This window comes from Melopsittacus undulatus, chromosome 4, assembly GCF_012275295.1.
Source record: "Melopsittacus undulatus isolate bMelUnd1 chromosome 4, bMelUnd1.mat.Z, whole genome shotgun sequence".
Classification (NCBI taxonomy): Eukaryota; Metazoa; Chordata; class Aves; order Psittaciformes; family Psittaculidae; genus Melopsittacus; species Melopsittacus undulatus.
The window spans coordinates 64548150-64616458 of NC_047530.1; the positions used below are offsets into that span (position 1 = coordinate 64548150).

Genomic DNA, 68309 nt, shown 5'->3' on the forward strand with positions numbered 1-68309 from the left:
TACTTTCTTATAGCTGGGCCAAGTACTAATGTTACAAGTCACTCAAAATCACTATCAAATCACATAGAAATTTTGCCTGCCTATTAATGACAGAGGTTCTGAGCTAGATTGTGTTGAAAAATAGTGAACTGAAAGAAGTAGCATCTCTGGAAATAACTCAGGACTGTCCACCCTGCTGCTGATACACTGAAGCAGTCATCCTCTTGTATCTTATTTTAATTGGATATTGCCTGAGAAATTGCAGGATTATCTTTTTGCTTTAAAAGCAAGTTTCTCTGACAACCTGGAATTTATGTGTTTCTTTTTCTAGTGCATAATCATGCCCTGATTTTTTTTTCTGAAGATATATGATATGTAAACCAGCAGAACATTGCCTAGAGGGAATACTGTTCCCTGGATAGGGTGTCTGTGATGAATGTTAAAAAGGAGCCAGGAGAGGATGATTAATTACTGTGTTAATGCACCTACATATAATAATGTATGTCTTCTTATTAAGAGCCATGTAGCACTAATGTACTGTTGCTTTCACAAATTGCCTATTTGTTACTAAGAGGGTCAAACCCAAATACCAGATCTCCACACATGCCCATGTTTTCTTCATCCTTGTCCCACCAGTCTAGAAATATAAGCAATTTGTTGTCTGGAGGACTAGCTGCCAGGGGAGCTTTATGTCCATCTGATGTTGGTTTAACACACAAGGCTCCACTAGGAATATCCATCTGCTTTTCATCCTGAATTTGCCTATGTATAATTACTGTGCTTGGTGATGCTTAACTAAAGGTGAATGGAAACACGTTTCCAACTGAATGTTTTCATAGGATCCACATCAGTAGGAGGATGTGTGAATAGCCTTGGAGTTTAGAAAACCTGCTTTTAAAAAGGTGGCTTCTGAAAATTATTTTCTTGAATTCATTAACTTCATCTACTGCTGAAATGCAAAAACTTCTGCAAACAAGTAACAAAATCAGACTAAGTTGCCTTCATTACTAAAACTTTGGAGGACTCAGTGGAATATTTTGGAGCCCTCTTGCAGCTGCTGGTTTTGTTCCAGTTGCAGGTGGCCTGCACCATCAAAGCCCAGTAATGCTTCAAGTGCAGCTCTGAACCATTTTTTTCTCTTCTGACATGGACTTGCGTTATGCAGGTGAGCCTGCTTCTTCCTCAGAAGATGTGATATTGTAAGTAAGAGGAAAGTATTTCTGGGAAGACACCAGTGAAGGTCACTGTGTAGGAAGCAGCTTGGAATTGCTTATATTCTTGATGCTTCACTGCATCATTAGCAAAATGAAAATCTGAAGACTTGATGAAAATTGAGAGCAACCAGCTCTGTGCCGAGAAAACTGAACTCTGGTAGCTTCTCAGGTAAGAAGAGCAGCACTTACTGTGTAACACGGTGTAACACCAGATTTTCAGATATGGTCTGTTCAAATTACACACACCAGAACAGACACTTTCAGGGAACCTTTGCAGCTAACATAGCTACCCAGGCGAGAAGGAGCTCTGCTGCTGTTCTTCTTTGGAGTGTCTGTAACTATTAGCAATCATAGAAAATCTATTGTGGTTACCTGTAGTAGGAAAGGACTAGATCAGAGCATCCAGATCACTACTTTTGTGTTGCACTTGCAAGTCCTGCATTTGAAGGAAATTAAAAAGCCACCTTAAATACTCATTTGTGCATACAAATGTAGGTTTTAAACATGAAGGAGCTACATGAAATTAGAAGGAATGGTTTAGTGCCACTGTTGAATCTTTGTTGTTTGTGTCTCTTTTTATATCTAACCTTTGTGACATTAATAAATTTAAATTGAAAAGTAGGAAGTTTAGGAGCTCACTACTGGAAAAGTGGAGTGAGCTTCAGCCAGTGCTCAGCTTCAGTCAACCTGCTCAGTGCGGGTTTTGTGTAATATATTCCTTTAATATTAGAGCAAGAGAACTGAAATTAGCTCCTTCTAAGGGCTTTGAGCCTCCATGAGTTTTACATTAAAAATGTTCATGGAAGTCATTGGACATTTTCAGTACCAGAGGAATGCAGGGTTAAGTCCAAAATCTACCTATTAACTGACTAGATAACATCAGAGTGAATGTACACAATGTTATATTGCACCAAATATCACATTTAATTCCCCAGTTCTTACACTTTACTGTGTGTGGTGCTTGCGGCTCTGAATAATGTTCTTATTTGGTTAGATTTATATACACAGTAAAAGGGGAAGTAACTGCAGCTGTACTGCTGTCAGCTACAGAGCACAGCACCAACTGTAGGAATTCACAGTGTGGGCTCTATTTCTTTAAAATACTATGAATAATTCTACAAAACACTGCAGGATCCAGCTCTCTGAACCTCATTGAAACAGATTTCTGACTCCTTTTGGAAGCACAACTAGTGTACATATGCCAGTGAGGGTCAGGGTGTCTGAGCAGGAAGAAGAGTTATGTACATGTTGAATCTCACACTATGTATCAGCATCTTCTTGGGTAATGGGCAGGTTCTGGTCCCTTGTGACCCAGCTAAGACACAGGCACTGTATTTAGTGGTTTGCACATTTTAAGAAACTGATGATGGCAACCTTCAGAAAGTGGGCAAACTGTACAGAAATAGTAGTAGACATTTAAACAGCTGAAGAAATCCCAGGGAGGTCCTTGCTTTATGTGGGGTACTGCAAGGAAATAGTTTTGTCATACCAGCTCCACCAGCACATCAATAATCTTCGTAAAGTACGTTAGTTTTTCTTTGTTCTCATTGCTGTTCACCACTAAATGCTTGCATTTTGAGCTTGCATATGCTATTACTCTGAATTGTTGCTGCTGCTGCAAGTCTGCATGCAACACAAAGCTGACAGTGTTTCAGCATATATTAGTCTACTAGTATTCCAAGTTAAAAAAGAAAAAAAAAGGACAAAGAGGAAAACCAATAAATACTGATGCATGTCATAATGAAAATGCAGTTCAGTCTCTAAGTCTTCTTCCACTTACTATAGAATGTAAATTGTTCCTAACTTGTACATGAAATATGAACATTTAAGTCCAGATCCTTAGCTGGAGTAACTCTGCTTCCCTCCATTGGTCCCAACAGACATGCTGATTTATGCCTGCTGACATCTGAGCTATGGTAATTGCTGTTGACATTCTTGGACTGTATTTAGGTTTAGGTTTTTAGTTTGAGTATTGTTTTAAAACAGCTGAAAATTTTGGGATCTGTCAGAGTAACTGCAGGAAGAACTGCACGATGCTATCCTTGTAATTGCTATTCAAACAATGCTTACAGTAATTACTGGCACTATTTGGATTAGGGAAAGCTAACCTAAATTAAACTGGGCATGGAAACATTGCTTCACAGCGTACAATGTTCCTAAGATCTCCTCTCCTCACACACACTGTAGCAGTGGGTCACTGAATCTGAAGGCAGACACAGGCACAAGCCCTGAAATGGCACAGCCCTCATGGTCCAGCAGTGCCTCAGACATCCTCTGCCACCTTCCCACCCAGACTGCTCTTCTCACAGACTGTATGGCACTGTTCTCAGTCCACCATGTCCTCACGCTCCTGCGCCCTCCCAACCACCACCCGTGAGTCTGCTTTGTCAACACTTCACTAATGCTAGTGACTGGCTGGACATGCTGCAAGTGGAGCAGTTAGCTGATGGACCCCTCCTCAAGCAGGTCCCTTCCTGGCTGCCTTGCCACCGGTACCGGTAAGCTACATCCAGGGTAGGGGCTGTGAAGGCAGCGCACCCGGTCCCGCCTGCCCCAAGCCCCATGAGCAATGCAGGGCTACTCTCCAGTCACTTGACACAGAGGTCCTCATAACCCCTGCTCCCAAACCACCGCTGCTGTGCCAGTGCTGCAGCCTGCGAAGGGGAAGGGCCGCCCGTAGCCCCCCGTGAAGGAACCCTGCGGCAATCACACCGCACACCAAACATGGCGCCAGGCCCCGGTGAGCGGTACCAGGGAGGAGCTCCGCCCCGCGCCTGCCGTCAGTCCACGCCCCCGTTCCCTGGGTGACGGAGATGCTGCCCACGGGCAGCATGGAGGAGCTGGGGCAGGTACTGCAGGGCTGCTGGCGTCGGGTCCCCCCCGGGACCGGGGGGCGGTGTAAGGGGCTGCGGTGCTGGCGCCGCCATGGCGGCTGCTGTGGGGCTGGCTGTGGGGCTGGCTGTGGGGCAGGGCTGGGGCAGCGGTGCCTGCGCCCTCTCCCCGCAGTGCCCCGACGCCCGCCGTCTTTGCACCCTCTTATTTTTATAGTGCATTTTAAATATCTTCACTGAGCTTCGGAGAAGGTAAAAAGAGTGGGGTGTTTAAAATGCAGCGTGGGTATACATACCTGCGGAACCTTAATCCCCAAAAGAGTTTAATGGGAGACACCTGCTCGCCACAGCGGGGCAATTCCCCTCCAGAAACGCCCCGAGGCTTCGGCTGGCACGGGTCCGGCCGGGTCCGTCCCATGCCTCGCCTCTCAAACGCGACTGGTGAGCTCCTCACCCATCTTCCGCTTCTCCCACAGTGCTCGCCGGTTTTCAGTCAGCTGTGGACTCTGAATTTCAAGTACATGACTATTTCTTGGTTTATTGGGTTTGTGTGGCAAGGTTTGGGTTGTAGGGAGGCTACAGGGATGGCTTCTGTGAGAAGCTGCTAGAAAGATCCCCCATGTCCAGTTGCGTCAGTGCCAGCCAGTTCCAATGCAGGCCTGCTGCTGGCCAAGGCCAGGCAAATCAGCAACAGTGGGATAACAGGTTTCAGAAGGGGAAAAACACCCACGGAAGTACAGGACCCACACTGGAGCAGTTTAGGCAAGACTGTCTCCCATGGGAGGGACCCCACGCTGGAGGAGGGGTCCTGCCCTGAGGAGGAAAGAGTGGCAGAATCAACGTGTGATCAACTGAGCAGCACCCCTATTCCTAATTCCCTTGTGCCATGGTGGGAGGAAGAGGTAGAGAATCTGGGAGGAAAGCTGAGCCTAGGAAGAAAGCGGGGGGGGGGGGGGGGGGGGGGGGAGAAGATGTTTCAAGATTTACTTTTTATTTCGCATTACTCTACTCTGATTTGATAATAAATTGCATTTATTTCCCCAAATTAAGTCTGTTTTGCCTGTGATAGTAATTGCTGAGTGATCTCTCCCTGCCCCTATCTCAACCCATAAGCCTTTCGTTGTATTTTCTTTCCCCTGTCCAGCTGAGAAGGCGGAGTGATAGAGCAGCTTTGGACATCTGGTGTCTAGCGTGGGTCAGCCACAACACTTTCCTTATTTGTAGTGGTAGGAATCTCGTAATTCTTGTTTGTGGAAGGGAAGGTGTATGGTGAGGGAGCAGAAGCAAGCTCACACATTGCTTCTAGTAACATCACAGTTGCACTTCTCACTCTACATTGCCTTAGGTAGTCACAGTGCTCTAGAGAGTTTCATAAACCCATGTCATTCTTCTTAATGTTTTCTTTCCTTTTTTTTGGGGGGGGGGGGGGGAGGGGTACAGATTTCTTTTTTTCTTTTCTTGAGGTGATTTTATTTGTGTTGCAGTTTTTAACTTGGATGTCAGAGGTGTTATTTGTGACAGGCAACTCTCCTGCTGCAAGGCAAGAGAAACATAAGAATAGAAGTTATTCCTCCCAGGAATGTATGAGGTGTTGCATCAGCTCAGAGTTTCTCCCTCATGTCTGTCTGTATAGTTGTAGCTACTAGAAGATAATTTGCTTCTAGTTAAATTGCTTTGTTTTAGATTACTGAGAAGCTACTGTGACTGTTGTGGAAGTAACTGCTTTCAGCCAGTGTAATAGTTACATCTGTTGGCACAAAGCTATCCTAATGGCTGCTGGAAGAAAAGCTTAATGTTTAGGCTTCCTTAAAGAAATAAATTCTCTTTCATGTAAGATGTATTATTACGTATTTTAAATGCTTAATGAAAAATATATACATCTTTCACCATATTCTCTGTTAGTGTTTTCAGTGTGTATTTTGGCAGTTGGAACAGTGTAACACTGGGATAATGCAGTCAATTAGATCATAGTAAAAGGATACAAGGTGTACTGTATGAGAAACAACAGGCTGTCAAAAGTACATTGTACATCCTTTAGAAATATACCACTGAAATTATTGTCAGTTTTACTTTGTAGCTTTATAAAAGAATCTTTAGAGGAATCCAGTGAATGTTTTCTGGGGGGTTTCTTTGGTGTGGGTCTTTTTGTTTTGTTTTGTTTTTTTTCTTCTCATGTATGTTGTGTTCCTTATGTATTTAAGTTGGTTTTGCACACTAGGTAACCTTTGTGATATTTCCTGCTATCCTTTACAATTTATTTTTGTGGTAAGATCTGTGGATTTGTGCAATTTTTATAAATTAAATTATATAGTCTCTAGTTTTGGCTGAGGCAAGCTTTGCAAGGTCTCTTTCTAAAGCTGTAGGTAACACCATATTATACCACTATTTTTGTTATATTGTTTCTTAGATCTTGAGATAATCCCTTTTGATTTAAATTGAGTATTTTTATAATTCTTCCAACTTGAAATTACTTTCAGTAGAAAGTATGTTGGAAAATCCAACTCCTAATCTTAGCAAGTCTTGCTGATGCCTTATTTTTAACAACATTTTTTCCAGTATGCAGTCTGCAGCTGTGAAAACATCAGTAAAGTTTAATGTCATAATGCATTTGTTCATCCATAAATCCTGATGTTTGGACTGTGTGAGATTTTGGAAGTATATTTTGTTATTAGTTGGACACTATTGTTGTCTCTTGTTTGTAATGGTCCTCTGCAAGCTTTCCTTCCATATATGTTTTATTTTTTGCATTTGACATCTCTGCATATTTCTTTTTTCATTGTAGTTGAAATTAGTGTTGCTGGTTTTATTTCCTCATTTGTTTGACAACAAAAGAAATATTAGGACTAAAAATAGCAGCTATTGATTTCAACTTCCCTTTGTGGGAGCGGACAGGTGGGGCCTTTTTAAAACAAACAGGAACAGTGAACACATTTAATGTATTTTTGTTTCTGCCATAACTATTTATGTAGACAGCTTCAAGATTTTCTGTTTCTGCTGAAGTATTTGACAGCTTGATAACAAAATGGGTATAATAATGCAAATAACAGTCTGTGTTGCTGGTGTGGGTTTTTTCGTTGTTTGGTTGTTTTTTTTGTGTGATTGTTTTTTTTTTTACCCGTTCCCATTTTGATTAAAGTTGTAACTGATATGCAACACTCTTTCAGTGTACATCTGTACTGCTGTCAGCAGTATTGCTCAGATGGAGGTAGCTGAACTAGCTTTAAATGAACTAGCTCAGATACTGGAAACTATCTAGGTATAGCAGACAGAGTTTAGTCCAGTCTAATTTCACTGATGGAGTGAAGACAGGAGGATCTTGGGTTCCTTACCATTTGGTTATTTGCTATAATTTAAGAGATCTAGTAAGCTATTCCTTTGTGAATATTTTTGATAGCCATGATTTTGCAAAGTGTGACGGTGTATTGTCAAACAAATGGAAATAATACCATCTTCAGTGACTGCAGGGGGCTCATCCCAAAGGACAAGCTTATTTTCCCTCATGACCCTAATGCTAGTTTCTATTGCTGTGTTTCAAGGTTTTACCATCCTGGAAAGGCCCTCACCCAAACTGCAGGGATGACTCACTTTGGGCTTGGTATTTTGAGAGAGAGGTCTTCCCCTCCCCACCCCAAACACAGGTTTTACAGTTTGCTATACAACTATCACACTCTTCTGCTGGTATTTACTGCTTCAGTGAATAGTGCTGAGAGATTCAAGGAAGATCTTATTCTTCTGTTTTAGAATATCTGATTTGGTATTTTGATATGATGCTGTTGTCAAGAGGTGCCCAAAGCATTTGGAATAATGCTTTGAATGTCCAGAAATACATTATACATTTGAAACCGCTTATAAGTCTTTGAAGGAAAATAAAACAGTAACAAATAATTCTCTAGTACTCTGTATTTAAATAGGTTAAGTCTACTGCTGGGAGTGTGTATTGGTAGGATTGGTTTGGCTAGGGGTTTTTCCTCAACACAGGAGGATTAGCATTACCAGAATTAACTCACCTTGGATTACCTCAGTCAGTCACTACAGTTAACAGCAAAATGAACAATAAATTCTTTGACATCAGTGAACATGCATATAAAATACCTTCTCTTTGAATTTTCAGTGGTAAAGACAGCAGTCAAAAGACAAAGCAGTATTCAATCAAAATAATTGTAAGCTTTTAGCCGTCTGTGTGTGTAGGCTCTTCCCAGACAGAAACTTTCCACAAATACAGGATTGTTTAAATGAATTATGGACTTTCACTACCTTTTTAAATTATAGAAACACTGGTATTTTAAAAATTAATTTTCTAAATTATGTACTCCTATAGTTCCTCATTAGTTATTTGGAAAAGAAAATCTGTTACCTGTGCTGGTGCCACAAATCCATCCTTATGAGCAGTAACAAAGATAGTAATGCATTACTGGGGGGTGTTGCTGCTGAGTGTATCATTGCAGATGCTAGGTGATGAAATAGGAAGCATTCACCTTGCCATGTGAACTCTTAGATTCTGATGTACATATTACAGAGCCTTATCTGCAATACTGAGTTACAAGAGCTTGAATATCTTAAGATTAAACTGCAAACTTTAGTTGGTCAAAGAATATGTTTCTAATGCCAGAGCAACCTTTAAGTGTGTGAGTGCAAGACACCTGGAGTTATTTTTAGATTAACTTTTGTAATCTTATACAGCTTATATATTGATGTAATGCAACACTACATACTAAGACTTCAGCAAATTTTCCCAGAGGTCCTTTCTGTTTGTAATTCAGAGAACAAGATGAGCCTTAGCATCAGCATGTTAAGTGTGCTGGGCCTGTCAGTACGATATAGGTTAGAAAGCTTCATACGGAAGTAAGCCAGGTACGTACTGGAGGCAAGAGAAAAATCATATTTGGACAAGCTGTTTTTAACATGATGGATGTTGCCTGATACTTATCAAAAGCAGTGAGAAATTAGTTTGGGTAAGATTCTTGGGATTTCAGATAAAAAGTTGGTTTCCAGAATGTTCAGCTTTTTGCCTACTAACCTGTTCTTTACAGCATGAGGTATAAGGAGGGGGAAGGAAAAAAAGACTTTTGATGTACCTCTATTTACAGGACTACTGCTATGATCTTGAACAGTGGGGGAGTGTCATGCAGGTAACTGATAGTCTTGTGGGAGGGTCTTTGTTCTTACAAACACCTGGCCTGTACCAGCAGAGGAAAAGCTGAAAAATAGCTTGATGAGAACAAAACCATGATACCTTGAACTTTCTTATGTTTTTCATAACAATACAGTGCTAAATTCCCAGTGCTATGCTGATAAATTCCATCTGTAGTGATACCTGTAAAATGTTAACATTATGTCTTAGAAGAAGCGTGGTCAGTAAAACATTGAATGAGTGACCAGTAATATACCATTTATGTAATGATACAAAAAATACATAGTAGAGTATCCTATGTATTGAACAGACTGAGAGAGATGAACAGGTATTAATTCAGTTTCCAAAACACCAGTTATTCCTTTAATTCAGTTTTTTTAACTTCACTACTTCTACTCTTGTTCAACAAGTTTCTAGCACTGGTCACTTCAGGAAAGTGTTCATGTTTTCCCTGATTATTGAAAAATATCTTTCATTAATCCTATAATATTAGCATGTTGAGCTATTCCTTTTTTTTTTTTTCTTTTCCTAGCTAGGGCATTCAGCTTCAATTACATCAGCATTACTGACTGTACAAGTACTTCCTCTTATATGGCAAGAATTATAGCTGGTAAAACAAAAGCATACTCTAACTGTGCTAACTATGTGAAGGAAGTCTTAGTTTACTTCATTGCTGTTGTTCTGGTGAGACAGTGTATCTGAGATTAACTTCTTTATAGCTGGGAACAATGATTTTTCATATTATAGTACATGTGAAAGTATTCTAGTACTTAGAGGAAAACAACCGAATCTGTCTACTAAATGTTCTTTGTTCTCAGTCTTGCTTCATCAGTCTTGCATGTTGCCGCACAGCTTAGTCCGAATTTTAAGTGTATCTTGCAGTTTGGCAGCAGCAGGGGGAGTAGTGTAGCTTTATTTGGGGGCTCTCCTTCCCCGATGCTAAACTTAGTTGATTATTTGCCCAGAACAACGCTGCTCAGGCTCAAAAATCAGCTCCTGGTAGGAAGTCTTTCACTTTTTCTAGGTGGACTAGAAACATTATTCTGCAAGTTTTGCCTTGCTGCACATCTGTAAAGCCCAAGTCCCACAGATGCAGAAGTGTACCTGCTATGAGTAAATTATGATCAGGTTTTTATGTCCTTGTGCAGAAGCAGATCAGGCCAATTAGACCCACGGTCATGTGGCTGGAGGGATCCTTTGGACATGAGCTGGTTCAGCTGGCTGCTCAGAGCTCGGCTGGCAGTGAATGCAGACCAGGGCTTTGTCCAGTTCAGTCTTGAAAACCTGAAAAAATAGAGATTCTTGCACCTTTCTGAGTAACCTATTCTAATGCTTAATTATCCTCATAATGAAACATTTTTCCTCGTGCTGTCACATGCTAATGCATTGTAGATCCCTTTCAACTGGAATATTTTATTCTATGACTAATGTCCCTTGTTCCACTGCCATGCATCTCGGTAAAGAGTCTGCCTCCTTGCATTTTATAATGTGCTTTGAAACCTTACTTTGTTGCATGCATAGTCTGTTGTAAAACAGGGGGGGTTTCCTACTGCTTTATTTATTTCATAGATTTCTTACCGAAGTCTCTGGTTTTTAGTCAGTGACACACCCTAAGAAACTAATTATCAAATTACTCTATTTTTCATAAGACATTATTCATAAGGCATTATTGATTCATGCTTACTTTGGTATCCTCATAACATGTACATCCTTATATTTCTTATAAGGAACCTCCTTCTGTATTACAAATATATTGACCTTTCCTGAAACAGTAGTGTCAGATCCTCGCATGTGTTTCATTGTGCTGCAGCAAACATCTCGAACTCTTCTTTTTTTTGGCCTGGGGAAGGAGTTGGTGTAGACAGTGGATTTGAAAATGCAATCAAGTTCAGGGTGTAGAGCAAACAGTATGGTAATGTGTATGTATACTCATAATATCCTAACCAGAAAATGATTTTAAAATTTAATTACTGTGCAGTCTAGTATCATGTTGGCCAAATCTATATTCATAGATTTTTTTTTTTTCACCTTTATATTTCTGTTGTTTTTGCTTGCAACTTAATTTAATCATGTGCAGCACATAATATGTCACTCTGTTCCCACATGAATTTAAGATAAAAATGCTATTTTCTATGTATCTGCCCAGCTTTTCCCTAGTGAAAAATATTTAGGGTATTGTGTTGCTGCTGTATAATTTTAGCTGTATTACTTTTTTGGCATTTGTTGAATTAATCCCTTACATACTTCCTCATAATAAAAGTATTATTTAGATAAGTTACTGACATTATAAAATAAAGCTTTTAAAATTATATTTCTGTATATATATATGCTTGTGTAGGAAGAAGACCAAGATCAGGATGCCACAGGTGGAAAGAAGGTTATCAGTTGGACATTTCTTTCTCATTCCCAAATTACTGCTTTGTCAGAACAAAATGAGGAAGAAGTTCAAAAGTAAGAGGCAATGATAACAATTCTAGAACCAATGTAATAATGAAACAGAAATTATAGCTATTTGTTAGATTTCTGTTGTGATAATTACATCATTCGTTTTAGGGGTTTTTTAACTGTATTTCCTATATCTTTTGATTTTACTTTGACTCCTTTCCTCCCACCCCTCCCTGTTTATTTCATGGTTATATGGTTTCTGAGTTTACAATAGTATTAAATATCCTGTAAAGGAAATACTAAGATGTAAATAAGAACAGGCAAATACTGAACTTTTTTATAAGTCTCACTTGGTAACTTTTTTGCTAAAGCATGTAAGATTTTGTACTCTAAGTTAGAGTTACTGAAAAATCAGAAAGGTCTGAAAGGTTCAGGAAGGAATGGAAAGCTGAAGAAGGTATTAGTGGGTAGCCTTTATGGTGCACTGGGGAAATAGAAGGCAGACAAAGACTTTTGATGTACACCCATCTTGTCCTTTCTGTAGCAACATTTCCCTTTGTTATTAGTGCTTAATAGCAGCTAAATTTAGGAGGCCAGGAGTTCAACCTGAGACTGCAGGCTTATATTTTAAGGATGGGACTTTTCAGAAGTGCCCAAATTATTTAGGAGGATTTGTGTCCTCTAGCAAATTCTTAGTGAATTGAAAGTCAATGGGCTGGTCCACTGGACTAGGTTAGAGAGGGGAATAAAAAATTGAACCTTGTCCCGCTGATAAAAGTAGATAAAACTATTTATTAGAGATTATAATGTTATTCATGATATATATTCTGTTTCTCTTATTTTTCACTGTTCTGAGAAAAAGTTCTTTCTGGGATACTTTTTAAAGTAAAACTGGAAAGAAAATTTGTTCCCAACAAACAATAATAATTGTTTAAAAATCTCTTGTTTACTGTTTTCTCTTGCATGATAGGCCTCTTATTTTAGAAGAGACTGAAATGTACAACTTGAGACTAAAATGTGCTTAATGATGCAATTTATTGTGAAACTTTCTCATTAAGACTAAAAAGAGAAGTATCAAAAGTTTGTACATTTCTTCTTAGTCTCAACTGATCACATGTGTATATATACACACTGGAATAAGTGGAACATAAAGTATATACTGCATCTGACTGAAAAGAGGATAGTTACAGGGCACTTTATGGACTCTAAGCAGTTTAGCAGCAGCACTGAAATTTTGTTATTTTACCACAGTGCATCATGTCTATACATAAAAGCAGTTTGAAGGCCACAGCTAAGGTTCGAATATCAGAATGGATCTGATTCAGTATAAGAATTTTGATATCCTGCATTCATATCTATCATGGAGTTTTATACTGCTGTCCATCTCTGTAGTACTTGAGCACCTTCTATGAAGTAAGAGATAGCGATCAGAGTAAGTAGGGAACCTAAATGACCCATCATTTCCCAATCATCTATAGATACTGTTGTCAGTAACATGCCTTACAGAATATTGAAAAAATGAGTACTGGCATTGTTAGCGGCATCAGAGAAAAATCTAAATCCCTGAGAAGCTCTGATTATGAAAACACAGAGTTGGCAGGAGCTTCAGAGAGGATATGGACTGTTTCAAACCTTGGAAAGTTCAGCTGGCCATGTTCCACTTCTATTTCAGTACACAGTTCAGTGTTTTTAACCGACTTGCATTTGTGCAGCCGTACAAATTTGTCATGCAAGAACAAAGGAATACATGTTTTGAAACTGATTGGATTATGTGGTTTATTTTGTTAGCTATTGAGGCTTTAATTAAAAAAAAAAAACAAACAACAACAAAACCCAACAGCTCATCTTATTTAACAGTGTATCTCTACTGGCTTGGTGTAAACCCTGAAAAATCTCTGCCTATCAGTAGGTCTGAGATTAATGCCTGTCTTAGGAAAGAATGGGGACACACACAGAGAATGACTTTGCTTTCTTACAGGGGAAAACTGTGATGACAGCTAGCATTTGCATTGTCTGTTATAGTTAAGAAGCCAAGGACTGCTTTAATATAAAACTTAATTACCTGAGACATGGCTGAATTTATACTGGCATAACTGCAAAGTGAAGTTCTAGCCCTGATCCCTTTTCTTCACCTGGAAAAATGCACACAGTTATTATGAAAGACATAACTAATTCTATGCTTAGATGGAGGAAACATAAATGTATCAGCAACAGCATGGTCTCCTACAAGAGAGTGTATTTTTTTTCATTAATTTTTTAATTTAAAGCAAGTGGAAAATTTTCCACAGTGTGCCAATAAAATAGGATGAGGCTCTTAAATGTCTTGACTATTATGAAAGTGGAATTTAAACTCCAAAACATTTTACATACTTTCAATAATTATATATTCTATTATTTACATTCATTTTCAAAAGTAATTTTTCTTTGGAGGTGACATAAAAAATAATCTTGAAAGGGAAGCAAGATCCTTTTAGTGTACTGTAAAAGTATCTCAGTCTGAGGGAAATAGTGGTAGCCAAAAGTGGAGACTTCCATTTCACCTTACAAACACCTTCCTGGACAAACTGATTTTTCTCTGGGATTTTCAGTATATTTCTTTTCGGGTTTTGTAATGTTCTTATCTTTGTTATTTCATTAATCATATCTTAACATGTAGTGTCTGTTGAAGCCTATAGATGTTTGTTTTTTCAGTTGATATGTCCTCTGATCATTAATGTTCATATCTAGAAATTGATGTGGCTAAATTCCAGGAAGATTACACATATATACAATAACTATATATATTATAGTTATAATTACAAGCAGGCCAAGTTAATCTTTGGAATCTGTAATTTATTTTAAAATTTTGTTATTTTAATCTGCAATTTCTTCTAGAAGCCTGAAAGAATTTCTGAATTTTAAACATTTAAATACATCTTTGAAAGAAGCTATTTTGCTAGATTATTATACTGCGGGTTTTTGGTGGGCTAAAGAGATGAACTTCAGCCTTATACAGCTCTCAGGATTCATGGATCTGTTACATTTCCTGTTGGAGAACCTCCGTGGTAAGTATAATTAAAACCTGTAAAATAAATATCTGAAATGGAAGGCAAGAATGTTTTCCAGTCATTTTAATGAGGCAATATTTATTACAAGTAATCATAAAATTATTTATTTTCCCCTTGAATGTTGGCATGTTATCCTGGTACCTGAAAATAACTCTTATTGGCTGTAATTAAACTTTTCTTAAAGATAAATATAGTCTTTTTAGCAGAATATCACTAATTATTTGCTTGTACAGCAAGTGGTACAAAACCACCACGTCCTAAAGAGACCTCATCTTTGCTATGGTAAAATGAATAATAATTACAGTAGAGTAAGAACAAGGAGCTCCTAAATTCCAATTCCAGCTGTCTCAGTGACTGACTCACTGTAGCCTTAGGCACATTTCTCTGCTGTTTGAGGTATTCAGTACATCCTGTAGCATTACAGCAGGTGAATTACATTTATTTTATCCTTGGAGGTCAACTCTCAGGCAGATTTCTATATGGCAAATGCTGCACTTCTGGACAAAATATATTGGTTAACTAAAAACTAGTGAGGGAAGTAAACTGGCATCACTGCTGAGGATGAAAAATGACAATGAGAGGACTGTAGCTGCTATGACTATGAAGAAATTTGCAACAAAGCATGTAGCTTGCATCCAGTGGGAACAAAATAGCCAGAAAAATTCATAGCAGCATCCTCTAAAACCCATTTTCCGGAGATCACAGTGCTTGCTTAACATTCATTTTGAAGGTGATAATGTTGAGAAAAGTCCATCCCAGAGGAAGAGTGAAAGGACTCAGCAGTTCCATTCAAAGAGATGAATATTTAAAATCAAACTCATAATAGTTATTATATTCTTTTATTGTAATTTAATTCAAGAGCCTTTCTGACTTGGAATTTTGACAGAATATGTACGTGCTTTATGATCATTGAAATTCCAGTTGTCCTTCCTGTCTCCAGTGAGAAAGTATCTTAACATATGCTAACTAGATTAATATAGCAATGGAGAAGAATGGAAATGTGTCAGAAATTAGTTTTACGAGACTATGTAATACATGTGTACCAGACAAGCTGGTAGCATAACCGATTATTAAAGCTGACTGACATTTTTCAGGAATGTGATCCCAGTTGCATAAAACTTTGCCAGACTTTAACTCTTTAAACAGAAATTTTCCATAGCAATGAGTGCCTCTGATTAATTTTTATATATAAAATTATGACTAAAACAGTTCAATGGGCTTGCAGACAGAGGCTGGGGAGGGGAAAGAAAAGTATTATTTTGTCCCTTTATTTTTTTCCTAAGAGCTCCAATACATTTATGCTTTGAAATAAAGACATAATGTTTAGCAAGCAGGTGTTGTGAATTTACTTTTTGCTGTCCTGTGAAAATCCATTCAGATTTGACTAAGATACATGGCTTTTAGGGGGAAAAAAATGAAGTTTGTAAATGTTTACAGAGGATTTGTTATATTTTCTTCACAGCTAAGTTCCTTGAATAATCCATCTTAGAAAGTACAGCCCAGGGCTGAGATGAATTTCCTTGTTATTGTGTTCTCAGCTGGTGCAACTTACAAGACAAAACATTTCAGCTGTGAGCAAAATGCTAATGTCTTCTATGTTAATGACTTTTTTTGCCTTCCCCTCCCTACGTCGGACCCAAGTGGTCTGAAATTGACTGATTTGACCATAATAGCAAGAATAGAATGGAGCAGGAAGAATGGATTTAGAGAAGGAGGGTTGAAAACTGAGGTTTGAGGTTTGGAAACTGGAGGCTTTGGTTGACTGGGAGCTGGAGTGAGTTACGTACATGATTTGATTAATCTTCTATACATTGAGGGTAAAGTGCTTAACTACCTCAGAAGGACTGTGAGAGCCTTCCTGAGACAGATAGTTGGGGGTGAAACTCAGGTGTACAAAGGAAAGAGAAAATCTGGACTAGCTGGTGACAGATCTGGGCCTGGGTGTTGTGACTTCTCAGAATCTTGTTATATGGCTTCACTTCACTACTAACTGGTATTTCCAGTTCTGTTACTCTTTCTCATTTCCCATGGCTTCTATTGGTGAAATTTTCAGGGGGTTGCTTGCTGTAGCATTAAAGGGCAAAACTAGACCAGAATCTTGTAAGTATTCTAGCTTGTTTTCTGTACAAAGAATCAAGAAGCCGATCAGAAGAGACTTAAAACAATAAGGGAAATAAATCTATTTCACCGCTGGTGGATATTTCACCATTTTCTACTCTAGATATTTTTAGACTTAAAAAAACACAGGTAAATTGTATTCAAAACTTTTTTTTTTTTAAACTCCACTATGTTCTAGTGATGGTACACAAATTAGAAAGATGAATCCTTTCCTTTTAAAGGTTCAGCAAACTGATATATTTCAGATTTTCCTCTTTATAAAGACAGTTAACGAACAGAATTTGAATTTTAATTCAAAGCTGTTTGGCATTTGGTTTTGACTTCCAGGGTAAAAATGTATAGTCATTATATTTTGGGGGGTGTGCAAAAATGTCTCCAAGTTTGGGGATACATGCAGAGTATTATGCATATTAATGTTTAATTAGGACTGTAAGCACTTAAAAAAATTGATTACCTATTTTAATATCTGTTCCTGTATTAATGATTTATGTAAGATAAGCCATTAATATGGACAGGGTCAGAAGAACAATATTTTACAATACATAAAGTATAGTAAATTTATTTTAAAGATAAACATACTAAGCATCTTAAATTTACATACTATTCTGCCTGTGGTTACCTCTGCCTAAGTAGAGAGGCCAGGCTGTAGTATCTTAAACACCCATTATGGTGATCCTTACATTATGAGGGTAGATTGGTGGTTTTGTGATGGAATTTTAATGCACATTTTATTGACAAGAATAACGGCAACAGACAAAAATGTATGACTGCTGTTGCTTTTTAAGTTTCTATGTGGCTCAGAACTACTTACACTTCAAGAAGTCTTGTAATTAAAATGGAAAAAAGAAAGCACAAAACAAAAAACCAAAACCCTGCTCTGTCTTATTTATATGTCAGTTTTGCTATTTGGGTCTACTTTGCAGACAAACATATGAGCTTAGGAGACAACTTAAAAGAACTTGGAAGAGCAATGGCTGGAATAGGAGAAACTGATACAGAAAGCAGTGGTGACTTGAATTTCTTCAGCATCGAGCAAGCCAAATCAGTCATTGATTATTTGAATATCAGGTATTTATTTCTACAGGATCTGTTCTTATTTGAATAATTTAACAGTGTGGAAACAGCTGATAGAGTAAGTTAACATTATTTAATTGGATATGTTAATACTGCACATGCCAACATAAGTGCACACACCACGCTTCAAAACATTAAAAAGAAGAGAGAATATGCAAGCAAAAGTACAGATCCACCTTCAGATGTCAAAGCCCACTAAATACATTTATACTGGAAGTTTATCAAATGTGAGATTATGCTGAAAAGCTTCCTTCTGGGCTTTGTTTCGGGTGATAAAAGCAGGAGAGTGGTGTATAGAGAATATTCTTGACTTTCTTTTAGAGCATTCTTCTTTTATGTTCTAGCTGAATAAAATCCTAGGTCTTGTCTATAATTTTATTTTTCTGGCCATTACAGCTGTAGTGGACTTCTTAAAAGTTTTAAAGTTATGTACTTTACAGTATTAAGACTATGGTTATATAAGAGTCATAAAAATGTTGCATTTCAAACTTGGCAAAAATTAGGATCTACATGAAATATTTTGTGACAGGTCTCAGCTTTTAAACAGTCACATAAAGAGATACAAACAGCAGTAATTCAATTATCTATCTGAGGGAAAAAAAAAAACAGGATCTGATAGCAGCCAATCATACCTCTCCATGTAAAGTCTTAACTATACAGTAATGTATACAGACCTTTCTCTGCTGAAATAACATAGCTAAGACTGTGGCTATGCTCATCTATCTCTGATTCCACTACATGATAGATGGAATGCTTCTCAAGATGTTGTATCATCCATGAATGCTGGCGATACGGAGATGGCAAATTGGAAAGGTACTATTGTAATTTATGCTCATACACTGTACTACATCTGTAGCCCTTCAGCCAATTTTTTTACCTGAGCAGTGGTTAGAGCTAGGTTTTGTGGCAGATGGGCATAAAAAGTGAGGTCATTACTGCTAGGAAAACTTTAACATGTCAGAATGGTTCTTTTAGAGTGTTTTCCTGGATGCAGGAAAATATTTCCTCTTGAAGAGGGACAAAAATAGTAGGATGGCTGATAGTCTTCCAGTTTAGGGTACTCGAATTCAGACTGGAGATTTAAACCCATCACAGGGAATTTCTCTTACAGTTGGCCTATGTCTCTTTCTCCTGCTCTCCGATTTTTTTTTTCTTTTTTTCATGGAAAATATAAAAAACTTCAGGTTCTTCCTGTATGAAATGAGAACATCTCTTTAAATCTCAAATTTCTGTAGTCAAAGCAAACCAATGCCCTGCCAAGCACTAGCCCTAAACTAAAAGGAAACTTGGCGTTTAAGTTGTCTCACTCAACTTCTTTTACTTCTCCCTTCCTGCCTGAGCCTTTTGTGTATTTATTTGGAACAAATTTTCTTTCCAGATACCATGTCTGTAGGTCTTGCATAAATTATCCATTCAGAGATATCTTGTCCATGAAATAATTCTTACACAGTCACAATATTTTAATTCAAGAGATTAGGGGTTCCATCCTGCTATCACCACAGTATTAACTGGGTGGGAATACAATCAAGCCACAAGACTTTTGCAGCAGAATGGTATTTTTTCCACTGAATATGTAGATGTAAGCTCAAACTGCTCAATTTATTACAAGTATGTGCTGTTGCAAAGTCATGGATTTATACACATACTCTGAAATCTGTTATATGTGTCCAGTTCATACAATCAGTAATTTCAATAATTTGAATATTTTTCTTCTAAATAAGAACTGAATCAGCACACTTATGTGGGGTGTACTTTGACCTTTATGAACTCAGAAATAGATTGACTTAGTTTTATTACAATTCAAATTAATGTATTACTTTAACGTTTTTTCTTGGTTTTCACTTTTTTTTCTCTTAATTTTTAATGATAGGCCTATAGCTTCTTTCCTACTCAAGGTAGTATGACATATTTTAGTTCAGATCACATTTTTACAGATGAGGTATAAACCCAGGGGACAATAATGGAAGTGAGGACAAATACTTAACCAAATTGGCACAAACTGTGCAGCAACTGTAATGACACCTTCAGGTTTGGTGAAAGGTGACAGTTATCAACTTTTGATCTTGTTTCCTTGGGCAAACACACATCAACATAGCTCTTGACATTTTCTTTCAGGAAACAGTGGAGCTAGGGAAATATGTCATTGATAATCACCTTCGGATTCTCATATGACATCATAAGAGGGGTCTATTCTTAATCTGACTTGCATGGGTAAAAATTTTAATTGACTAATTGCTAAAGACATCAGTATAGATTTTTTTTAATTGTTCACAACAGACAAAAGCGTTTATATAATGTCTGATAGAGGAAAGAAAACTACACTGTTGTTTCAAAATAAATTCTGATGTATAATTCACGTGACTTGATTTAAAGAGTGTTAAATGGAGGAATTCTTTCCTTGATGCAGGATTAAGGGGGCCAGGTTGAACAGAGTTCTGTCTAAAAATAAATGAATGAAATTCAGAATTGCTGAAGTGCTAACTTGTATTTTGGGGAATATTATAAATTATCTGTACCTGCAACATAGTCCATAAGAAATATTGTAACACATTTAGGTGGGAAGAACTGATTTTTGGGTGCTGTAAATCTGGCTCATTTCCAAGGCACTTTGAAATGTGAAGTTCTGCCAGTGCAGTTTGAAAGATATATATCTTATTTCTTGTGTGTCTGTCACATTCATGAAAATATTTTTTTTCTATTTCAAATAATCCCTGTTAGAATTTTACTAAATAATCGGTGTGTATGTGAGGAGGCACATGTATTTTCATAAACTGGTGTGAGTAATTTCCAGGTTAAGTCCTGAAGTCTGCTTAAACATAGTTCTTATATCTCCACTGAATCATGGCAGGAATTCTTTGGCGAAGTAGTGCAATAGAAATGTACTGCAAATGAAATGGCAAATATTGTAACAACTTAATTCATTGCCTGCGTTGTTTGGAGTAAGGGAGCTTGTAGTTTATGGTAACCAAATTTCTTTTGCAAGTTGGTAAAAAAAATTGTTTTTTAGCTAATGGTAATTGAATGACTGGATTAAGTGAGACTGTAGAATAAAACTTTTATATGGAACATAGAACCAAATGTTCAATGAGGCTGCAGTAATACTTCTCAACGAATTAGGAGATGTATATATGGGCAAAAATGTCAGTGCCCATTTGGGTAAAAACGCATTTGGAAGTTTCACAGACACATATGACTAACTACTGGAAGATGTACTGCTGTCTTTTAAGAGAGGCAGACCATGCCACCATTTTATTCTCCTAAGTCCAATCTCCTTTCATGGGTTAGAAGAACCACTGATGTACATTAGAAGGCACTTTTAGCACTGAAATTAGAGCAAGACATCTCTGATTTGCAGTATTTCATGGAACCTCTTGTACTGTGGCATGTGGCATCAGATAAACATTGATGATGACCGAGGGAAGGACAATCGGTTAAAATAGCACTGACTCCCACAACTGGCTTCTCTGTTACTTGCTAGAGCCAGGATTATGTTTCAGATACCTGTGCCTCACAACAGCAGCCTCTCACTTTGCATGCAGCTGGCTTGTTGAGCCCTTCTGCCAGCCATATGGGGATGTGAGGCTGCTGGGTGAGAGAAAAGCTTCAGTGCTGTAAGGCAGCCAGCCAGGGTGGCACCTGCAATGGATGGCTCCCCGTGAGGCTTAGAGAGCACCATGTGTGAAGGAGCAGCCCATGCTGGTTTGTGTGGCCAGGCTCTGGTATTGTAACTGTACTTCCACTGCATTAGCATGATATTCTGCTGCTAGTCGCAGTGTCTTTAGCATTGGCTAGATAATTGGCTAGATAATCTATTGGGTATACTAGTTACTTTCATAGACCCATAGAAAATTGAGGTTGGAAGGGCCATCTAGTTCTGGAGGCCATCTAGTTCAAAGCCCTCCTCACAGCAGGCTTCGGTATTCCAGTTGTGGCTTTACCAGTGCCAAGCAAAGAGGCACTGCTGTGTCAGTTGATGGCTCTTTTAAGTAAGGAACCTCTGTCCTGTCCTTAGTTGAGATACACAGGAACCAGTTACAGCTATTCCCTTCAGGTACTGCTGTGTCTTTCATGGGTAAATCAGGCAGAGAGAGATAAACTCTTGTAATCATTCTTCAACCTGGACTTGTTATGAAATCACAGAGCTGTGTTTTAAATCATATGTCAAAATGACATGGCAGAAGCCAGAAGTTCTGTATTGTGATTTTAAGAGAACAAGTAATTGTAACAGATGAGCTGTGAAACACCAAACCTCTGATTAAATAAATGCAATATCATTGATCATTAGGAAAGGGAACAGGAAAAATTATTTAAAACGTGTGAAAAGGAAAGGTGTATATATTTTAAGGCAGCTAAATATTTTTGATCATTGACAAATTCTACTTAGAGTTACTTTTGTTGTAAGGCACAAAACTCCAGCATGTCAGTCTAATTCTTCAGTTTAATTTGAGTAAATAGTACGGTGATTTTGCAACATGACCTTGAGAGAATAAATGTTTCCATTCTTTATTGTTTTGGTGACCCAAGGTCAACTTGATCCCCAGACTGGCAGTCCATCCCAGAATCTGAAAGCTGATTTGGCTTTGTTTATTACTTTTTTCAAAGTAGAACTGTATTCTCAGAGTTCAATTTCATAAGGACAAAGCAGATGTATTTTGAAGTATCTGCCTGTATCTTTTATGGCCACATGATAGTAAATGCTATAAATTAAATATTCTGCTTTTCGTACTTGAGGTTAAACAACCAATTTTTTGAAAAAATTGGAGTATTACCATGCTGGAGAGTAACTCTTAGTTTAACAGAATTTTTAATATTATTACCTTTCCAAAGCTTTACAGCTGTAATAGTACTATATTCTCTTGTTTTCCAGCTTATTTAGACACTATAAACTATATGAATACCTCTTCCATAGTCCAAGAGAAGAACTTGTGACAAGTAATGAGGTAAGTCATTTATATAGATGGAACTCATTATGCAGAGTTATTTAATGAATGCACTGTAGCATATGTTTTACATTGCTCAAAGCAACTTCATGTCAACATTACTGTATTGCTAGCGTAAAATGGCTGATTAAAGAATATGAGTTAGATGTTTTGATCCTTATAGTCAGAATTAATTTTGGATTTCAAAAAAGTGTAAATGCATTGCTTGGTTAAGATGTTAGTTGTGTTAAATCAGGAATACTTTTGTGTATGTATTTATAAGTTGATGCATGTAATTTCAATTAGCAATGCATGAGTCTGACTTTCAAAATCAGCAATCAAAACCAGAAAAGGTTGTGTTCCAAACCTAGTCTGACCACAATCCTAATATTTATGTACACGTGTGTATGTAAAGAGTTTCATTTCTCCAACAGTTAATTATACTGACTGCAAGGAAGCAAGCTAGCTAGAAACTCAGCATATTGAAAGTGTTCAATTAATAACAGTGAAGTGGTTGGCTGTAAATTTTGTCATGTATTCTAACTTATATGTAAAAAAGTACATAGCAACATGCATTGATGAAGGATGTGGTCTTCAATCAAATGGGCAGATTCAATTCATCAAATAAACCTTTCTTTAGCCTGACTGTGTATGTTGAGGATATATGTTAAAATACATTGAAAAGGATTTACATTTATAATTTATATTAGGATACAACTGGTTGCTCAGAGAGGCATGGTAGTGGAATTTTTTGATGGCACTTATATTTAAGTTTATCAGTACACAGTGAAGTTAAAATTAATCCACTGGAAAATTTTCTTCACACTTTCAAGCAGGTGATGTAAATTATGTTTCATTTCATCATCACATGTTAATTTCTTTCTGTGTTATTTTAAATAACTGTATTATAAAAAAGGACTTTCCTTGATATGGATGCAAATATTTGGAAATTATTCTCATCATTTGTAAGATGGGTTATGATTCCAGCTGTGATGTAATCAGTGACAAAGCTGTCATTACGTAAGTAGTGCAGGACTTAAGCATTATTCCATTAGGGTTACTTTTTTAGATTAGCTAATCAGATCAATGGCTGGTTACCACTTTCTAATTGGCAAAATTATTTTTAATAAGGTTTTGATTAAGTGATTCCTTGTGTAAGTTTCAGTAATGCATCTTATCAATTGCAGACTAGCTTAAATTAAATGTCTTTGTGTTTTCTCAAAACCCATTTCTGGGTGGCTGAGATCAGTGTACACAGTCCCAGCCACAGAAGAGTGTTTGCTCTGCACAATTTGTCTGCTGGGGAGAGCCACCTATGCTGAAGGTACCACCTCTACTAGGAATGGCAGAAATGTGTTTCTTTAAATTATTTTAGTGATGATCCATCAAAATAACAAGTGCAATCTACAGTTATAACTGTCATGAAAATCCTCATGACGATTTTTAGCCTTTTATGGCCTTTTCTTACCTATGCAACAGTTCAGTTTTATCCATCTGTTTTGTATTCTGAGTTACATGGCAGAAAGTCTTTAATTTGTCCAGCCACACTTCAGTCCCAAGAAAATCAATAATCATATCCCAGTAGAGTTTATTCTGATAGTGTGATGCATTGTTCTCCAATAAGTAAGTTTAAAGCATTGAAGCTACACATACAAATTTATGGTATTATTTGCATTTGCTTTATGTGTTAAAATGTGATGGGAGGTGAACCCAACATAGACGTCAAGTTCTTTTGCTACACCTTTATAATATTTAGAAATTCTTATCCATAAAGGAATGCATTACCTTCTATGTTTGCAGTCCTTTAGGCTATCCACTGAAACCCTGATGAGTTAGTGGGGCTGCTGTGGCTTGGTGGGGTTGGCTATGGCAGGAGCGTGCCTGGAATCGCGTGCTTGGCACTGCATGCTCAGTGAACAGTAGGCAGGAGATCAGCTGGGAAATCTGTGTGGTGAAAGTAGGTGATAAATCTGTGCTGAGAGGCTGACTGCTGTCTTGCTATGTAGATCAATATCTTGCTAAAAAAAAAAAAAGAGAAAAGCCCATGCAGGCACAACATGGTCCTCAGCTGGATGTGATCCTTACTCTAAACTGAGTGCTGCTAATGTCTAAAAGTTTTCTTTTAGCTCCAGCAATAAAAGTCTGTCCTTTTGGAATAGGAGACTGTAAATAGTAATGGTCAGATTTGTCAAAATAACAAAGAACCATGGTTTTCCAAGACCTTAATTACAGCATTATCTCCTTTTGTAAATAAAGGCTTTGAGACAAGGTCGGTGAAATAACTTGCTTTAACTGAAATTATTTGCTTCAACTGAAATGGTTTGCTTTAGCTCAGTGAGTAAATTTGTACTGTGTGTGCCAAAAGTAGTACCTACAGAATAAAAGTCGAATAGCCTAATGAGAAGACCTGCTTCTTTAAAAGAGATGCAGCTTCAACAAATAATAGCAGTGCTATATGTTGTAATGGATACCCTTTTAGAGAAAACACAGTATGTCTTTTCCAGAGAAATCTTACTGTGATGGATTGTAAACTCATTGGATTTTATTTTTTTCTCTAACACAGGCAATTATAACAGTGTTCTCAATCAGGTTTCCTTTTTGATCTTTCACTGCAGTAATTTCCAAATGACCCTGTCATTTCCTGTGTAGAATAAAATCAGACAAGAAAAGGGAAATGACTCAAAACTCAAATTATGCATGCGATATCTGTGGCCATGTCACTTAACAAAGTTTAAGTTACTGAAATGTGGCAGGTAATTAGTGGAGCTTCACAGTCTGATTAATATTCTGTGTTTGATGCACATAGCATAATAGAACCACCTTTGTAAAATACAGACAGTATTTAAGTCTTTAAAAAAAATAACAACTGCCTGTCTAATTTAAATATATTTTTACATTGGCTAAAGCCTTTAAACCAGACTGCCTGAGGTGATCATATTGCCTACGAAAAAAAAAAAAAGTTAAAATTGAAAGACATGAATGCTTGGTTAGATGATAAAACACATATTGCACATCTAACCTACTTTGGCAGTATTTAAAATTTAAAACTTGCCTTTCTAGCTATCAAACCACTTAGTTCTCCTTCATTCCGGATCTACAAAGACCTATATATTATGTATGCATGAATACCTATTAGAAAACAAGATGGTACAAGGATTTGCTGAGAAGTGTTAAGATTGCCAAGTAAATTCGTTGTTGAATTTTTTGGGTTTTGGTTGGTTTTGTTGGGTTTTTTTTGTTACTGTTAGGAGCAGTTCCCCACATTTAGAATGACTACAGAAGAAGCAGTGCTTTAGCTGTTCTGTGGCTGTGATCCAAAATAAAATGCATGTAGCGCTAATGTACCAGAGTTCTTCAGGAATATTGTTGTTAAAGATACTGGTTTTAACTTTCACCCATTCTGGAGGTTTTACTCTCTATCTGTGATTTAGTACACCTGTATTAGCTTGCAGTTTTAAAGAGCAAAAGGAGTATAGACTAAATCCTGATGTGCAGAGATTCAGTGAAGCAATTCCTATTAACATGTCACAACTTATAACAAAGGATAAAATTGTTAATATGTGTGTTATGTAGAAGACTTTCTTTTTCTGCTTCTATGTTAATTCATTTTTGTTTTGATAGAATGATATATTGCAGCACATCTTGTATTTTTTTCTCACATTTACAAATTGTACTTTATACTGCAGTTCATGTTTTTGCTGCTCTCTGTTGTGTATTTTTGGATGGAATGAGACTAAGGTCTTTTGGGATTATGTCTGCTTTGAAACATTTCCTAATAAAAATAATGTGGTTGGTAAATCTAGTTTTATTCCTAGTTGCTTTAGCCAGCCTGACGGAGTAATCTGCTATTTTATGGCCCAGATGACTAGCTAAGTTTGACTTCTTGAAATAGTAGTGTACAATGTAATTTTCTTTAGAGATGTCATAGTGGGTCAGGTTGCAATAAAAATATAGAAGATTAAGTTTAATGGCAGTGCAGAATCAGTTACTAGATATCATCCTCTGTACTTAGAGTTCCAAAACTGTTTCCATTAATGCCTTCTTTCCATGTACTCCCTACTTTCTGAAACATTAAGCTTTCAGACTATGTCTGGTCTTCATCCAATTGTGGGTTGGTTTCTGGTTTTTTTCTTTTTTTTTGAAAGTTTGAACAAAATCCCTTCTGTGCTTGAATTTAAGAGGGTTGTTAGGAAGAATACATTATTTGAGGTCTAATAAAGCTTTTTTTTTTTTTTCTGATGGCAAAAGCCCTGAAGTCTGGGACTTGACTTTGATATGTAATCCTCATTAGGTGTTGCATATTTAGATTGGTTAATCAATCAAGTTAAAGCAAATTTGCTCAATGATTTCTCAAGAACTGCATTTTAAAGATGTATGAAACCAGAATATTTCCATAAGCATATCAATTCACACTGGAGAGACTCATTCCCCAGCTAATGGAGTGCATGTTCTTCAAAGCTTAGAGGTTTCAGATAGTTGTAATGCTTAAAAACCACTGAGTTGATTTTCTGTAGCTTTGTTTTGTAAATATCACCATGGCAAAAACATCAAGACTACTTTGAAGGAAATAAGAGCATAAGACTGGAAGAGACCTCATCAGTTGTCAGCTCTAGTGCTATTTTCTCATAGGAAAACATACAAAATCCTCTTCAGAAACTTGTCAAACTCTGGCTTAAAAATTTATTTTTTTTGTCTTTTCCAGTCAGAAAGCTGCCCTAGTGCCTGGTTTCTGTAATGGTTATAAAACTTGTAGTTTCCAGTCTAAGTGTATTCATGACAAGCTTATGTGCATTTCTCCTTGTAACAATTTGTGCCAGCACTGACTTTTAGTTCTTGTTCTAATCCCCAGTGTTTATTTTTCTAGTGCATAAAGAGACAGCCATCTTATTGTGAGCCCTCATTTAGCTAAACTAGAAAAGCCAGCCTTCTCTAATCTTTGCTCTTAAGGTAGGCTTTTGATGCATGCATTCTTACATTCTTAAGGTAGGCTTTTGGAGCATTCATTCTTACATTCATACCAGCCTCTAGTCATGCTGTTGGCCTTTTTCTCTAATTGTTCCACTTTAAATCACTTTTGTTTGAACACAAGTGAACAAACGGACATAATATTGTTCCTGAGATAAAAGCAAGGCCTTGTACAGTATCAGTAGTGCTTTCTTTTTCTCAGCTTGGAATAGCCAACATGATAGGTCCTAGAATCACATTTTATACCTGCATCATATGGCGCTCTCGTTGTAGGTCGTTGTAGGTCTCCTATTTTGGTTCTCCTTTATTACTGTATTTTCCAGCTGAGGTACTGCCAGTGCACAGCAGCTTTTTAAAGAAAAAGTGTTCCTGCAATGTCACCTTACAATTTGTCACTGAATACAGAAGTGAATAGTCTCTAAGGTCATTTAGTCCCATCTGTATTATATTCTTGTCCTCACATGAATTGTTCATGTCTCTCACGTTTCTTTTATCTAGAAAATCAGTTATCTTATTAAATAAACTATGACATTAGTCTGGCATCATGCATCTTTGATAAATCGATGTTGTGTTATATTCCATTTTTCTTTAATTTCCGTGTCCTTATTTATTTTTTTTCTTCAAAATGTGTTCCTCAAGCCTTCACTGCTAAGAAGATGAAAACTACAGCTTCAGGAGTAGGTTCATTATTTTCCGATTATGAATGTTTCAAACTAGCAAACTGGTACTTGGTCTTTTGATGTCTGTGGAGAAATGTTTGATGTCCATTACAGAAGTATGTAGTACCCAAGACCAGATTACTGAAGTAACCAGCTGGAGAGCCAGTCGGTTTTGTGACAAAAATCACTGATATTCAGTCCTTTGATCTTGATGCTTGCTATGGCTATAACTAGAGAGACCTTGAAGAACTTGTGATTATTCTGAATGAAAAGTGGAGTCTCTTGGAATTGTATGCAGTATTTCTTGCAATTTTTTAGGCATATCTAGCACAGTAGAAACCGCCCTTTTCAAAGATTGTCTTTGGTATATTCGTTTGCCAGTAGTGGACATATACTGATCTTTAACAGTTACGTTTCCACATAGGTCACATGTTAATAGTCTTCTAAGGCAATTTTAACATTACTGAGTTTTGGTAGTTGAGCTGTGCTGCCCTGACAGCCAGTGGGGGCTCCAGAGAGTTAGTGGAATTCATAAGGCAGTGCTGAGTACTTTTTACTAATCCTGCTTTAGAGACTGATTGACAAAATGTTTTTAAAATTATTTTCTAAGCAAACATCAAATACAAAACAAACCTACTTTTTAGTTCAGTAACATGCATGAAGTCATGAAAGTAAAAGTGCAGGCAGGAAAAATGCCAAATAGCTGACATAGGCTATGCCTTCAGTATGCTGAGCACTATGGTTCTGACCCAGCCAGCATTTAAACAAGCACCTCTTTTTAAGCACATGGGAACCTTTATTTCAATGAACCTATTCACATACAGAAGCTAAACTGAGAAGTGACTGAGGTCACATCGCTCAGCACCCTGGAGGATGAAAAGCTAAAGACACTACAGAAAAAAAACCAAAACCCCCCCAAAAAAACATTTTGAAGCTCATCATAACTTCTTATTTCAGTTGTACAGTTGACAAAGCATCACATTTTTTGACATATTTTAATGTTAGAGAGAGAGGAAAAAAACTTGGATTGTTGGCAGTAAAACATTTCTAGAACTGTGCAGGAATTAATATATACACAGATGTGCTCTTTGAGTTATTTATTTAGAAAGTGGCTTGATTTCTGTATGTGTGTGTGTAAACATAGTTCTGGTAACAGCGGTAATGGCTTATTTGTTTGCTGGAATGCAGATCAACTAGGAATTGTAAGGCTTTGACTACAAGAACAGACAGTACATTAATGGCAGCATCTTTCTGCTATTCATCAGAATGTTGTAAGATCCAAATGACTAAGTGCTGTATCAGAAGGCTATTGTACATGTTTAAAAATATTAATCAATACATAAATATAGACAGTGAGATTGGCAGGCATGTATTGACTTGAGGAAATTTTAAAGTAGCTGAAGGTAGAATATTAGGCTATGAATTTTGTTTCAGTTTTCTAATATTCCTGAATAGCTTACTCTGTTGATGCCCTTTGGGAGCTGTTCTTGTTTTACTTGGCCAGCATAAAACAAAATAATTGGAGCTGAGCAAAGATCAGTAATTTTGTTTCATAGAAGATTTTGAGATTTTTGCAGCTTGATTTAATTCCAGTTTAAACCAAACCAAACCAAACAAAAACCCAACAACAAAAAAACCCACTTAAACAGAATTGCTATTCTTACATGTCTATGTTTAAGCTCCCTGACACCAATGCAGTGCTCCAGAAGACCATTTCAGGTTCTATTCTGGCACCATACAGTGTGGAACAAGGTCCACATGATTCTGGGGTCTGCAACGTGCCCTCAGTTGTCCATGAGGCATGTTGTTGGGGAGCCAGGAATCTAGAAAACAGGTTGCTAGGTCAGCCAGTGTGGCAAACTGTTGAAAGACCTTTGTGTTATGAGTAAACTTGGGAGAACCGGATAGGCTGCTGCTGGCACATTGGTAAAAAATAATATGCGCAAACTCCATCCTAAGTTTTAGGTAGTTCAAATAATATAATTTGTAAGGAATCTGAAAAAAAAACCCAAAACCCAACAAAAACAAAAACCAAAAAACCCCCCACATTTTACTTGAGTTAAGCCAGTGCATTATGTCTGCAGCAAAACAATACTATTTTCAGTGTTAAACTCTTCCATGCATGGATCAAGGAATTCTTCAGGAAGGTACTGTGTTTCATTTATAATTTGCTGGATCAAATTGAGCTGTTTGTTAGACTTAGTGACTATTGCTTTGCCAGACCAATTGCCCTGTTTCCAAAATTTCCAGCATTATATTTATTAATTGGCAGGCAGACATCCATGAACTTATTCTGCAGTGGACAACTATTTTTATACCCCCTACCTTTATCTGCAGTTTTTCATCATCTTGAAGATTAAACTGTATTCATAAAAGAATTTGTGGAATGGACAAGTCATGTGGTATTTCATGGGAATATATCCCCATGAGTGAATATTTATGTATCAAACTCATACATCTTGTGACCTTATGTTATGAATAACATGTTGACCTTATTCATCTAAATAAACAGCATGACATTTCTTTACTGTGAAGATTTATAATCAGTATACATTTTTATAAATTTTTATCCCTTTAGTTGGTGTTATGAGGACAAATGCATTTAAACTCTAACTAGACAAGTTTTGCAGTTCTTTATAAAGTCCCTTTTTAAAATGCATCAGAAAATTTGTATGTTTTGTAATTTCACCTTGAATTTTATGACTTGTCATAACTTACAGCATAAAGTATTTTTACTGAACATTGAATCTGATGTATTTGAATATTTAATTCATAAAACATTATTTTGATTTCCTATAAATATGCTATGTTCAGCAAAATGTAGTGTTACTAATTAGGAAGCTGAGTTTTATAGGATGCCTGGTTGGTATGTGAGGTAACTTATACTGCTAGTAGCAGGCTTGCATCTAATAAACCTTTGCTAGGAAAATTGTTTAAATTTCAAAGAAAAGATAATAAATAAAATGAGGGCATAGAATATTAATGTGAGCTGTGCCTTTATTTTGTTAAAGCATTCAAAGTTAAATAGTGGTGGTCTGTTAACAATCTAGGACTATTTGGCAACTCTCTTAACTTACTCAATAATCAAAACATAAAAGGACAATGGAAACTTTTCACAATAAAAGAAGAAGGAGTTGAGTACAGAAACCAAACAAATTATTCTCCGCTTTTTCTTGGTAAGGAGGTGAACTTTATAGGAAGGGCAGCAAGCTCTGAGTTACAGTTGCTTTTTCCTGTCTTTGTTATAAATTACATCTGTCTGTGAAGAATCCTCTCCAGTTATTTTGTGGTTCATGGGTACGGGGGAGGTGTGCATGTCTATCTGGAATGGAGCAGAGAAGGGCAGACTGGGGGGGAGCCTCCTTTTAATTTTACTTGGGTATTTTGTTGTGGGTTTTTTTCACTTAGGAAATGGCAATTCTTCACATTAATTTGCCTTGCTTACTAAATATACAGCTGGATAAAATTCCTAAGATCCCAGCTGTGCAAATAGAATATTAACAAAACAACTGTTTTCTTCAACATTTGTATTATTTATTATTTTAGCTTGCTAGACTTTTGGAAGACTTTGACACCATTTAGGTTCAGTGTAATCATTCAAAGTGTTTTTATTAGGCCTTAAATGTAGAAAACATTTGGTAAAGGGGCGGACTTTATCCAAAGTATAATGCTTGGTTCTTTCAGGGGAGTCTGAATATGCTGCAACAATATTATGAAGCATCAAAAATATGGGAAGAAGCTGTCAAATGGTACTAGAAGGAGAGCCATATACTTGGGCTTAGTAAGCTCTTCATGTCCTCTTTTTCCTGTACCTAGTGAGCACCTAAAGCAAACAAGCTGAGGTTAGCCCATATGCAGCTAGGCAGAAAGAGGCCATTACCAAGTTCCTGTACTTTTTCTTTCACCATTTGCTCCTGAAGCAGTAGTCATTTACAGCTTGCTAGCAATAGAACAGTGGAGGAAATGTTGTCCTTCCAGTCCCCTTCTTCAGTGTGGGCTGATGGCAGCTTCCACCAGCTCTAGCCCACTGATGTTCGCTATCTTTTGTTCTTCTGTTTTAGGAAAAAAGTCCATCTGTAACTTTAATCAGCCTAAGCTAAACTTGTGCTTTGTGAGTCTCCCTTAGATCCACTTCATTGCTTATGGAAGCTAAGACTTCATTATGTATTTCCAGCAATTGCACTCAGAAAAACTACACTGAATAGGCAGACTATACTGCATCTCCTCAGGGTGGGCTTGAAGAGACAGCAGCTGGAGTCTTTTAGAGTGTTTCATGAGTAAGACTATTATTTGATGTATGTTATGGTTTGGCCTCCCATTACACTGTTGAAAATTTGATAATGAAGTCATCCTTAGTTTCCTCTTGATCAACTTAAAACAGCTGAGGAGGAATATTTAATTGTTTATACCTGTTTGCTTTTTCTTATTTATAAGAGTGGGCAGAATCTTTAGCTTTTTAGGTGGTATTTGTATGATTTTTTTTGTATATTTTTTTTTCTTTGTTTCAGATTGCAAAGCCTAGGCCAGAGACCCCATAGGTTCGGCACAGTTCCTTTGCAGATGGTTCTGTGACTAGGGTAGAGCCCAAAGAAACATGGATGTTTTCAGCTGAAATGCATCAGCATTGTGCTCTACACTTTTTATGCTGAGCAGCCTTTTTTATCTTTCTTGGTTGGTTCTACAAAATCCAGCAGTATTGTAAACTGTAAAAAACATACTGCAGAAAATACTGTTATTGTCCTCAGCACAGAACATTTTGCATGAATTACACACTAGTACATGTATCACTGTTTTCTTAGTGTTAGAATTCATGCTTGGTAAAAGTTTTGTTGTCTCTATTCTGTTCAAATAATGCTACACAAGGAACAATATCTTCTGTGCAGTTGCTCTGTAGTTTGACTGCATATCAAATTTGGCTTGTGAATACAGTCTAAGGAAATGTCATAGATTCCAAGTGATAAAGATGAATGTTGTGTGCTTCATTTATAGCAGACCATCCAAATATGGTCTCAGAGTCGTGAAAACATCCCATGCTTGAGAAGTTTTGAATTTTGGATTGATCAAGGCTGTGAGCAAGTTTCAGACATGAACAGGCTGGAAATCAGGTCTCTATCTTTAGATTCACTGAATATTGTGTGTTGTGAATAAATTGCAACCATTGGCAATGTGTGGAATGTTCTTGTTTAATAAAATGGAGGAGTGGTAGGAATGTTCTTTACAGAGTATTCTACTTTGAATATCTGCCCAACATTCTCTCAGAGTTTCTCTTACCATCCATTTTGTATTCATTACACCCATTTATCATTTTCATCTTTGTCTGTTATACCTTTAGGACTCCTAATGATTTCCTTTTATTTTAAGGAAGATACTTTACCAGTGTTTTGTATTCTTCAGGAGTTAAGATGTAGCTGAAGGTTTACATTTGGAGAAATGTTAAATTATCTGCAATGATAGTATTTCAAATGAAATATTCAAAGGTTTTACCCTCACTTAGGCTTGTTGTGGGAGACTATTTTCAATGTTTAGCATTACTGTTGTCCCTGCTTTCCTAGATTCAAGGAAAGTGAGGGCTAGAAGCTAGGTTGCCGACTTTGGGTTTTTTTTTTCTCTCCCCCCCCCTCCCCCCCCCCCCCCCCCGCGCCAAGTCCTATTAGTGGTGCATTGTGGTGCCCTCCGGTGGGATTTCTTAAAACATCATTACGTTTCTGTGCATTTTGAGAATGACCCCTTGAGTCATTACTTGATATGTACATACATGTTGGCATGTAACTCAATACTGAAGCATTCATTTCTGTTTAATAATCACATTTTGTCTGAGAAATCAAGAGATTGTCGAGATGGAAGTACAGAGTTGAGTATTACTCATTTTGCTGTGACAGAGATTTTATCTCTTGTCCCTCCCTCCTTGCTGTGCTTGCAAATATAGCTCTCTGAATTACTGAATGCAAAATTAATATCCTTTTCTTTGCAACCCTGGCACAGCAAAACACAATAGAAGAAGTTAAAGACAGGATTTCAGTCTTATCTCCATGTTTCCTAACTACTGCTGGTTTGACTTCAGTTCCTACTCTTGTTATTCATACTGTTTTTATTGCAGTGAATTTAATTGTCTCTCTTTGTTCTGATCAATCCTCAATTAAATGGGTAAATCATAAAAGAAAGAGGGTACATAATCAAATTACCAGAAGTAATTGGTCAGTCAAAGCATTACTGGAACTTTGTAATGAGCGGAAAGAACAGGGCTTTGGTATCAGAGTCATAAAGGCCAAGCCTTTAAAACTGACAATGCAAACACACTGCTACATTGGCATATTTTTTTGTGAATTTAAATTACAAATTATTGTGTATAATCAGAATCAGAGCAACTGAAAAATCATACAGCATGGATAGACTTTATTAATTTTGGATGCAAATGACAGACATTAGACAAGCTTAGAAGTCTGACAGACTAGGAGAATCTTATTATTTGACAAGTGCAAGATAAAATGAGAACTTGTTTTGTGGATTTTTTTTACTTTCATAGTAAAAGGAACATTACACAAACTAATAAGCAGCAAACTGTATGCATTAGCATAAAATGTAGAAGTCTGTGGTAAGGGAGCTTATTTAGGAAACAAGGAAGTTTAAAGACTGTATATTAAATGGCTATCAGGACATGGTATATTAAACAGAGGACTATGGGTTGCTCTGGGAATTGGGAATTAGGCACTAAAGTTTCCCTGTGCTCGATTGCCATTTTAATACATTTACCACTTTGTAGATTATAACATGGATTTTTCTTGTTCCACTTCATAGCAAACAAATACAAATAAAAAGACAACCAGCTTCCTTCCTTAGCACTTATCTGTTGGTGTACTACCAATTTTAGAAGTAAATTAATTGCTTAATCACGTAGGTGTCAATAACCCCAACCTACAGAGCAATATAAATTTGTATTTTTTCATTTTTATTTCCCCTTTTCTCTCTGTCAAATCAGCTGGGGAAGAATGGATGAGAAGTAAAGAAAAGGTAGATGACTGTTAACAAACAAAACTCTGCTCTGTGGAATTCAGTTGTATAAAAGGCCATTTTTATAGGTTTGTGCCACTTACAGGATTCTGTGTGTCAGGTTCAGTAATATTAGTATAGTGAGGGAATAAATAAAGGTTCTTATTAAGATGATGCTAAACTTGCCCAGTGCCACAATAAGCAGTAGTTGTGCAGCAGGGTATTGTAGCTTTATTTTTACCTTGTGGTCAGACTGACTAACTAGTTCCCTTTTAAGACCCAGTTTACCTGGGCCACATTAAAACTTCAGTGTGGTGCTAAAATTCTATTGAGCTCTATCTTCAGGGAACAGTCATTTCTACTCATCAGTCACATCTTGAATTTGAAAATTAAAGAGATTGTTGAGATGGAGACTTTTGGACAAAATCATCATGGGATAACCCATGAGAAGGTTTTTAATGTCTGTGCTTCATTTACTGCTGTCAGGTACAAATTTTGAGTGTGCAGTTAGAATTTACAATCCAACCCAGGTATCCTCAATCCAGTATACCCCAAGTAATTTCAGGTGATCTGCTAGGACTGCATTTAAAATAGACACATTACCATGGCATGTAATGGTAGCAAAATTAGGCCTCAAACTGAAAATTATTTAAAAACATTCTTGCAAAAATGAAAAATCCTGTATTTACAGTTGTACAAAATACTGCTCTAGCTTTGTGATGTGTATATATATATGTGTAAAGTAGAAAGTACTGTATTAGATGATCTTGTAGATCATTCCCAAATAATACTTCGTATTCAAAACATTTTAACTAATTTTGCTTGGTATTTTCTCTAGTAAATTAAGGAGCCCTGTTGGTTTTCAACATTAAGGGAAGGTTGCTGCAGTATTTCTGCAATATAACAGGAATTATGGTTAATATACTTTGGAGGCATTGAAATTCTAATCACATAGACGAAAGGAAATTTCAAATAATGGCAAGTAAATTTAAATCACACAGCAGTAAAGACTTTCATACCTTTGAAAATATTTCAGCACAGGCTTTTTTTTCACTTCCTTTGATTATCCATGATCACAGCAGTGGAATTCTATTGCTGTTGCCATAATTTCTAAAGCATAACTGTGCTAACATGAAATATGTATATATAGGTACATTTGCCAACTTGTTCTAATTTTTTTATTTGCTTTCCACATCATGTACTGGGAGGGGCTGCTGATCATTACACTGACTGAAGGCAAATGCAGAATTGTTGCACGAGAAAATTGAGATATGCAGGCAGTATTTGCAGAAGAAGTATGTTTTTTTACTGTAGTTTCAAAAGGGGACTAGGTTTCTGTCCCATAAGACCTGCCTCTGGACCTCTGGGATCCCTCAGTACGCTGGCCAGCATTTGCTGGACAAGCATTTGGAAGTGTCTCACAAGCACTGTGTAAGGGAGTGTTTTTATGCCACATAAACTTGCCAGCTTTGCACCCATTGAAAACTACTCTGGATCAGACCTCACAAGCTATGCATGTCTAAAAATCTAATTCATATAGTTTAGCTCCTCTTCAAACTGAGTCTTGGCTGAGGTAGAATATTGCAATGCAAAACAGTGACTGTGAAAGGGAGGAAGATTCTGCCCAAGGAAGCATTTTCCTATCCTTCTCCAGCTTGATGCCCTCCTAGCATGAGACTTTCCACCTCTTCAGCAGCACCTCTCTTTGTAAAAATGAGAAGGGAGAAACAAGCACCACTGTGACCAAAAAGCAGAATTCCCCTGTTTTCTTATTGCTATGTTTAACCTCTGCTCTTTTAATTGCATGCACAGTAGGAGAAAGGGGATGTGCTTTACAACTTCTCAGGTATTAAGCACTGCAAATTTTTAGCTGGAAATCATGCTGTCAGTTGGAAGTAAACAATAAGGCCACATGTATTTAATTCTTACAAATTTTGAGTTATGCTATTCTTTTAATTACATTAATCAGGCAGTCTCCAACACTGCAAGCCTTAGGGCTTGAAGTGCAATTTCAATGCTTTGTAATAAATTTGCTGAACTTTGGAAAAAGATGAAATGGCTTTATATTAAACATTTGCTTGATTTAAATTTTACTAACCCATGCACTTTATAATTCATATTCTTCCAGTGCAATGTACTGCCACAGCAGAATGATGGTAATAGTAATTGTGAGTAAGCGTTCCTTTTGCACAGAGGTTTTGCTTATAAACTAGATGAATAAAGGGGCCTGGAGTGTTGAGGGAATGCTAAATATCTACAGTCTTTCACTTCAAGGTGATTGGTTCAAGCACACATCATTGAAGAGAGAAAGTTAACATCTGACTGCTGCTTCATGATATATGTGAAATGAGTTAGTGGTGTCAGTGGAGACAAGGAAAGAACACAACCAGTTTAATAATAAGAGGGAGGACTAATACGTAAGTCTAAAAAAAAAGAGAAGCAATCAGGAGATACTCAATTTACCAGGAGGCTTCTGTATCCTCCTGCATGCAGTCCTAAGGGCTGTTTTTGTTCTTCAGCTTAAAAAGGTTGTAGCTACCCTTCTTGGTCTCATTTGATGTCATAAGCTTAATTGGATTGAGCTGGGTAAATACTGTGTTGGAAAGAAAAATTCAGGTAGAAGATAATTTGATGATGAAGTAATAGTGAACCTGGTTTGATGCTGCTAGGGCACTTCACAACAGGCTCTTTGAAGGAAGCTGCAAAACTGATGACCTGACCACTTGTCATTACCTCAAACATGCGAATCACAACCAGAAAACTGCTGGCAATGGTGTCCCCATGACTGCCTTCCAAGTGAATTAACTTCAGCCTGCCAATGGTAACTCCCCTGTAAAGTTAACTGAACAAGGTACTCTCTGTTTTGTTCAGTTGTGCAGTGTTATTGTTGTTTAAGGCTTTTTTTTTAAGAAATAGTTGCTTTTTAGTGCTGTGATCCCTTTATGTGGGACCTCTAAGAAGATTAGGTGTGTTTAGAGGAAGGAGTGTGTATAACATGGCAGTGATTTTTATAATCCATTTCATATCTAGTTGTCAAAAAGAAGTAAATTCCTTATGTCTACTGTTGTAAAAGTTGCATTATTTCCCCTTTTTGTTCTATGGACCACTGAGATTTTAAAGGTTACTGTTCTGCAGCTGTCTTTCCCTTTGGTCTTATTGTTGTTGTTGTTTGTTTTGAAATCTGGGCTGAAACAGGACCCAGGACGCCTTTGCTCAAGGTACTTGGGGTTTAGTGAAATAAATTATTTCAGCCACTGTAAAAGAGCCCTATGACTTCTCCTTTCCATAGTGGCTTTAGTTATGAACATACAGAAAAGTGTAAAATAACCCCAGCAAGCTCCATGTAAAGTAGTTACTTTATTAGTAAGCTCTCACGAAAAACTTTTTACGAGTAAGAAAGGAAATAAGGTGAGAAAGATGAGAAAGACCAGAGAAGCAGAAAGAGCCTTTTACACAAGGGAAGAGAAAAAGGATTTTATGGGGAGAAATAGAGATATGCAACTCAGCTTAGTTTGCTTCATTTCTTTTGCCTTTTAGCCCCTGTAATTTGTATACTTAAAGTTTTTAGACCTTTGGAAGAGGTTTTAGTTACAGGGGTTTTGTGGTTTTGGTATGTGTATACATTGAAAATATTTAGTCATATTTTATATGTAATGTTGGACTTTATTTTTATTCTCAATACTTGCCTGGAGCAGAAAGCGTTTTTTTTTTTTAAGAGCTCTTACCTGTCTGAGCCATTGAATTAGTCTAACACAGCAGTTGTTAATTTATAGGTGGTTTCACTTAATTGCAATGGGGGAGACTTTGTAATTGAATTTTATGAATGTAATTATGGTTTACTTGTAAGTAAATATTCACATCATAACTTTGTTTTTTGGTAATGACAGTTTAAAACCTCATCAGGGTCGAAAAAAGGAAAGAGTCAGAGGTTAAAAATCAGATATTTTTGGAACAGTCCAGGGGGAAACCTTCATAGCATATGTTACTGCTCCTCCTGAAAGAAAAGATTAATCCCTCACTTTGCAACTCTGAATTTCATCTCTGAATTCAAATACAAAACTTTTTTGACATAAAAATTAATTAGGATCTAAAATCGTTGTCATCTGTGTAAGAAAATGACACAGATTTGAAGTAATTATTAAAAAATTCTTTAATCACAGGCGATGGCAACCTGCAGTATTTGGTTGAAGGATTTTTAGGGCTTGAAACAAAAAAATGGATCCAAGAGAACTTTTACATTTCAAAATATTAGTGCATCAGCTTTATTGGAAAAAGCTGAAATTGTTTGAGTGACCTCAGTAAAACAATTTAGACTGTGATTCCCGGAATGCTCGTGAAGCTGACATGTCTACATGTTCTTAAAAAGTCATAATCCATCATTCTGATGCTAGATCGATGGATTATGACTTTCTGATGTCAGATCTGTGAATTAAGGCTTTTTTGAGTACAGCCTGCTATCCAATTATTGCCCCTATTCATATATTATAAATCATTATTCCTTCACCAGGTCATCAGCAGTTTCTATTTCCTAAAGTTTCAGAGCCTTCTTTTTTTAGCCAGTGTGGTGCTCCCATTAAGCAATCAGAAATGGAGAGTGCTGACCTGGAAAACAAAGCTTCTATCACAGCAAATTATTGAGGGAACAACATTCATTTCTGATTCTTGTACTTTCTGTTGAAATAAAGGCAATTAGATTAGATTGAAACAAATCTCATCCCCTTCCTGCACAAGCAAGCAATGTAATAAATTAGCACAAAAGTTTTTGGCATGTATTGACTTAATTTTTAAGTGCTCATTCCTGAGTTTCTTAAAAAAGATGCTTTTTTCTGATAAGTTGATTTTTTATTTATTTTTTTTACTGTATGAAGACAGATCAACTTCTGATTAAAAGCTGAATATTGGCAGCATGCTACCTTAAATGATTGTGTCTATTAGGTGCTGTTAAACTGAAGTTCCTTTGGATTAATGATTTATAGAATAATAAACTTACCTCTCAGGCAATGGAATATAAAAATAGAAAATGCTTTACTGTAACCAATTTAGGTACAGCAAATCAAAATGCATTTTAAACAAATTTATTAAAAGATATTCAGAAAAAGAAGAGCTATTTTAGGACCTATCATGCATCCAGAGAAGTCAATAAATGAAATGTAATCATGCTGTGTTGGAGAGTTATCTCAACAGATTTCTCAAGCTGAGGGAATTTAGGCCTAGTCCATATGTGGATGGAAAAAAATCGATAGTATGATCTTGTTGTTGTTTTTTTATGTCATTTTGCTGTACTGATAGTTCTTCATTAGGATGCAGTTTTCACGCTAGATGGCTGTGCATAAAATATGTCCAGTCAGTACATGGCTAGCAGAGTTGTTTGTCAAAAAGGATGATAATTGATGAAAGGGAGGGTGATATGATGAACATTGTAGAACTCATCTTTTATTAACTATTTGTTCTAGTCCTGTGTCTGTTATGAGAAACCTATTACAGCACTGGTTTGTGCCTCATTTTCTCATTTGGGTGGTCACATGGATTCTATGTTATGTGTCCCAACAACTGTTTACGTGACACTTTCCTGAAAACCAAAGCTGTGTATCTCATCCTGGTTACCATTCAATCAAGGATGTCATCTGAAACCACATGAGAAAATTAATGCAGCAGTTTGCACGTCCTGTCATCAAGCAGTCAGTGGGGGTAATGCTTTAATAGGTTTTAGTTTAATACTTAAAGGAAGACATTGTCTTGGCATATTTGTCTCATTTGTTACTGTTTATTTCAGGACGTTAATGGCATCTTTGCTCTCACCTTCACTTTTCTGTTATCTGGTTTATATTTTCAAATTTTGGCCATTAAGACTTCCAGAGTGCTGCAAAACGTTAGAAAGAGTTGGCTTGTTGTGAGAGCATAAAACAGGTATTCTGCAAACGCTTCTGGAGAAAGTATAATTTCAAGGGCACGTGCCAGCGCAGGATAGAACCCCTGGCGGGGCTTCAGAGCCTTCCTTGGTTTAGATTGCTTTCTAATGCGATACAGCTTTAGAGCCCAATTCTGATGATGGGGAGTCTAACAAAACTCCTTCTGCCATGCACGGAAGTAGGCTCCAACCCATTTTAAAATTTCCTGTGAAATGCTGTTGCCCACTAGATGGAGACACAAGATTTGATACATTAGTGGATATACAGATGGTAATCAAACCCACCAGCTGCCGCCTGCTCTTTTCAGGCGCCTTGCCAACTTACTGGCAGTATGTTGACTGGAAAGCAGACAGTGACACACTTTGATCGAAAAGCTTGTATGATGATTTTTTTTGTTGTAATATTATTGTTTTTTTAAAAAATGATAAAAGAGATCAAGACGTGTATCTCGATCAAAGGGTACTGCTGTCTGCTTCCCCATCAGCAACTTCTAATTTATAGAAATCAGATTGCGTGGAAAGCAATCAGCAAAGGTTTGAGGTCTTTCTTGTTCTCACTGCCAAGACATGCTGACAAGTGAGAAAATTAAAATCAGAGCAAGTAGGGAGAAAACTAGTAAAACACTGGTTGAAATATAATTATTTAGAGTTCATAATTTTAATAATTCTAGGGCTTAAAAAAACCCCACCAAACAGTTAAGAGTGCTCAAGCTGGCTATTCCTTATATTATAAGAGCAGCTTAAGATCTTTCTCTGTTGGAGGGTCTTGCTTGAAGACTAATTTACCATTGAGAGACAAATATATCTGTTAAGTTACTTGTCACAGAGAAATAAATTGTCTCTAGGTTTGGGGCCAAGTTTTTCAAAGGTATCCTATCAGCTCTGTTTCTTCCACGTGGAGCCGTGAATCCAGTATGATTTATTAGGGTGTATACATGATATAATGAACACCTGCAAAGAACACTTAAACTAGTCAGCCCTATAAATGTGAAGATAGTGTGTGCAGAGAGCCTACACTGAAAATCTGACCATTAAATTTGGTAAGGTCTTGTCTCTTTAAGGTCTCTAGCGGGGCATTTTCTCTTTTCAGCTTTGGTATTAATTCCTTCTTTAAAAGCCATTTATTTTTTGTTTACGTTTTTGGGGTGGTTTTTGTTTGTTTGTTTGTTTTTTAGCCCTGCTAGGCTTAAACAACAATTAGTGGTTACAGACATATATGTGTGCACGTATATGGATTGTGTCAGCCAGAGACAGACTGTGTTTTGGTGCGTAAGTGAATATTTCCGGCCAACATAAAAACACAATCCCAGTGGCAATTGTGAGAGTTGTTTCAGTTTTTGCCAGATGTTGAAATCAAACTAAAGAATCATGACAGGAGGACCTAGGATATGTGACATTTTGTCTAGATGGAGCAAGGGATTATCAGGTGAAAATAACCTGAAGTAATTAAGGAAGTGAATAGGGCCCATGTCCATAAGTCTTTACAGTGTCATCTTTGATATGATATTTGGGTTATGACTCTATTAAGAAAGGGAGTAAAAATATTGGTTTGGTGAGAAGAGATACTGTGGTAGCCACACTAGACATTCATCTGCTTCATGCAGCCTGGTATGCTTGGCAGCTGGGGCCAAAGGGGAGTGCGAGACTAGAATAGTGAGTGTACTGTTTAGCATTGTACTCTGGTACCATGTGGTAAAGATGGATCTGTTCAACCTCACTGTCTCTCCTCCATGTGTGAAACATTCAACTCTGTTGTTAGCTACTTCCCATCGCTCGTGCTCACCTCTTCTTAATGTTGACCCATGCTTTTGCCCAAGCTGCTAAGTCTTTCCTTCCACAGCACTAATTACGCTCTTGTGTCTCCACCCACTCTGCCTTTCTCTATTGCCTGTTAAGCTTTGCAGCCATTAGTGGGTTTTCTACGCTCTCCTCAACTTCTCTGCTTGGCAATCCAGACGCATTTTGTGTTCCTGATGGGTATTTCCTTCTGAGGGTTAGATGGAAAGACAGCAGCTTCAAAGTAGGCAATGTCATGCTTCCAGGTATAGCTGTGCATTCTTATAAGAAGGTGCTGCTGTTTGGTCCTTGTGATGCTGCTATTTAGGAAAGCTGCAAGGGGAAAGGTGTTGCTAAAATGAATGGATAAATCCCTTTGACATCATTGCTTCATTTTTATTTATTTTTCTGTCAAAAGCTGACGCATTGTCTTTATCTCATTATGCAAGCTGTGTGCAAACTTTATGATCACATTATCTTTGTCTATTTTTGTAGAACAGAGTTTCTCAAAAAGACAAAACACAAGGTGGGGGAAGAGGAAAGCCTATAGTGTACAGTTCAACCCAGTACCTTTCACAATCACTTGCTCTATAGCCAACCCAAGATTTTCACTTCAAACTTTGAAACATTTGCTCTCAATTCTGACTTGTGTTAAGACTCTCTGTGATCGTGGAAACCCTTTTTGAGCACACTGAATATTTTTGTTGGTTTTGATACCTATGTGGAAATTTTCTAGAAGTTGAATATAAAGTTTATAAGGGATAAGGAGGTAAATGAGTGTTGGTTTGTTGGGGCTTTGGGAATGGTTTTGGGTTTTTTTTTTATTTTTTAGTTTGGGGAGAAATTATTTGGTAGAAATGTTTGTTTCTTCTCATGCTTTCTTTAAACAATTTTGAAATCTCCACATTGGATTATATGATTTGTCATGAGCTTCCCAACATGTCAAAGCAGAGTGAGATTTATGGACCTTTTCCACCAGAAACCATTTCATGCCCCAACAGAAATGGAAATGACTCTTCTCAGAAACCTTCCAGGTTGAAGTGGGAGGAGATAATCTGTAAGGAGATGTTACCTTCTCAAAAACAACCTCACATCATCCAAGGTGTGGTTGGCTTTGGCAATTTACCAAGAGGAAATTTAGTAGATTTAAAATCACCCACCAAGCCAAGCTGTGCTGAAACAAAGCTTTGTTTAACTCTTGCATTCACCAGACTAGCCCTGCCCTTATATACTACTGCATTTTTATTTAACATGAATGACAGTATTATAAGATAGAGTTAAAACTAACCCCAGTATTCAAGATGAGAACCAGTATAAACAGATTTATGAACACGTACTGTAATAAGGAGAGCCTGTTTACAGCAGAGTATGAAATTCAAGTGTCATATAAGGAAGTGATAGTTTCTTTTGACTAACAGGTTATGGTTAGAATACTGCAGATTCAAGTTATATGGAAATGCAGTTGTAAAGAAGTACTGATGCCTTAGACTTAGGTGGAGTTTTGAGTGTACTGGTCAAATATTCTGGTGTTAAAATAGACATTTCTCATGGAAAGGTGAATGAAAACTGTAATTATGAAATTTGTGAGAAAAATTGGCTTACTTCTGAATTCCCAAATTGATAAATGTTAGTAACTTCATTTTATGATAAAACATGAAAAAAAGTCCCTAAAATAGTCTTGAGTCAATTTTCTGATAAAATAAAATTATTTTCCCATTTGTTATTAAAATGACCTACAGTAAGATTTTTTTTAACCAGGTGTTAATTAAAAATATGGAAATGGGTTTAAAAACCATTGCAGCTCACAGTGGAAGAATTACCATAACTGATTTGTTCTCAGAGCCATGCCTGTTTTTGAGATGTTTTTAAGATGTCTAAGTTACTGGTTGTTTTTCTGCATGATTGTTTCCAAAGCAAAATGTGATTCCAATAAAAACAGTAATTGAATTACAGTCCACAGGACAAATTGTTGTTTTAACAGAAACTTACACACTCAGGCAAAGACTTTATGTTTTAGGTCTAATAACAAAGAACACAAGCTTCCCATTTTTATATGATCATATATCCTGGAAAGTTTTGTAATGTAGAATATTTTTAAAAATCTATATTTAGTTTTTGAAGTGTGAGAGCATTTTAGCTTAGAATCAATATTCTTTGGGTTGTTTGGTTTGTTTGTTTAGTTGTTTTTTTTTTTAATGAAACCTTTTAAATGTTAGGGCAGCTTTTTTCTGTAGCATCAGCTAGGGATGAATCAATATAGACAAGCATATACATACCTAATGCACCTGATAACTGAGAGGAGTATAGAAAGAGATTGATCCTTTGTCATTGGTGCGGGAATGTACGGAGTATGAGACAGTTGTGTGAGGGGCTTATCCAGGACCAGGCTTGCATAGAGGAAATGCTGGTTTCAGAGGAAATGGGTAGGAAAGGAAGGCTCTTCAAGAATGGCAGCAGACAAAGGCTGGAGGTGGGACCTCTGTCCAGCTTGAGGCAGTGATTACACGTTACTGTATCAACACCAAAAGATAATTGTTCTGCTGCCAGACTTTCTCAGCAGGAGCTCCCAGTCTTGAACCTTGAACCCTTTTGATTTTAAAAGTTTCTTTTAAAGTTTTCCTAGTTTTGGGGGAATCTTCCTTCATGTACATTGTACTCATGTAGATGAAGCCTGAAGACTCTGCTTACTGAACTAAGAGAAACCTGGTGGTCATACACACAGCTCTCTAGACACATGCCTGTTGTAACTGATGTGCACACAGCATGAGATGTGCCAGGGATAGACATACATGCTGGAGATAGGCATGTCTATATTTGCTTGGTTTTGGCAGTCCTAGGGCTGACCCTGTAGAACATTAATAGTTGGTGAGACATCATTGCATCTCAGATGTAACACCTGGGATAAAACAGCCCAAGATAGTGCCAGCAGCCATCTGACTTTTACAGTATGCACTCAGGGCTGCAGGAGGAATGTGTGGTGCTGTTAATCCCCACTAAGTTTTTATAGTTGTCCTTTGAATAAATAAGGGAATATTTCGTATTTCCCAGCACCAGACAAACTGAGTAATCCAGCTTTCCTCAGTTCCCTATGTACGCAATGGGAAAGGTAACAGTCTGTGGGCACATATATTAAGCAATTGTTAGGTTCTTAATTTATCTTAGCTGCTCTGTTTCTCAGGAGATGCAGTCATCTTTGCGCTTACTTACAAGCAGGGGTTTAGGGGCTTGACAAAGCCCCTAAAGCAGGTGTGATGAATGCCATCCCCCTAAGCAATTTAATTCTTATAGGCTGTTTTGTTGCCAAATGTGTATGCTCTCATGCAAATTGATTTTCTGACAGTATGAGATGGCAGCAAGTCTTTATAAAAGGTATGAAGCCTCCTCCCAGAAAGAGGTACGAAAATGCACCTGGCCAAGTATGCTTTCAAATTTTTATTATAGTGTTTTCAGCATTCATCTCAGATCTTTCCTGATTGAATGATTTGGAAGAGATATACAGCAAGGAGATGTAAAGCTCTGGCCTCATAAGGTGTGTGCTATCAAAATATTAGACCGTCTGCTGTGCATTGGGTTCAAGAGAACCTACTTTTAGTTTCTAAGATGATCAGATGACTAATTTTAAAAGTCCTTACTTAAAAAAAAAAATAGATCCAGAAAGTTTGTTACTGTTAGGAAAGATGCTTGTGGGTTTTGTTTTGTTGGGGTTTTTTAAATGGCTTTGGATCCCTGTTGAATATAACTGTACAGCCACACAAAGAGTTGCCTGTTCTTTGCTTGTTTGGTGGGTGCCCTTGAAGTGGAAGAGCCCTAATATGCAAGAGTTGCACTTTCAGATACTAAAAAAATACCCTTCACCCTTCCTCAGAATCTGTATGCATTGTTTTTAAAGGGGGTTTGTTAATCCCAGGAATTTAAAATGGTAAGACAGACCCAAAAAATCATGAATGTTTCTTAAAAATACTTGTTTGGTTCCTTCTGCTTGCAGTCTGGTTTTTGAGCTTTCAAGATTTATGTTTTCAATCTTTTCTCTGCAACCATAGGAGCTAGACACTAACTTTATTTTTAAATGAAAACTGAGATGCTCTTGTAATCCCATAACTCTAGGAGATCTGGCAATGCTAAACACAATGTGAATCTAGAGTGACCATTCCAAGGTGAATCATTTAGTGATGTGTCCTCAGCATGAAAGCCAACTGGGGACTTTTTTTTTTATCTCTTATTTTGTCTTTCTAAATAATCGCTGAATTGGCAGTAATAATTGGAAGCTGGGTAAAAACAGAAGCAGATGACCGCAGCCCTTAAATCAGTATTATTTTTTTCTGGTATGTTAGAATATTCTTACAGAATCTATGTGTTAAGGTTATTCTGTATTAAGATATCTCTAGAGAGGAAGGCTTTGGCTGTTATTGTAGAAGCACCCTCTTCTACTCAGTCAAGCATTAAAATTGGCAGCAGTTCCTGGAGTAGCAAGAAAATCCTGGTTGTTGCCCTCATCTAGTTACTGAAAACAGTAAGAGGATATGTAAAAGCTTTAACTCGAAGGAAAAATATTTGTAACTGTGACAGTGCATTTCCTTACAATAATTTATGGGCAAAATGTAGGAAAGGAGGAACACAAGCTATAAATAATATTCCATATGTAAACATAATGGCAGTAGCAAATTCTTTTTATTTAAAAATTAATACTGATGTTCATTAATATAAATTACCACATTTCAGATGACTCTGATGTCCTTGAGGCCAGATGTCACTGACTGATTTACAGCTTCCTGGGGGGAGGAGCAGATCCTGTTTTGTCAATGTAGGCAACTAAATTGCTTCAGATAGCTATTTTGGACTAGATTAATTACTGATGTATTGTCAACAAAGTTGATTCACATCTCGGCTCAGAAACATGGAAAATTCTCTTTTAAAAGTATTAACTTGAACTCTGAAATGCAGGGAAAAGGGCATAAAGTATGTGTTTGACTTACTGAACTTTTGTCTCATTTGAGAAGTAGTGGTTTGAAAGCTCCTGCCCAGGAACATGCACACAGAATTTCCATGTGTATCATTAGCAACTGGGGAACATAGTTTAGAGCCCAAGTTTAATCCCTCATTGATCTTAATTCTACTTTAAATATTAATACAAATGTGTACAGTGAAGGCATTCAGAAGGAAGCTCTGCCATCTTAATCACACAACATAGATCATACATCTGGATTAAGTTTTTAAATGCTTCAAAATATCCTTCAGTCCTTTGGACCTTGGATATAGCACTGCTGCAGAATAGGATATAGGACCTTGGATATAGCACTGCTGCAGAATAGGATGGCAAATGTATGTGTAGAGTGATCAGCAGCCTCCCAGAAAAACCTTCTGTGAGAACGCTGGAGGGCAATGCCTTAGAAGGCAAATAGGGTGGATTTGTTGTGTTTGCATATGCTGGCAGGTTAAAGGTGGGGAGGAATGCAGGTTTGAGTCAGTGTGGCAGTGCATCTCTGTCCATTAGTTATTTATTCAAATTCAACCACATGAAATACAGGCAGCTAACAAACAGTATCTTGGAAATGCCTTTTATTCCAGCAACTGAAATTCAGCACATTTATAGGGGCATGCTTAGCATGAATGGCAGTCTAATGTGAATCCTGTATTAAATGCTTTGTTTCATAGCAGATCTCACATTCCCATATATATGTATGCATGTATGTATATGAGAGAGGTCTGTGCAGGTCTCTGACAGCACGAAGTCCTGTGGCATACTGTTAGAAATACACAGATGATACAAATATAAAGAATGACTCACAAAGAACACCCTTTTTAAAATGCTCCTGCCATTCATATAAAATCAAATCCATGTCAGTTGGAAAGCCATTGAAAGGCTTTGAAAGATGTTACAAGGCTTTAGAAATGGTCCGTGCTGAACTTGGGATATTTTTTCCAATCCTTATATATCATTGTTTTCCTATGTTTGGTAAGATTAGCTACAGAGAATTTATGTTAAGACTCTGTGGAATGGAGTACAGAATTTCAGATAATATTAAACTGAAATGGCGGTTTTGAAATGTTTCTGTGTTACAAAAGCCTTGTATCAAAGAGGCAAACACACCACCCCCTCAGTCTCTTTTCTCATTTCTGAAATAAGTAAACATAAACTAGAAATTCTAATTTTCAGCAAGTATGTTAGTAAATCCAAACTGACCTTGACCTTAGCTTTGCTAATTTCCAAACTCTGATATTTATTCCTGGAGTGGATTGTTTCCCTTCATACCACATACATAAATACTGCAAACCTTTCAAATGACTTGAATTAGAGTGTAAGTAAATAGCTGGTTTTAATCTACATAATATTTTGAGAACAGACGTTCTGTGCTATGACTATTAAGATATACCCAGCAGCCATTTGTATAATACTAAAACCTCTTACATCAAGTATTAAAAGTAATGCTATCAGCCAGGGCTTGTTTTATGCCACAGAAACTTAAATAATAAAATACAGCATGGATAAAATCTGCAATAATAGTAACTTCAGCAAAATTAATTTAAGTAACAGATAAACATCTGGGGGAAAATGTAATGGCATATTGGTAAGTTATGCAAAGCTAATTTAATAGTAACAGCCACATCTGTGGAACTCGTTTATTAGAATGCTTTACCAATCTTCTTTCCTGACATTATTTTGTTTTAAAAAATTTCCTGTATACTATTTTATTGTCTTTGCTCTGCCTACATTTGTAAAAAGGTAATTTGCTAGTTCTTAACAAGAAAACTATGTGGGTTTACATACAGAGCAATGTGACACTTTTGATACTTCTCTCTCTTTACGCTTGCTTTTACTAGAAAGAATTCCAGAGAAAAACAGTGGTGTGGGGCTATACATTGAGACTGGGGTGGAAAAATAAAGGTGACACTGAACAGTATTTCCCACATTAAGTTCTCCTGAATGTTAGAGCAGCCTCTAGGCTCTAACTTGTCCAGATTCAAGTGGCCTTTTGGAACCCCACCACACCTAGGAATTAGTTAGGCTATTGCTTCAGACTATATAAGACTATTAACTTCTGCTTCCTCCAGTTGCTTTAAGAGCATCCTTTTATCTGCAGCTGACACTAATATGCCATCTACATTTATTCAACTGCCTTATGATTTCTTTATGTTTGAATTCTCATGCATCTATTGGGCCGCAATGTGCAGGAAAATATCCCCAGTAATTTTAAGGCATTATCATCTTGCCAAACTGTTTCTCACATTTCTATAGTTATATTGATTCAAGAGGACACTTTCAGTAATACATCTTTGTCATAGTGAATAATGCTCGCATAATGATAAATCTTCAGGAATTAAAAAAAAGGATGAATTTTTTTAATGTGGGTCAGTGGAATTAATTCACCATAAATATATTCAGACTTCAGAAACTAACAATGTGTTTTAAAAGCCACTGTAACTGTATAAAACTTACTGTGTCTCCTTCTCTGTTTTTAAATAGATTTTACTACAGAGCCATTGGCGCTATTAAACATGAGGTTTTGTTCAAAGGAAATACAAAGACTTAACTGTTTTTTTGTTTTTTTCTTTTTTTTTTAAGGAAAGTATTGCATCAGAAGGATTCATTTAAATACATTAGTTGGCTTCGGGCTCTCACCACAATTCATTCGTTCTAATTTTCCCCTGGACTAGTTAAGGACACAATGTATAGGAAGGAGCAATGCAGAATGGCATTTTTAGGTCACTATATTTTGGCTGTAAACTGTAGTACTGCTCATAAATTTATTATTACTAAACAAAATACTTCATATTCAACATTGAAGTTTCACAGTCTTTAAAAAAAAACTTTTGGCTCAATGCTGAGACTATTACGGCTCATTAAAGTGACTAGTTCTGCTGTAATTTAGTTATTTCTTCAAGATCCAAGGGTTATTATTAGACATGGAGCAGATGAGTAAAGAATGGCTCTTTTTAAAAGGATGCAGTGAAGTAAAAATATTATTCTAAAAAAGGACCTCTGAAAACCTTATCCGTGCTGCAAAACTGTATTTCATCAGCCAGAAATTTATTTAAAAGCCCAGTCTAGGTTTTTTTTACATTATTTAATTTATTTGAAATTTGAACTGGAGGGAATAAATAGAATAAGGATTTAATCTAAATTAAGAAATTATTTTGAGTAAACCGTTAAACAGCTAACCAAAAATATGTTATTCTAAGGAAGCAGAAAGTAATTGTGAATTCTCATCCAATTCAGTGAATATTTTTAATAAGAAAATATAAGGTGAGAAAACTGAAATATTTGCTAAATTAAAAGAGCTCTAGGGTTTTGGATTTGTTTTTTTTCTTCTTTTTTTAGGAATTTGAGATTAAAGTTTCTTTTTATTTTAGAACAAACATTTAGCTCAACTCAAGGTTTTTGCATTTTGATGCGCAAACTACACTTTCCAACTATTCCTGTTGTGAGCCTGTAGGCACTAGCCCAGTGCTGTAAAGTTTGAGTCATTAGTGATACAGAAAAATGTTTCTATAAAATCTGATTTTCTTCTTACTTAAATTCAGGAAATCTTCCTGTCAGGCTCTTGGGTTCTTATAAACATGAGTTAATACCGTTTACTCTTTTTAGTGAGCTCACACATGACAGGGAATCTTGAAGATAAAGACAAAGTCCAAACATAACTTCTGAACAACTTCCAGAGCTACAAAAGAGATTTTTAATGTGATAAAGTATAATGGCTACATCTCACTTTTTATTTTCAGTTTTCGTTATGACTTTTGCAAATGTATAGACTCTTGAATATTTTCGGCATGTTTAACTGTAGCAAGTAACTAAACAAATATCAACCTAGCTGTGATTTCAAAGGTGTGAGGAAATTAATTCATGTGAGCTGCAATTACCCTGATGTGAATTAATGTAGTTAAATGTTTGTAATAGCTGACTCAGAACTGGAACATCTGCCTGGTATTCTCAGTGGGCACTTCCCACTGCAGAGGCCCTAGATATACCATTTTAGTATTATACGCTGTTCCTTGCTTGTTCAAAAAACCTGTCCCCCTGTCTTCTGTCATCAATTAAAAAACCCAAACCAAAATACAACCCACAAAAGCCACACATGCAAAAAAAGACCCAAACCTTTGTCCCTTCAGAGGATGCAGGGCCACCTTCTGCATCACTCACAAGAGCCCAAGCACAGCATAAGTACTGCATCCAGCTACTTTGGAGTGGAGAAGCCATTTCACTGTCAGAGCACTCCTGGAGCCACAGTTCACATGCCAGCAGAATACCAGTGAGGTTCCCATGTTTACAGGAAATAGAAGTGGGAGCAAGCATGATGAAGCAGCAAAACTTGTACCGTTGGCAACTCTTAAAATATAGCCACATATTTCTTAGGGCCTTATTTGATGCAAGGTGATTACAACTTTACTCCAGTTGATTCCTTTGATAGAGTATCCTAGTGGTCACATGGGTCCTTCCAAAATGCAACCAGCTCCCTGTTCACAAGTGACATATTTGTATTGGGAAGACTGCATGTTATCTAGGCACTGTATTTCTAAACTTAATTATCCACATGAATAAGATGCTGTAGTGTTATGAAATTATGAAAATCATCTGTTCTTGCCAAGTACTATAAAGAGGGCCCCTTGAGATGCAGCTAGAAATTAAAGCTGATCTATAATCATTTTCAGTATGCTTTCCAGTTCTGAGCACCTGGATAGTAACAAAAAAGGTACTGTTTTTGTTGTTTGCCAGCCATTTTGTTTCCACTTAGAAAAATCTGCATTAAACCTCTGAACAATAATTGAATTTGAATTACTTTATTTTTCTTTTGTTTTTATATATATATATTGCCAGGCTGCGATAGAACTTGCTGAACCTGCAGATCCTCCCTTCCCTGCTCTGCTGGAAGAAGGCATACCTTCAGATGTCTATTCGTCATTCATACCATCACTAACAGCTGCAGAGACAGGATCTAAGGTAGAGTTTTGTGCTTTGTTTTGTTTTTGGTTTTTTTTAAGATAGTTCTCAATGAGTCTCCTGCCTCGTTTATTTCTCATTGGAGCCCAGACACTAATGACATATACTCTCAAGAACATAGCATGCATTCTCTCCTAAGATTGAATGAAATTACTTTTAATGCATTAATCAGTTAGCAGAGGACATTTATTTGAGTCAGAACCTCTGAGCTCTCAAGCCATGCAACTTCTTGACCTCAGAATCTGCCTGGCCTGGGCAGTGAGAGAGAGACACTGATGGTCTCTGTCAGAGCAGGAGTTCTCAAAAGCAGGCATCATGTGTTACTGCATGTCTTCAAGCTTGACACTGTTTGGTCTTGTTGACAGCAGGATAATGTTGTAACTCACACATTTCTTGTGGTTGGTTGCTGCTAGGGTTCTGATCAAGAGGAATCTGATCAAGGGGAAGAGTCCTGTCCAGAGGCAGATTCCTTTGAGGCAGATGCTGTGGCTGCTGTCACTGCCGAAGATCAAAAGTCCGCAGAGTACGACATCCCAAATGAAATTATTGGCAACCTTGAGGTACTAATATTAGAAAGCTATTCACTGATTTTGTCTATGGTTAATTACATAGCTCAGCCTTAATGAATATAAACTGTATTCATGCTAAAGCTGGCAAAAAGCGCATCCATATGCTGTAAAAATGTGAATTAGGCTCTATAAATAACTCCTAGTTTAGTCAGCTTACATGTGATAAGATAAAAAATATTCAATAATATAACAACATATATCTTCAGCATTACTATGTGTTAAGAAACATGGGCCAAATCCTGCACTCAGTAATGTCAGTGATAAAATTCCTCTTCAGTGGTTCAGTATCAGCTGCTGTGATGGAGCATACGCAGTGCAATGGAGCAATGTGTGCTTAATATAAATTGTTAGATGCAGCTATGTTACACACTCTTGAATATGCGTAAGAAATAACACATTCATGCCAGTTCTAGACTTGATTTGGTAGGTAACTATACAAGAGCTGTCTTAATGGAACACATCAGGTGGCCCTGATCTGCAAACCCTGCGGAGTCTGAGTTCTTTCTGCAGGGTTCATGAAATGGAAGGAAGCTACTGTCAGTGAATGGACTTAAATTTGTTGTAGGGTGACCTGCTTCTCTACGGGGAGGTCTGTAAACTGAAACGTGTGGAAACCCAGCAGAGTAAATCATTGTTATTTTGTAAACTACTCCCTCAAGCGTATGAAATTATTGAAAGCAAACCAGCTAGAACTCAGTTCCACCAAGGAACTGGTGGAATTTGGTCTTACTTGCAACAAACAGGTGGCATTAGTACTTTAAACTTTAGATACAGTGCACTAAACACTGTTGACAAAGCAGTTTATTAAATTATGAAATAATATAATTATCATTCCTATAAAAGTTATTAAATTAGGATTTCCCGAGGCGGGTATCTCCCTAGTAGAGCCTTCAATCCCGGAGCGAGGGGAACCCTGTGTACCGGAGCCTCAGCTCTGAGCAGCGAGAGCCACCGAGGGAGCCTCCAGCCCTCACTGGGCCTTGCCCAGGAGCCGGCAGCACGAGTGGGCAGCGAGGGGCATGAGGGGCTCTCGCCTCAGGGCCAGGGCCCGGTCTGGGAGCTCTGCTCCGGCTGCCTCGGTGGTGGCAGTGTCGGAACCAGACATTGCCGGTGAGAGAGGAGCCTGCAGCGCAGAGCTCCGAGGGTAGAAAGTGCCTGCACTGGTCTGGTGAGGGGAGGGTGCGCAATGGGCAGGGGAAATCCTGCCTGACCAATCTGGGGGCCTTCTATGATGGGGCTACAGAACTGATGGACAGGGGCAGAGCAACTGACGTCATCTACTTGGTCTTGTGCAAAGCGTTTGACGCTGTCCCACATGACATCCTTGTCTCTAAATTGGAGAGACATCAATTTGATAGGTGGACCACTCGGTGGATAAAGAACTGGCTGTATGGATGCATGCAAAGAGATGTGGTCAATGGCTCAATGTACAGCTGGAGACCAGTAATGAGTGGTGTCCCTCAGGGATTGGTGTTGGGTCCGGTCTTGTTCAACATCTTTGTCAGTGACATGGACAGTGGGATTGAGTGCACCCTCAGCAAGTTTGTCAGTGACACCAAGCTGTGTGGTTCGGTTGATACACTGGAGGGAAGGAATGCCATCCAGAGGGACCTTGACACACTTGTGAGGTGGGCTGATGCCAACCTCATGAAGTTTAACCATGACAAGTGCAAGGTCCTACACCTCGGTTAGAGCAATCCCAGGCACAGCTACAGGTTGGGCAGAGAAGAGATTCAGAGCAGCCCTGTGGAGAAGGACTTAGGGGTGTTGGTCAATGAGAAAATGAACATGAGCTGGCTTCAGTGTGCGCTTGCAGCCCAGAAAGCCAACCGTATTCTGGGCTGCATCAAAAGGAGCATGACCAGCAAGTCAAAGGAAGTGATCCTGCCCCTCTACTCTGCTCTCATGAGACCTCACTTGGAGTATTGTGTGCAGTTCTGGTGTCCTCAACATAAAAAGGACGTGGAACTGTTGGAACAAGTCCAGAGGAGGACCACAAGGATGATCAAGGGCATCACGATCATGAGCACATCCCATATGAAGAGAGGCTGAGAAAGTTGGGGCTGTTCAGCCTGGAGAAGAGAAGGCTGCGTGGAGACCTCATAGCAGCCTTCCAGTATTTGAAGGGGACCTGCAGGGATGCTGGTGAGGGACTCTTCATTAGGGACTGTAGTGATAGGACAAGGGGTAATGGGTTGAAACTTTTAACAGCAGAGGTTTAGATTAGGTATAAGGAAGAAATTCTTTACTGTGAGGGTGGTGAGGTACTGGAATGGGTTGCCCAGGGAGGTAGTGAATGCTCCATCCCTGGCAGTGTTCAAGGCCAGGTTAGACGAAGCCTTGGGTGATATGGTTTAGTGTGAGGTGTCCCTGCCCATGGCAGGGGGGTTGGAACTGGATGATCTTAAGGTCCTTTGCAACTCTAACCATTCTATAATTCTAAATATCTAATATTACCTGAAAATATTGTGATATTAATAAATTGTTTTACATGGGTTGTGTATAATTGGGGAATATAAATTAGAATAATGATGCCATCATTTGATATACCTATTTGATTTTATATTCCATTTTAACATGTCTTCAGAAACAAGAGGGAACCTTGCTATGTTGTTTTGTTCCTATCCCTACATACAGAAAAAATTAAGTTCCTGGTTTTCACTTGACCTTGATTTCATTAGCTTCAGTGGTATGAGCTTTTTTCCTTTACAAAAACTGCACAGATGAGAAAAATGCCTTTTTTAATTTTAGTTTTTGTAAGTCTTCCACCAATGTATCTTTTCCACCTGATTTCTCAGTTTCTTGACCTTTGAGGTAATCTTGTAAGTAGGTCTTTACCTGATACATGGTCACACTCACCATTTTGTTGCTATGCGTGAACTGTGATTTCACAATCTGCATTATTTCTCCAGGGAGCACAAGGCAGCTGTTGCTCTAGCTGAGTATAGAAAATAACTTTTAGTCTGATGCCACAGTGCTGACAGTAATCACAACAGCAACCATAGCGAAGCATGGTGGCAGCTGATTTTCACTGAAGGTAGAATCTGAGACAGAGGGATGTAAAAACGAGAAGAAGGCAGCTGGATGGGCTGGGAGTGAATTGGCATGGAGGGTTAGTGTTCCACAGCAAAGCAACAAAATATGCATGTAATGTGAAGGGATAGGGACATATTTATTGATACTTGAGGATGGATTGAACATGGTGAAGGCCGTCCCCAAAGATAAAAAGTTGAGGCAGAAATTCCAGCTTTTTGATGCTAATCTGAGCTACTGAGAACTTTGAAAGCATTTTAGCTGTCGTTGTGTGTTGATGGATTGCTGTATAGCACTAGTAGGGATTTCGAGGACCGGCAAGCCAAAAAGTTCCTAAAATGGCAAGTTACTGCAAGCTTTTCTGGGCCAAATCATGAAGCCCACTAAGAATGTAACTGAATTTTGGAACAGTTCATGCAGAGTCTATAAGGGATCTGTGAGCCTGTTCCAGTTGTCTAAACAAAACTTTGTGACTCCTGGAAAGATTGTCATAGTAGTCCTTCCATTTATCACATATTTTTGCAATGATGAATTCTGATATTGAGAAATACACATAAATTCCCCATAAAGCCCCAGTATTTGTGGCCTTTTTCCCAGTGATCCCACATTTCCAAATGCTGTAGAATTAAAGATTGCTACGCATTATCACTGCCAAAGATTTCACTAAAAAATGTCACAACCCTCATACCTTCCCCACAAATGTTACACTGTAAATTAAGCACTCAATGTCTACAACAGTCTGGAGTTTCATAATCAGATGCACATTCATAATTGTGTTTGTAATTAAGACAGACAAGCAACATCACAGAAATATGGTTTTTTATTGTTCATTTTCAGTAATGCTTTCTAATTCCAGCAATGTTTCAATAAAATGTATTACACTAGAGAACAAACATCTGCAGCAAAGGAAAACAGTGGCAACAACAAAATCCCAAAGCAATTTTTCTGATTTGGTGTTTATTGGTAAAGTCTGCTTGAAAATACAGGCAAATTAACCTATCTCCCAAAACAAGATTACATGAGAAATGGCTGTTCCAGATCACTTCCTGTTCATGGCAGTCATACCATGCATCAGAGTTGTGCACAGTAATATGATAAAGTGTTATCACACAAGTACAGGCTGAAACACCGTTATGTCTGCAAGACAGGAAGGTGTGTAGGATAATGTCTGTCTTACTGCACTACAGTGTGTCAAAACCACAAAGACAATGTGCAGCCTAAGATAGCTCCATCATAACCAGTTTTCTTCTTCTGATTTTCTTTACAGGCAGACATAAATGAAAAGCTGCAAATGCAAGAAGCAGCTTATATTTCGAGTACAGAAAAATTAAGAAGTCCTGAATAGCCAGATAAGAAAGGTGATGTTGAATCTCACAGAATTGGACAGTAGGGGATGGCACGCACAGGACGCTGGCCCCCTGCTGGAACGTAATTATTTTGTATAACGGAAAATGGCTTTGTTAACATTTACCTAGAAGTAGCTCATCCCAGTTCCTCAGATTTACTGTGTTCTGCCAGTGGTGTTGTTTAGTTTAGAATTAAGTAGATTATAAACAGAAGGATGCATAATTAAAACATGTTGAAGTTCAGTTTATTTCTGAAAAGAAACCCAAATTTAAAAGGAAAAAAAAACCTGTCATTTCATTCTCTTTCCTTTTTCCAGTTGTGAAATATAACTAACAGTTTCTGCTTTACACCTATGTTTTTCATGAAATCTTGCTAGAAGAATATATAGAGAGAAAATCTCATTTTGAGGCACTGCAGTTATAGTGAGTTAATTTAGTTAACATGTAATTACACTTTTCACCGTAGTTATTCATTAATAATATGTATGTTATTTCATTTTAAATTGCTTCCTAAGCTTTAAAACTAATTTAATATCTTGCACATCTTGTATTTCCACTATATTAAAATTGCATAAATGAAGAGTTTGTACTTTTACAGTGTTCCCAAGCAGAGTTCCTTTAGATTTCAGTGGAAAATTTTCTGGAATGCGTGTAACCTTTCATCTGAGAATGCTCTGTGTTTTGTCAGACATTATAGAAATGTTTCAAACTCAAAAGGAATCCAACCAAATAAATTATCTCAGAAGAACTGCTTGAACATTTATGTTTAAAATTGTAGCCTGTGTTAACTGTTGTGTCACAGATCTCTGTGCCCTAGAAAGCATATTAAATACAAGTCATGCTTTCAAGCATAAAGGCTGGATTGGATTACATGTTTAGTGGAATATTTGAGAAACAGTGTTTTATTCATTACTATTTCATATTTGTTTCTCACTAAGTAAAACAAGATAGTTTTTTGTTTCGTTTCATCCCCATTTTTTATGGTGATAATGAAAAAGTTTGCAAGCCTCATTCAGCCCAGTCAAAACAGAAAATAGCTTGAAACAGTTTTCCTAAAAGGTCTTTTTTGGCATTGCCTGACTTTCAGGGGCTGCTGCTGGCTGATGCAGGGAAGGGGCACTGCCTCCACACTCATCAGTGGGGAGCAGTCTGCAGCTGAAGGCAAATTCCAGTAGCTGCTTCTGAGTGCCAGTAGTCTGGGTGTGCTCGTTAGAGCACGGGTCACATTGGGCTCAGAGCTCTTCTAAAGCAATGGTTTGACATTTTAAGTGGGCAGAGTATTTTACTTGGTCTCATGTGTTGAGGAAAATTCTTCCCCTAGTACGTGATTGGGAGAAGTAAAGGCCTGTAATGATTTACTTCCAAGTTTTCTTGATTGCTCTTTCTATCACTGGCCAGCAAATTAGTGACAGCTTCCTTTCAGCTAATAAAAGCTAACTGTGCTGCTTTGAACACTGAAGGAATTAATGCAGAATTATTAGTTTTACCTTTTAAAACGTTTTTATTAATATTAAATTTTTAAATTTGTTAAGATTGCTGGTTATATTCTTTGTTGTTTTATTGTTTTGAAATATGGGTTGTTTTTTTTTTGCTATGAAAACTTTCTCAAATCAAAATGTCCTTTTTGATACATAAAATCGGCTCACAGCACATTATGCTAATGTCACAAGTTTCCCTGGTTTTGAACTCAAAGGTGAGAACAGAGTTTCTGAAGAGAGCTGTCCGTATGGAAAAAAGAAAAAAGAGTATTTAAGATACTTTTTAGGGAAAATGTGTTACTGGCAACTCAGCATTGTTTAGCACTTCAGACTTTAATCTGAAGACTACATTCCTGCTGTAGCGTGAAGCAGAAAGGGACTAACTGTGATTTATGATAAGACCAACGCTAAACAAAGGCTTTGCCCATATCTTTTCCTCCCTCTCCCAGATTTTGTAGAACCTCTGGGAAATTTTAAAGTGCTTTGAAGATGAGAAATTGTATATGAACATCAAGTATTGCTGCAATGATTTGTTAGCATTCAGTCTTAGTACATATGCATAACAGCTGAGGTATTGCAGAAATCCAAAGTGAAGTTCAAATCCCACAAACTGTATGTGTAACTATCTTCCTGCTGAACTAAATAATGCTACCAATAAAAAATAGCCCTAGGGATTTTTTTGGAAGTGAGAGGGGAGGATAGTCAGGAAGCTGAAGGAGGGAAGATGAGTAAAACGTAGACATAATATCTCTCTAAGAAGTCAGAGTACATGTTCTGACACAGCATATGAACATCAAATTGAAGAATCCTTTAATGTCTTCAGAATGTTAATATGAAATGCAAAACGTCATGCTTTGGATAGATGGGTAGGAACAAAATGTTCAGATGCAATATGGTGCATTAAGAGCAGTCTCCATTCTGCATTCCTGGCTTTTCCATTGGTTTAAATCAGGCTTGCTGTTTCTCAGGTCTCTCGCGTCATGTTGAGTTACTGCTGTAGTCATCTCTAAAAATAATTATACTGTCATTCTTAGGACCTATAGTTGAGGCTTTGGTATGCCAATCTTTGATTTCTATTTTTTTCTTTCTTCCTTTTCCCCCAACTCTGTTGCTGTAAAATTTTTTTACAATACACATATTTAACGTAGTTCCTAACGTGTTCTCACCCTACAGAGCTTTCAATTCAAATCAGATCTTGTGGAAAGAAGGAAAGAGGTGTTATGATCTACCTTGTCTGCCAGAGAAGTGGTGGTTTATCCAGGGGACAGAGGACATATTTTTTTCCGGTGTAAGGTATAATATTATAATATTGATGCTTTTTGGCATCTTCATGGTAAAATCCTAGTCTTCACTGGAATTTTATAATGAGAGAGTGAACAACTAGTAATTATCCTTTAGCAAAAGAAAAGCTCTATTTTCAGGCAGTACTTTCCTGCATTATACTGACAGCATGATGGAAGTTTAGAAGAGATAGAAAGCATTTTTTTTTTCTAGCGAGAAGCTGGCTTTAAAAGAGATGAGAAAGGAGACAAAAAAAGAAAACAGTTTTTTACCTGTTTCATAGTGTTTTGCCATGACCTTTTCTTCTCAAGCCTTGCTTTTCCTCTTCTGTGCCAAAACTTGATTTGAATTTGAAAATTACCACATTGTTTCCTTCCTAAAATTGTAACTGGCATTCCTAGAAAATTTGCTTTCCCAGAAAAGCCACTCTGCGTAGGCTTCAAATTCAGCTTTTCACAAGTGAGAAAAATACATTTTCTTCCATAACCTACACTGCCAACCTGACCACAAATGTGTGCAAAGTCAGCATTGCACCCTTTAAATCAGATTTTTAAATGCACGATACAGCTGACCACCAAAACACATTCATCCAGGTATACATATCATAGAGTCATAGAAAGGTTTGGGTTGGAAGAGACCTTAATGATCATCTAGTTCCAAGCCCCCTATCATAGGCAGGGACACCTTCCACTAGACCAGGTTGTTCAAAGCCTCATCCAATGTAGCCTAGAACACTTCTAGGGATGGGGCAGCCACAGTTTCTCTGGGCAGCCTGTGCCAGTGCCTCAGCACCCTCACAGTGAAATTTTCTTTTTTAGTATCTAAATCTCCCTGAAAGTCCTCCAGAGCATAGGTTTGATCCTGTGCTAACCTACAAGAGCATGGAAGAGATCTGCTCAGAAGAAAGGGTGCCAACATGGGCCTTACCCTCTCATCTGCTGTTTGCACGTATTGGTGGTGGACTGTGGATGTGACAGGTGAGATAGCAAGGCTGGTAAACCATTCATAGCTAACATTTACAGATTTACTTGTGTGAAAGGGATGTTTGCACCGGCCAGTATGGCATGGCATGCAGCGTTACTGCAGGTAATTGGACAATTAACCCCCTCTCATCTCCGCACTCTCTCATTTTAGGCTGGTGTTATAGCTGCCCCTGCCACAACATGCAACTACATAGCTCTTCTGTAGCCTGCAGTCTAGGGAGGGGGCATATTCAAGGTGAAATCACCTCTGCTTCTCTGCCGTGGTTCACCAGGAAGTAACAGTAATGACAAAGCATGCAAGGCAGCGTTGCATGCCACGAGCAACTCAAAACTGAATGTAACATTTGAGGCCATTTTGTTATGGCATTTTGTTTTGAGGCCATTTTGTTGTGGTGTGTGTGCGCAGAGCAGGCATTGGGCTCCAGCAGTTATTGGTTCAGATTACATGTACGTGATGAAAAAAAGAAAATCAAAGGATAGTTGCAGTGACTCATGTAATTGAGAGTCCCATTCAGATGCAGAGCATTAAACAGAACTCAAAATTAGTAATACTGCAAAAGAATAGGATATAAAATATTCCCAGGGCAGAAACAACCTGACTTTTTACATAATAGCACTTCTATGAAGCCTGTGCTGTTACTGACGCAACAAAGACTACATTAAACGTGAGATTTTGTTCATGTAGAGTTCTGCACTCACAATGTTGCCTAGGCTTGCCAGCAGTTGTATGTATTTTGAATGTTTATGCAGATGATTCAAAGAACAAAAAAGGAAAAAGTGAGTTGCTACAAGCACCCCGGCCAAAGGGAGTTAGAGGGAAGTCCTGTGGCCTAGGAGGAAGAAGTTGTTTAGAGGCTACAAGAAAGAATGATCCATAAAAGCTATTCACCTAAAATGGGTATGGTACTCTGCTGGAAAAAGCTACTGGAGCTGTATCAGTTTGGGATACTGATGTGGATGGTAATTCATGATGTAAGCCTCTGCAGTGTGCTCTGAAGCACCATCTAGATAAGCCAGTTCCTCCAGTGACTGCAAAGAAGGCCTCAGGATTTTGCCTCCCTCCCCTGAGTTGGTGTATGTGAATATTTAAGTTTTCATTTAGCTCTTTTTAACCCTTTCTGAAGCTCTCTTATATAACATGTTCTTAAAATTTGAATCTTATATCTTTTAAGCTCAAGACGACAATTTTTATTGTCTATTCTTATGATTATATTGGTTATAGCATAAGGAATATGCCTGGACAGAGCCAGTGTCCCAGGGTTTTTCCTTTAGCATTGGCTAAGGGAGACGGTTAGGGAAGAGTATAGGAACAGAGAACCCCAAGGGTGATTCATCATGTGAAGGCATACACTTCCATTGATCAGTGCTTTAGAAAATTGTGGAGCCAGACTGTGCACCCAGACCCAACAGTACCCTGAGATCAAAGGGCATCTTCTCCATGAATTTGTCCTATTTCGAACTCAGTTGTACTCCTGGACACCATACTGTTCAATGGCAGAAAGTTCCACATTTTAATACTGTGTTGTTGATGAACCCCAGCTGGAATGGATACAGGAGGCTGAAGATTCCTCATCTCCAAGGCTCTCAGGATCCTCAGTTTTATTGGTAGCCTGTGTGTGTTGAGGTGGTATAAGTGGTTAACCATGAAGATGCTGACCTTTCATGTGTGCCAGGAGGAGCTGAGATCCAGGTAAGAGAAAGCATGTGTCATACTCTGCAACATCGAGCCTACATTTCTGCCACCTGCCCTGTTACTTTTTGTCATGTCATTTTGTGCCATATCTATCTTACACGCTCCTGAGCAGAGATGCATCATTCAACCTTATCTACGTGTCGAGGGACAAACATGTGGCCCTGCCTGAATAGCGACAAAGGGAGGAAAAATGACTCTCTTTGTCAGGCAGACAGTGAATATTTTGCTATTGTAACCATCGGAGTAGCAAGTTTCTTTGGAGTGTTAAGTCATAAATTACCATGCAGCTCCAAGATGAAAACTTTGCCCTTTGATTGTTTTCCAAACAAATGTTCTCAATTCCTTTTCTGCCAAATTCATATTACAGATCATGCTAACAGTTTTTCCCAAGCTTTCTTGACCTCCTCCCTTCTTCACAGCAGTAAAAGAAACTTCACTTACCACAGAGAGATGTTGAAGATTGCTAAATTTTGCTGATTTAGGAACTAAGTGAATGAAACAAGCTTACAAAAATACAGGTACCACACTGCAGAAGGAAGATAGCTCCACTAATAGGGAAAATGGAGCTTGTGATATTTCTGCTATTTCACAGCAGGTTAGTAAAGTGCCTGCTAATGTGCTGTTAGGTTGGGGGTCTGTAGGTGTTCCCTCATGTCAAGGCCAGAGGTGTGCATATGGCACCAGGGAGCCCTAATCTGGGAGGATTATTTTTTTTTAGCTCCTCCATTGCCTTACTCCAGCAAATCTGTGCCTGGTCTTACCAAAACAAGACAAGGTAACAGCGATATTCACTCTGTTGCTTTGGAAGGTGTCTTATTTTGATTGGAGTTTGAAGTTCTGGATGTTCAGTAGCATCCGTTCCTCATCTGTAGGCAGCTGAGTGAGCCTGCTACGCCTCTAGCCCGAGTAAGGGGTTAGGGATTGTTTCTCTGAATGAGCAAGGTGAGAGAAAGCCACCTCTTTACTGTGCTTCCCTGCTATTAGAGTCATGTGTAATTGTCACAGGATAATTTTGCCACTAACATCAGTTTTTCACTGGAGTTTTTTTGCCAGGTGGCTGCTGGAATAAAAGCAGAATTTAGATTCTGTGTTTGTTTTGGTCTGAGATCACTCCAGCCTTCTGAAATGTCACATTTCAACTTAACAAATTGATAGTTCATGCAGCTCCGATGCCCCAGAAAGCATTTCCAGTGACATACTATAAAAGCAGGGCTGATGCAGATTTCTCTGACTGCATTTCAAAGGCACACCTTTGGATTACGGATTGCAGATGAGAGTTTAATTCTATAGAACTCAGTGGAGAGATGTTCATTTGCTACCAAGGACTCTTGCTTTAATTCTTTTTTCTTTTACTACAGTTTTCTGTGTGTAATACAGATATGGGGGCTGACCTTCTATTAAAGAAGTCAAATTAATTATTCAGCTGAATTTAGTTACTCTCAATGCCAATATTTCTGTGAAATTATTATTGTGTAGGGCTACATGAAGGTTTGTCTTTGTTATTATGACAGCTTTTGATATTGTCTCCCAAATATAAATTATGGGGCTAATTTTTAAGCCCTTAATCTCAGTTTTACTACCTGCCTACTCAGGTAAAACACTTCTTGATCTCAATAGGCCTATTTACCTTGACGTAACTCAAGCTTAAGAGAGTCATGTTTGGGTTGCTTGAGGCTGTCGGCTTGGACAGCAGCAGCAGTAGCCTGCAATGAGCTAGGTGGAGCTGGGTATGAACCAGTGCTCAGGAACCAGAAGACCTGGGCTGAGTCCTCTGCACCTACTACGCGGTGTAAGGCAGGTGCAGGTGCTTCCATGAGATGGAGGAGTCTCATACCCACTGGTGGTTTTCTCTGAGTAAATGCAGAGCTTTAAGCATCAAGCTCAGAGCAAGAATAAGGATCTGTTTGCACATCTCTGCCCTGTGCTCCTAACAGGTTGAACATGTATGTGTGTTACGTTGTTGAGAAACTGTGATTTAGACAGATGCATATTATTCCTCAGCTCTGTGTCAACAATCAAAAATGAGCTTTTGGATTTATTAGTTCCCAATCTTGCACCTATCTTAAATCATTACCATATAATAAGTACTCTATATGGTGCATTGTCAATAAAACCTAATATTGAGAAGATTACTAATCGTCTAGTGCAAATGGAGAGCACTGTAAATGATTTAGAGAATACGTGTCAAACGTTAAAGCTATCTAATACCTTCTAAAGTAGGTTGATACTCATAAATCTAAGATAAACGACCTGTAAAACCACTTAAGAAGAAATAATACTCATTTAGTCAGGTTTCCAGGGGAAAGACAAGGTAGGAGAGCAATTCACAAGGAATTGTGAAATCTCTTAATTCAGTATTCTGATAAAAAATACATACCTACATTTGACAAGCAGTCTTAGTTACCTAAAACTATTGTTGTAACAGCACTAAATTATGACCCCACTGAAAAAAGACCAAAGGGCTTCTTTCTCTTTTACAGTTTCTCATTTTTCCAAATTCAGCACTGTGTGTATCAGATGGAGACATGAAGGGTATTTATTGTAATGATCATTTTGCTGGATCACTGGGATGGAGTGCTGGATTGGTGTCGGTGTGGCTGTTCCCATTCACTGGTAACAGTGGGTTCGTTTAGTGCATTCCCTGAGGGGAGCAAAGCATTGTTTACTGGAACAAGACTGATTAAAATTATAGCGAAACTAACTCCGCTCTCACATAGTTGGGGGGTAACTTGTGCAAACTTAATCCATTGAGTTTCATATTTTCTGCACTTGGATCCTGAGGAAAAAATCAGTTTCTTTTTCTGCTCCCCTCTCTTGCCCCCCTCCCCCCACCCCCTCCCCCAGGTGGCTAAATGTGGGTGGTGGAAAAATTAGGTCATTACCAAAGTTCTGTTTCTTCACTTCTTGTGCAGACAAAACTTCCATTCTCTTCAATAAGCTTTTAAGGCCACTTGTTAATTCCTCTTCATCCTTTAGGCTTTATCACTGCCAGCATTTATTAGAACTTGATGCAGAGCTTTTCTTGAAGCAACTGTAATAGTATATTTAGCCACAGAGCAATCTTTCCGAAGAGCAGTGTGCTGTGACTCATGTGACTCCACTGCTGCTCTGTTGACCCTAGCAGACTTACTCATCGTTTGCATAGTGGCAAACAAGATCAGATTCTGGCTCAATGCCTTGTTTCACTTGATCCAATAAATGTGCAAGTTGCAAATGCATTCTACTTCAATTCACCTTTTTTAAGATATACTGGGTATCCAAATTCTTTCCTGTTATTGCAAAAAAATAAGGAAGCTTGAATGCTGCTCTGAGTAGAGTTAGTGACTGAAATGCAAATGCATTTGATCCATATATAACTCATTTATACTGCAAAAATAACCAGGGTATTACATGGTTGTAGTCAAAATGTAGTATCACCTGCTTTCTTCTTGCTTGTCCTCACAGAGGGCAAAACATACACTCAAGCATACATATGCTTGCTATTCAACGGCTGTAGTTACACCGAGTTATAGCAGCAGTGTTTGAATTGTTTGGGTTTGTAATAGGGGTGCAACCTTGGCAGCAGATTTCCATTGGCCATGCATTTTTGAAATACTGAAGTCTATCTGGAAAAAAACAAGGTTATTGATTTACTTTCTACCTTCTCTTCAGCTGGCATAAGGCTAGTTATTTTACTAAAATACCAGTTGAACTGAGCAGACATTAAAGAAAGATCATTTTGGATACCTGACAGCCTTGGGAACATTGCTTTTCCATTTCCTAAGAATATCAAGGAGTCCTGCTACTCTAAGGCAGAGCAGCTGTTGCATGTATGTGTTGTATGTGCATTGTGTGTGTTGTGTATTTTTTATTAGTTTCAATTAAAAGCGAAACCCAGAGGCAGTAGCTGGATTGACTTTTACCTGGTGTATGGTGGTTATAGGAACTACCCTGTCTGGCTGTTGAGAGAGCAGAGGAAAAGTCACACCTGACTGAGAGGTCTCTGAGAGCTGGAAGCTGAAGCCTTCAATCATGTAAACTGACTTCTGAAGGGCAGAATTGCTTGGAGCTGATCAATTTTTATGTCAGTGCTTTTTTAAAATCTGTGTTTTGGGGATGTGGGGTTTTTTTCAAACACTAAAGGATGATAGAAAGAGGATGATGTCAGGTAACTAGTTACCTAGTTACTTTATGGTAGTTAATTTATTGTCAAGTCTGGGAGATGCAGATGGCTCAGACCAGTTGGAAATGGGAGGATTTGATTAGGTATCCACAGTTTGTGTTGTTGAACCATAAAGGGCAGCTAAATAAGCACACAGGACTGTGGGGTGCATCCTTGACTTGCATCAGCTGCAAGAACAGCATGAAGGGGCCCTTAGCAAGGCTTACATCAGTTGAGGACCTGCCCCCTCCTTTTCCACACTACATGTGGGAGAGACCCTCATTCCTCACTTATAAGCAGGCAAATCACACATGCACGCACACTCCTGGGTTATAATTAAATTAAAATCTCGCTAATTTGGACGCATACCTATCATGTTCTCTTCTAGGAAGGAACTATTATTTCTTCTTTTATTCCTTTCTGCTTGAATCCCAAGCTATCAATGGCTTTCAAAGAAAAAGGAGATTTTCTTTAGAAAAAAGTCTATTCACATTATTCATGATTTATATCAAGAAGGGACCTTTCCTCTTTCAACTAGCAAAAAAGGGGGAGTTTGATCTTTCTCAAAATCATTTGAGAACCTTGTACGTTTCTTTCCAGAACTAAAACTTTCTTACAAAGCTTTGGATATTCAGCAGAATAATGACTGTTACATAATTGAAGCTCAATACAATACCATGGGGCTAATAAATGGTTTCCTGGTTCTATAGAAAATGTAACAAATCATAATAGCACTTATTGGGACTAGGCCAGGCACAAATGACAAAGCTGCTTTTGAAAGTGAGTTGTGGCCAGAAATACTCTTGGACCAAAATCATTCTCTTGACTGTCAGGGGGACATTTACTCCCTTTAATTTT

At 37.7% G+C, this 68309-nt stretch overlaps 1 protein-coding gene across 1 annotated transcript; it reads left to right on the plus strand.

Annotated features, from left to right (window-relative positions):
- Positions 1 to 14468: 14468 nt before the first annotated feature.
- Positions 14469 to 57913, plus strand: CABCOCO1 (ciliary associated calcium binding coiled-coil 1). Its single transcript, XM_031053378.1, has 6 exons — positions 14469 to 14584; positions 17629 to 17773; positions 22647 to 22719; positions 52805 to 52927; positions 53341 to 53487; positions 57797 to 57913. The coding sequence occupies exons 1-6, from the start codon at positions 14515 to 14517 to the stop codon at positions 57872 to 57874; spliced, it is 636 nt and encodes a 211-aa protein (XP_030909238.1). The 5' UTR covers positions 14469 to 14514; the 3' UTR covers positions 57875 to 57913.
- The last annotated feature ends 10396 nt before the right edge of the window (positions 57914 to 68309 follow it).

What these genes read in the sequence shown, in the direction of transcription:
- CABCOCO1 (XM_031053378.1), top strand. Translation starts at nt 14,515, where the DNA reads ATGAACTTCAGCCTTATACAGCTCTCAGGATTCATGGATCTGTTACAT. An exon ending in CTGCAGAGACAGGATCTAAG is followed by an intron (nt 52,928 to 53,340) that starts GTAGAGTTTTGT and finishes GGTTGCTGCTAG; the next exon opens with GGTTCTGATCAAGAGGAATC. An exon ending in AAATTATTGGCAACCTTGAG is followed by an intron (nt 53,488 to 57,796) that starts GTACTAATATTA and finishes TTTTCTTTACAG; the next exon opens with GCAGACATAAATGAAAAGCT.